The following is a 72,089-nucleotide window of genomic DNA, read 5'->3' on the forward strand; positions in this document are numbered from 1 at the left end:
CATTGTGTATAACCCGTTTCCAGCGATGTGGAAGTCGTATGATATTGTTAGCAGTGCCAGTTGTGTTGACAGTTCGAGCGGCGCCCTCTGTTGCCAGAAGAATTTGTAGCAGTTCTGAAGCGAATGCCGTGGTGTTTCCTTCAGTTTAGAAATCGAGTTGAACTTAAGAGGGCTTAAGTCAGGACAGTGCAGTAGGTGGTATAGCACTTAACAGCCCCATCAGTCAAACAAATCAGTAACAGCTTGCACTGTACGTGCTTGAGCATTGTCCTGCAAAATGATGGTCAGGTCCTGCAGAAAGTGTCATGACTTCTGTCTCTATGCTGTTCATTTCTGGAACACAACCTATGACCAGCTTAGAGACAGAAGTGATGACACTTTCTGCAGGACCTGACCATCATTTTGCAGGACAATGCTCAAGCACGTACAGTGCAAGCTGTTACTGATTTGTTTGACTGATGGGGCTGCGGGTGCTATACTACCTACTGCACTGTCCTGACTTAAGCCCTCGTAAGTTCTACTCGATTTCTAAACTGAAGGAAACACTTCACGGCATTCGCTTCAGAACTGCTACAAATTCGTCAGGCAATAGACGTCACCGCTCGAACTGTCAACACAACTGGCACTGCTAAGAGTATCCTACGACTTCCACATCGCTGGAAACGGGTTATACACAATGCTGGTGTCTACTTTGAAGGTCAGTAAAACTTTGAAACACGTATCTATTTTTTACGAACTGTAAATAAATAATTGCCAATTAACCTTCCAACCCTCGTAGTTGAGCGCGAGCAGCGTTAGATAACTTGTGAAGCTTGAATTGCTGCCATTGTGTATCGTAAACCAGTTTACTTATGTTAAGTTGTTCAGTGAAAGGGTGAAAAGTATTGTTAGTTTGTGTAGCAGAAGGAGGAAGTCGTCTATATCGAGAGGTAAATTTACCTTTAGTTCCTAGTTGTTTCTACACATCACTGCGGTATGTTCTGCTAATCTTTCGCCACTCCTAATTAGGCAGTAGTTTTCGCTTCAACGTAGTAATCTTGATTCTTTAGACAGCAGATTCATTAATATATCAGCTTATTCATAACAGTTAACTAAATCAGTCATTCGGACATTCCGATTATTCGCTCTTTCATGCTGATGAACTGAATACCTTTACAAAAGTAGATTATCACCGAAATCTAACACACGAGCTGGAAGGGAGAATCTTACCAGAGTCAACACACAACTAGGAAATGCAGAAAAAGCGTTACTCAAATACAACATGTCTCTCTTCTCAGAGGAGTTGTATATGAAACAAAACTAGAAAAACGGGATCATCTAAATTCCAAGCCAAATAATTCAGAAATAAATGGCTGCACTGAAAATTCCTTAGAAGTAAGCCCTTGGAACATTCAAATTCAGAAGCAACATATAGAATAGGGAGTCAGCGACACTTGTGAGTATGCAGACATTGAATGATTAACAGTTGGCGCGAAAGGAATATCATAAAATGCCAGCGAAGTCAGAAAAGAAAAGTGATAGGGGGTTAAATATTCGCTCCTGAAACGAGGAGAATAGTTAATCTGGGTAATGTAAGGTACTAAAAAACTGCATGATCCGATGCAAAGAACGAACTGGCGATGAAAATCGCCTTGTGAATTTATAAAATATTGAAGAATTGGAGATCATAGTAGGAGACTTATCCTATACATCTGGCGTCATCGCATCGTCTCGAAAGGAAACTAACATCAAACGAACAACGAATCTTTGTTAACAAGAGAATCGTCTCCAATCCTATCAGTATCACCTTATGCAAAAGTCAAATGTAAGTAGTATGTTGCCAAAAAAAGTAAGTTAATCTGTTTTTGATTGTTCGTATCTTCAGCACATCATTTTATAATGTGACGTCAATGTTCAGCTGTTACAGTGGTTTGAGACTTATTTACCTTGTACCATCCTTTATTGGCTCACGTGAAAATGTGTATCAGTCAATAAAATTCTGGGTAAAGATGCAGAAGTGCAACTAAAGTTGATGCAGTTTGTATATAGCTCAACAATTTGAGTGTATATCTACTTCATATTTTAGTATTCAATTCTGGAAGCTTCAGTTCTACTAAAACTGAAAGACGCTGGATGTTTTACCACACCGATTTCCTATAATCATCCAAATTTTCTGTTCCCTTTTTGTCTGAAACAACATAATATAACATAATGAAATGATAATTAAATCCCACATTTCCAATTTAATGTCCACACACTACATTCGTTGTGCCCCTGCCCGTTACACTTATTACTCGAGGCAGACAATCTTACTGAGTCCTGTAAGAATTGGTGGGTTTTCGTTGGGCGTTCTTTCAGTTCTGGACGGGGATCTTTGGTGACACTTGCATATAATCTTCTGACTCTACTATGAATTTCCACTCCCCTTCCAGGTACGCAGGTGGCCACTACATACCGTTTTCAAGTACTTATGTGGCCGGTATATACGCACTTAATAACTGGGGTCGTACAAAAATGTGGAACACAAAAACGCCCTTAGTATCATTTTTAAAATTTTGTTTTTATTTATATTTTCCCCACCATTCTTCGACATTCTCTCTCTGTGACTGAATCTTGGACAAATGAGTGCCACTCTTCGTTCAGAATCTTATTTGTGAAAAACATGATGAAGAAACTGTGTGGTTTACAAAGCCACCACCTACAATAACAGGTGCACACGCACGTGGTGGTATCGAACTATACATGCGAAAGTTCTGTCATACAGTGTCCTAAAATTGTGATAAATATTTTTTACGTTTCAAGCTTAGGATGTATCGCATGGTCGATGAGAGAGGAGTAACTAACGGTTGAAGCTTCAAGCTCTTCAGTCTTTTTATAAAGTGTAACAGTTATGGTTATGACTTGGTGCAATCTGTAGAATAATGCAGTGTGTTTGTTTGCAAATGGAGTGATCCATTAGACGTTGGGCGGGCAAACGCAGAGACTTCATTGCCTCCGCTGACACTTCGACTGTACTCGTTTTGTCACCTTCCAACTGGACTGGCAGACTGAACATACAGCATTAGGTCCGTTGTTTTAAACTCCAGCGCTCCGCCATCTCGCCTGCGGCCACAGATATACAAGAACCAGAGATATTGTTGTGTTGCAGTGGTCTTTGCGTGAACTGAATTTATGGTTAGACGCTCAATCCATGCTGCGATATCGATGCGATATCGATGCATCAATCGCTGCACTCCTCAGTAGTGGTGTCTATGCTTGTTCATCAAAGAAAGTTCTGAAAGCCACGCTTTGTACAAGCTGAAGTCGCTCTCTCTACTAATCAAATTCTTTCCCAAACGGATTTCCACTGCTTTCTTCACCGCCTCGTCCTCAGTGAAGCCGACCTTTGAATTTCGATATTGTCATATACATACACTGGCCAGTGCCGATGCAATGCTCTGCCACTGTAGAGTTATTGCGAAGTAAGGCCTTCACTTTTCCGTGCATCTGTCATAGACTACGCGTCAGCTGAGCGATGTATGAAAGGCTGCACTCGCAGGCAGGGCATCTTGTAAAACCCAGCCTTGTGGAGCGTCAAGCAATCCTTGACGGAGTCCAATAGTCCTGCTGTATTGGGTGGAGGGCGAAAGACCACTTTAAACTGGTGATGATCTGACCTATTTTCGGCGTCAGACTTACCGTATGTGGCAAAATAGCCATGGTTTTTACTTCATCTTCATCAGTCCACCTTTGGTTTTATCCACAGCATTTTAAGTGTCTGTTGCAGAGAGTACACATTTCTTTCATAACCTTATTTTACGTGTGAAGGGTCAGCCTGCAAAAATTCCCGCCAGAAATGTTTTGTGCCCTGTGAACCAAAGTCCTGAAAACAACTATCGCTTGGAATGGATGGTGGCAGCTATTTGCTTGTAACTACTGCTCTGTATCAGTCGACGCACGTAGTTCAGACAAGAAGAGAATAAAAAATTTTGATATGTGGTGCTACAGAAGAATGCTGAAGATTAAAGGGGTAGCTCGAGTAACTAATGAGGAGATACACAAAGGAATTGAGGAAAATAGAACTTTATGGCACAACTTTAGTAACAAAAGGGATCAGTTGATGGGACACATTCGGTAATGGCGTTAAGTGTGGGAGGTTAAAATAGTAGAGAAACTAAGGGGTCAGTACAGTAACATTCAAAGGGATGTAGATTGCAGTAGTTATTCGGAGATGAGGTTTGCACAAGATAGCTTTAGCGTGGAGAGCTGCATCAAAGCAGTCATCGGACAGAAGATGGCAATAACTACAAAAATAAAGTGAGAATGTAAGGCACCCGCCCTTCTGGCTTTACATGTTAAATTGAAAGTTTCTATGGACGGACTTAAGCTGGTTTAAAAATTCATCTAATTGATCCTCACCATGGAGTCTTTTTAAAAAAGTGTCATCAACATATTTAAAAAATACTGCGCTTCTTAAATTAGCTGATTACGTTGACTTTTCCACCACATCCTGCACGAACAAATTGGCCACAATAACAAGGAACTGCACGTGACAAAATTAAGTCGCGGTCATAAGCGTTTTAGCAAAGACTGTTTACCGAACCTTTTGCCAGCAAGAGTAAAGTTCATGAAAAGCTCAATCTTGCTGAATAAGGAGACGACCGTCAAAGCCGACTAAAAAATCGGAAATGCTAAGTATCACTGGTTTAAGTTTGTCATTGATGTTTGCAGAGTTGAATATAGAATAAGCACATTTCCCGACAGAGCTGTTAATAACGATGCAAAATTTTGACGCAGCTGCAATTAGTGAAGCATTGTTACTCTCTGTTCGTCGCAGTCGAACACATCTTTCTTACAGATTTTCAGAAGTCCACCATCAGAGTGTTCGCCAGGACAGAGTTGATAGCCGACAACTTGATAACACCCAAAGAGGCGGAGATATTCGAATTTATGCAGCGTGTGAGGGAGGGAGCGAGAAAGCAGAAACTTGCAGATAGTTGTTCTTTGACTTGACTGCCGACACGCTCTCGACAACAACAGAGTTGCGGACTGTGGAGAAGCGGCTACTTAAACTGCTTTCAAAAGCATGTCGCTGAGGAAGAAGGAGTTTCCCTACCGCCGAGTTGTAGCTCCGTGTTTCGGACCGTAACAGCTCACAGCACGCCGAGTTTGTATTATTTCCGTACCAGTTTTACTTTGGAGCCGACAATGAGACTCTCTGGAACAGGAGAGAAACAGTTCAAGAACATTTAGAATTGTTCTTGGACGCTCTTAATTTCGCTGCCTCTAATATCATACGAATAAATGATGAGACGCATGAGACACAACAGTCCTTTTGTTTCGTGAACCGTTCAGAATACCGAAAAAGTTATTGACAAATGTTAGGTGTTAGAGGGATACGTAATTCCGTTGCATGCTTAATACTCTTTACTCTTGCATCCGTCGAGAACCTAAAGCAAGTATGCCTCGTTAAACATAACGGAACATTTTAACGGCTTTAGAAACCTCTTGAAACGACGTGTACAGTGATGTACCGTTTGTTAATGTTGGCGTTGAAACTGTTCGCAAAAAATTCTCGGTAAATGTTAAAGCTGAGAGGAGACGTAGTCTGAAATGAAAATATTGATTAGTGATTTTTACTTAGCGATAACCAAGTTCAGGCACCATGCCTTTCAATTTTAGCGCATTTCTTAGACATTTTTGTGAAATGTTTAAACATGGAAGTTAACAAGCGTTACATTATTGTACTGTTCTTTCGAAGAGTTTCTGATAGCTGTTGCCGCGGTATCAGCTTCAGGCAGGCTTGTGTAACCAGCCGAGGGGTACGCTGTAGCTGGGTACCGCTATAGGCTGCTTCTACAATGCAGCGATCTACCGTCAGCAGTCGACTAGGTTGCTACATGATTACAGCACAACGCAGCATTTCCAAGCCGTCTGCGTACCGGTAACATAACTCCTGTCAAAATACAACTGGCCAGAGTAAGTACAAATATTTCAGCTCAGCTGGTATCAGCATTCCTTTGGCGCTCGTGCTCTGGATCGATGCAGTCTCCGCGCAAGTCAGCCGTCGAATGCGCAGCAAAACAACACTGAAGCGCCAAAGAAACTGGTATAGGCATACGTATTGAAATACAGAAATATGTCAACAGGCAGATTATGGCGCTGCAATCGGCGACGCCTATATAAGATAAAAAGTGTCTGGCGCAGTTGTTACATCCGTTACCGCTGTTACCATGGCAGGTTATCAAGATTTAAGTGAGCTTGAACGTGGTGTTACAGTCGGCGCACGAGCGATGGGACACACCATCTCCGAGGCAGCAGTGAAGTGGGGATTTTCCCATACGACCATTTCACGAGTGTACCGTGAATATGACGAGTCCAGTAAAACATCAAATCACAGACATCGGTGCGGCTGGAAAAATATCCTGCAAGAACGAGACCAACGACGACTGAAGAGTATCGCCCAACGTGACAGAAGTGCAACCCTTCCGCAAACTGCTGAATATCTCAATCCTGGGCCATCAACAAGCGTCAGCGTGCGAACCATTCAACGAAACATAATCGATATGGGCTTTCAGAGCCGAAGGCCCTCTCGTGTACTCCTGATGACTGCACGACACAAAGCTGTACGCTTCGCCTGTGCCCGTCAACACCTATATTGGACCTTTGATGACTGGAAACCTGTTGCCTGGTCTGACGAGTGTTGTTTAAAAATGTATCGAGCGGATGGGTGTGTACGCGTATGGAGACAACCTCATGAATCCATGGACCCTGCATGTCAGCAAGGGACTGTTCAAGCTGGTGGAGGCTCCGTAATGGTTCGGGACGCGTGCATTTGGAATCATATGGGACTCCTGATATGTCTAGATACGACTCTGACAGGTGGCACGTGCGTAAGCATCCTGTCTATTAACCTACATCCGTTCATGTCCATTGTTCATTCCGACGGACTTGGGCAATTCTTGCAGGACAATGAGACACCCCACACGTCCAGAATTGCTACAGAGTGGCTCCAGAAGCACTCTTCTGAGTTTAAGTACTTCCGCTGGCCACCAAGTTCCTCACGTATGACATTATTGAGCATAACTGGGATGCCTTGCAACATGCTGTTCAGAAGAGATCTTCACCCCCTCGTACTCTTACCGGTTTATGGACAGCATTGCAGGATTTATTGACAACCCTGCAGGATTCACGGTGTCAGTTCCCTGCAGCACTACTTCAGAGATTAGTCGAGTTCATGCCACGTTGTGTTAGGGTACTTCTGCGTGCTCGGGGATGCTCCATACGATGTTAGGCAGGTGTACCAGTTTATTTGGCTGTTCAGTCTACTCCAGCCTCACTGAGCAGCGTCACCAGATCAGAGCCGCTGATCTGTGAGCTGTCAGCTGGTGCGGACGGTTTCGGCCTCAAAACTGGATCCGCTGAGGTGAGGCCACCCCCTAGATGGCACTGGCTAGCACTCGGGCAAGTCTCTGAGGGTCCCGGTTTCAACTACGGGCGTCTGCATGTTCCTGCGGAGCACAGTAGCATGCTAGCCCAGACGGTAGCTTATCTGTGCCGTGAAGCTGACACCCACCATGGGTCAACAAGTAAGCTGCCCACCTACTACTGCCACCACTACCTCAGCAAACATGACTTGCTCACGCTGGCTATACCGGCACCTGGATCTCTGCTATCGGTATATTGTCCGGAACCATCCAATAATAAAGAATATTACTGCTGAGTAAGCATTCTGGACTTCCTACTAGCCCCGGTACATCAGATCCCTTATCACAGCTTCCACCACTATGGACTCAGAAGTGGCCATCCAGCAGCAGTGGTGTCACCTAGCTGCAGTATGGATGGATGGATAGATGCATGACCTGGAAGGGCAGGCCAACCATCCATTTTTTATTATATTGAGTCATCAGTCTTGACTGGTTTGATGCGGCCCCCCGCGAAATCGTCTCCTTTGCCAACTTTTCTGAGTAACACTTGAAACCTACGTCCTCATATTTTCTGGTTCTATTCCAGTCTCTGTGTTCCTCCATAGTTTTTATACTCTACAACTTCCTCTGGTACCATGGAAGTTATTCCTACATATCTTAACAGATGTCTTATCATCATGTCCCTCCTTCAAGTCAGTGTTTTCCACCGATTCTCTGGAGAACCTTGTCATTCCTTACCTTATCAGTCCACCTAATTTTCAACATTGTTCAACAGTATCACATCTCAAATGCTTCCATTCTCTTCCTTTCAGGTTTTCCACAGTCCATGTCTCACTACCATACAATGCTGTGCTCCAAATGTACATTCTCAGAAATTTCTTCCTCTGATTATTTTGCTGCCGAGGGAGCAGAATTCCTTAACATCTTCTACTACGTAATCACCAGTCCTGATGTTCCTGTTCCTCGCTGTTTTCATTTTTTCTACTTCTCATTACTTTCTTCTTTCTATGATTTACACTCAATCCATATTCTGTACTCACTAGACTGTTTATTCCATTCAGCAGATCCTGTAATTCTTCTTCATTTTCACTGATGGAAGCAACGTCATCAGCGAATCTTGAAATTGATATCTTTTCACATTGTATTTTAATCCAACTCTTGGACGTTTCTTTCATTCGCGTCATTGCTTCTTCGACATACAGATTTAATAGCATGGGCCAAAGACTACGTCCTAGTCTTACATCTTCTTTAAGCCGTGCCCTTCGTTTTTGGTTCTCTTGTGATTGTTCGATCTTGGTTCTTGTACTTATTGTATATTACTCGTCTTTAAGTATAGCTGATCCCTATTTTCTCAGGGTTTCGAATATCTTACACAATTTATCATTATCAAATGGTTTTTCCAAGTAAACAATTCCTATGAACGTGCATTGATTTTCCTTCATTCTTGCTTTCTTTCTCAATCCCAACGACAGAACTTACTCTCTCGTGTCTTTACCTTTCCTTAAGCAAAACTGATTGTCATCTAACAGAACAAGGCGGTATGTCGCCAGTCTCACACAGTATACACACCAACGTGAATAATCGCTTTTTTCCACTTCCCCCAATGACTTGAGAAAATTCCGACGGAATGTTGTCCATCCCTTCTGCACTATTTGATTTTAAATCTTTCAAAGCTCTTACAAATTCTTATTCTAACCTTGGATCCCCTATTCCCTCTTGACTCCTGTTTCTTCTTCTATCACGTCATCAGATACGTCGTCTCGATCAATGAGACCCTCATTGTACTCGTACCACCTATTCTCTCTCTCCTCTGCATGTAACAACAGAATTCCGATTGTACTCTTAATGTCACCGCACTTGCTTTTAATTTCAGCAAATGTTGTTTTGATATTTCAGCACTGAAGCGCCAGAGACACTGTTATGGACATGCCTAATCATATACTGAGAGATGTAAACAGGCAGGATACGGTGCTAAGGTCGGCAACACCTCTATAAGTCAGCAAGTGTCTGGTGCAGTTGTTAGATGGATTACTGCTGCTACAATGGCAGGTTATGAAGATATAAGTGAGTCTGAACGTGGTTCCATAGTCGGTGCGCGACCGATGGAACACATCATCTCCAAGGCAGCAATGACGTGAGGATTTTCCAGTAAGACAGTTTCACAAGCGTACCGTGAATATCAGGAATGCGGTAAAACATCAAATCGCCGACATCGCTGCGGCAGGAAAAATGCCCTGCAAGAACGACGGTTGAAAAGAATCGTTCAACGTGACGGAAGTGCTGGGGCATCAACAAGTGTTAGCTTGCGAACCATTCCACGAAACGTCATCGATATGGGATTTCGAAAGCGAAGGCCCACTCCTGTACCCTTGATGACTGCACGACACAAGGGTTTACGCCTTGCCTGGGCCCACCAAAACTGACATTGGACTGTAGATGACTGGAAACGTGTTGCTTGTTCGGACGAGTCTCGTTTCAAATTGTATAGAGCGGGTGGACGTGCACGGGTAATGAGACAACCTCATGAATATACCGACCCTGGATGTCAGCAGGGAACTGGTCAAGCTGGTGGAGGCTCTGTAATGGCGTAGGGCGTGTGCAGTTGGAGTGACATGGGACCCCTGATACGTCTAGATACGACTGTGATAGGTGACATGTACGTGAGCATCCTGTCTGTTCACCTGCATCCATTCATGTCCATTGTGCATTCCGACGGACTTGGGCATTTCCAGCAGCACTATGCGACACCGCACAAGTCTATAATTGCTACTGAGTGGCTCCAGGAACAGTCCTCTAAGTTTAAACACTTCCGCTGGCCACCTAAATCCCCAGACATGAACATTATTGAGCATTTCTGGGCTCCATTGCAACGTGCTGTTCATAAGAAATGTTCTCCCTCTTGTACTCTTACGGATTTGTGGACAGCCCTGCAGTATTCATTGTGTCAGATCCCTCCAGCACTACTTCAGACGTTAGTCGAATCCATGCCACGTCGTGTTGCGGCACTTCTGCGTGCTCGCGGGGGCTCTACACGATATCAGGCAGGTTTCTTTGGCCCTTCAGAATATATGTTGAGTCATGCAGGAATTTTGCTTTAGCTTCCTCGCAGTTTTATTTATTTCATTAGTAAATGACTTTCATTTCTGTATTCCTGAATTTCCACGAACATTTTTGTACTCCCATCTCTCACCCATCTACTGGGGTATTTCCTCTGTTACCTACGGTTTCTTCGCAGTTACCTTATTTGTATCGACGGTTTTCTTTTCAACTTCTGTGACTGCCATTTTTAGAGATGTTCATTCCTCTTCAACTGAAATGCCTGCTGAATAATTCCGTGTCGCAGTATCTATAGCCTCAGAGAGCTTCAAGCGCATCTTTTCGTCCGTAGTAGTTTCGTATCTCGCTTCTTTCCGCGTTGATTCTTCCTGCCTAATTTCTTAAACTTCACCATACTCTTCATCATTACCAAATTGTGATCTTATTCTATATCTACCCCAATATCCTAAACCTTTCGGCCTTTTCCAAGTATGCTTCCCTCTCTTGTGATTCTTGAACAGAGAGTTCGTTATTGCTTGTTGAAATTTATTGCAGAACTTAATTACTCTTTCTCTTGTCTCATTGCTACTGCCAAGCCCATATTCTCCCGTAACCGTTACTTCTACTCCTTCACCTACCACTGCGTTGTGTTACCCTATGACTATTAGATTGCCGGCCGCTGGTGGCCGAGCGGTTCTGGCGCTACAGTCTGGAACCGCGCGACCACTACGGTCGCAGGTTCGAATCCTGCCTCGGGCATGGATGTGTGTGTTGTCCTTAGGTTAGTTAGGTTTAAGTAGTTCTAAGTTCTAGGGGACTTATGACCTCAGCAGTTGAGTCCCATAGTGCTCAGAGCCATTTGAACCATTTGACTATTAGATTTTCATCTCCATTTCCGTACCGAATTACCCGTTCAATATTCTCATATACTTCTTCCATCTCTTCACCTTCTGCATGCCACATCTGCAAGAATACCTGAACTGTTGTGCCGCTGTTGGTTTGCTGTCGGTTCTGATGAGAAAAACTCTATCATTGAATTGTTCATAGTAAGTCACTCTCTGTTCTGCCTCCTTAGTCATAACGAATCCTACTCCCGTTATGCCATTTTCTGCTGTTGTTGGTATTAACCTAAACTCATCTGACCAAAAATCCTTGTCTTATTTCCATTTGATTTCACGGACCCCACTGTATGTAGATTGAGACTTTGTATTTCTCTTTCCAGATTTACTAGTTTTACGCTTGTGACATTCCACAGACGGACTCGTAGAACGTTATTCTTTCGTTGGTTTTTTTCTCCTGATCCCCTCCCCTGGTAGACCCTTCCCAGAGATACGAATGGGGGACTGTTTCCGAATCTTTTGCCAATGGAGAGATCATTATGACCCTCTTTGAATTACAAGCCGCATGTCTTGTGGATACATTTTACGTGTCTTTAATTCAGTGGTTTCCATTGCCTTCTGCATTCTCACGCCGTTGATCACTACTGATTCTTCCGCCTTTTAGGGGCAGTTTCCAACCGCAAGGGCAAGACAGTGTCCTGAATGTCTGTTTTCTCCTCCGCCCTCCTTGACAAGGTCGTTGGGAGAATGAGAGTTACTTTCTACGCCGGAAGTCTTCGTCCGCAACTGCTGATGATTTTTTATTCGAAATTTAAGCAGTGGCTTGATTCGAACCCGGAACCGAGAACGTTTTGATTTCTAATCAAAGGTGCTATCGCTAGACCTCGGGTGCAGACTTTAGCCACTTTATTGCAAAGCGTTTTCTCTATCCCCTGCGCCTGCAGGCACCATTCTTTCGTGAAACGTGAGAGATGAGTGTGTAAATGTATCTGGTAAGTGAGGTAACAGTAATGGTGTACACGTAGTGTAGTGTCGTGTTAGAAATGATAGAAGGGAGAGGGTGAACCTTGGTGCCGGCATATGGCCTACTCCTCAGGAAGTGCACGAAGGAGGCAGCTGACCTTAATGTACCCATCCGATGGACGGATCGCCATGCGCTCACTCTATGAGACACTGTTGAGAGATTTGGAACTAAACCCAGGACATTGACGCAAAGACTGGCGATCATGGACTTTGCGTCAGCAGCCGTACTGTCCCCTCTGCCGTAAAGGCAAAGGAGAAAATAACAGCACGCAGCATGAAAGGACAGCTGCCTATGCAAGCACTGGCCACGTCCAGCAAAGCTTAACTTCAGTGAAGTGACGAGAAATATTGTAACCAACTCGGCACAGCCTTTAACATTTATGCCCGAATGCAGTGGATTGTCCTGTTGGTGCCGCCGCTGTTGTCGAGTGCCCACTCTGGATTGGTTATGTACACTTCGCTGTGAGCTACTAACCACTAGACAATTTGGTGAAACCTTCCTATTACTAAAAGTGAAGTTCCTGAATGAACATAGTTAAAGAAGGCAGTAAAACTGTATTTCTGCAACACGTATTTCAAATTGTAAATTTTTCACTACTTAAATTACAACCTGATTTTGTTCGTAATGGTATTCGGCCAAATGAAGTGCGCGAGGGGTCTATTCTGGAGGTGGGTGGGGGCGTAGGAGATGAAGGCAGCCAAATGTAGTCAAAGTTCTTTACTTTTAACCGCAGCACGCCTACAGTAAGCAGACGACAGATGATTGTTACTAAACACTGCAGAGAGGCGCCTTGGTGTGGACACGTCGCTTGTCAAAGAAGCAGCCAGGTAGCAAGTAGTCTTAGATACCAATACATTCCAAGCGGCCGGCTGTTGGTGAGTCAGGATGGTGTTACAGCTCGAGAGAAGCAGGGCAGTGAGTGGCCAGCGTAGCAGGAGACGGCAGTGATGTCCGGACGATGAACCCTGCGGCGATGGTTGGACCGCTGTCTCCGGCGGCTTCGGATCTTAGCAGCATGGAGCTGGGAGGACTTCAGTTTGTACCTCAGTCCAGGAGGTAGTGGCAAGATCCCCCGGCTGGCAGACACGTGGAGACGGCGGCTGAGTGAAGGCTAGCTGGACGCTAGGTCATCAGGCGGCGGTCATCGGTTCGCAGCCCGGACACGTCGATGATAGCTGTGTCAGAAGTCAGCGCTCTCACTCCAGGAACTGACACAAGAGTAACCAGGCGTCGATGCTTAGCTCAGAAGCGCCCATTACGTGCTCGTCCAGCTCGCGGTCTACATACGGCCAAAGGGGCTTGTTAATGCGGAACGCCAGTACTGCCGCAAACCTCAGTGCCGTCGGAATTTGCTGAAGGATGGTAATCGTCTAGAGATCTGGATCGCCGTTGAGGAAGCTGTTGGTATGGTTGCAGTCAACGTCCTAAATACGGTATGGGGCTCCTGTCTATACCTGTACCGTTACATGTTAAAGTGGAGAGTTCTGCAATAACTGAACTTATTGAAGTTTAACAACGTTTTACGTAATTAGAAAGCTTACTACCGTATTTTATGCTGTAAGGACTGGATCTCAGTTTAGCATTATTTCCATCACACAGCTTACAGAACTGGTTGTTCACGTTAGGAACCACTGTGCGATGCACCAACTCGTCGTTACATACCGTTTCTTTGTGTCTAAGGGCTTAACTAAGTGAATGACTGATTATTAAAGTTATGCTGGCTTCGTATGTGTTTGTGGGACTGCAACGAACCTGTCGCATTACCCTACCATTTTTCTGCCTACTTCTTATAATTGGCCGGCCGCGGTGGCCGAGCGGTTCTAGGCGCTTCAGTCAGGAACCGCGTGACCGCTATGTTCGCAGGTTCGAATGCTGTCTCGGGCATTGATGTGTGTGATGTCCTGAGGTTAATTAGGTTTACGTAGTTCTAAGTTCTAGGGGCCTGATGACCCTAGATGTTAAGCCCCATAGTGCTCAGAGCCATTTGAACCATTCTTTTTCTTATAACTCGACAAAACTGCAGACCGAACTGTACATTGGCGGCAGTAAAATTGTCCTGCAGTCGGCTTCAAATGCCATTCTCTAAATGTTCTCAATGTTTCCACAATGAAAGCCATCTCTCCTCCAGGGACCCCATTTGAGTTCAGCAATCATCTCTGTAACACCCGTGTGTTGATCGATCCCAATGGTAACAAATCTAGCTGCCTGCCTCTGAATTGCTTCGATGTCTTAACACTTTACGAGTCACACATGAGCGCTGTTTCCTTAGAACTGTTGAAGAGAACAGTTTTAGTGAAACTTCCTAGCAGATTAGAACCTTGTGCGGAAGTACACCAATGATGGCGGGGCGTGAGTCGTGCTTGGGTAACTCAGACTGCCGCCGGCATGGTAGCTCAGCGTGTTCGGTCAGAGAGCCGGTTGGCCTCTGTAATAAAAAACTGAGTGAAAGGATCAGGAACGAACTTGAACGGATGCTATGTGACGTCCGCAACGACCTAACACAACGATCAACATCGAACAAAAAAAGGAAAAAAAAAATATGGTAGAGCACTTGCCCGCGAAAGGCAAAGGTCCTGAGTTCGAGTCTCGGTCCGCACACAGTTTTAATCTGCCAGGAAGTTTCATGTCAGCGCACACTCCGCTGCAGAGTGAAAATCTCATTGTGGAACAGTTTTATTGTCTTTTTATCAGAAAATGTAGAATTTGGTTTTTCCGTTGGTTACACATGAAAGTTATAACAAATGAAAATTACATGAACCTTATCTCTACCGTAAGTATTAATCATGAATTAGGGCCAGCATTTCACCAGCTTTTCCATGGTGACAGTACTTTTTGCTATGTTTCTTTTTTGGAATATTTGCGTCTTATTCGATGAAATGGTCGAAGTTAGCATTATTTACCGTTATCTTTATTAAATATAATGAGAATGAAAAGTATACAGAGAGTTGTTATAGGATATTAATGAATACTGCCGCCATAATTACTGTTATGCAACGTATTTTGCACTAAAATTAATTTTCTAATCCCCGAAATCAACATTCCACAAAATTACTCAAATTGTGCTCCTTTTATAGAAATTCTGGAACCGTTTATCAGTAGTGCTGTTCATGCGCTATCCTCTGACACTTCATTCTTTAAGCTCGTTTATGAAATATAGAAGGTATTACTTTATAAAATATTAAACGCATTAATATCTGCCATTGTAAGTTTACACTGAAGCGTCAAAGAAACCCGTATAAACATACGTATTCAAATACACAGGTATGTAAACAGGCAGAATACGGCGACGCCGTCAGCAACGCCAATATAAGACAACAAGCGCCTGGTGCAGTCGTTACATCGATTACTGCTGCTACGATGGCAGATTATCAAGATTTAAGTGAGTTTGAACGTAGTGCTATAGTCGCCGCACGAGCGATGAGGCACAGCATCTCCGAGGTAGGAATAAAGTGGGGACCATTTCACTTGTGTACCGTGAATATCAGGAATCCGCTGAAACATCAAATGTCTGACATCGCTGCGACCCGAAAAAGATTCTGCAAGGACGGGACCAACGACGACTGAAGAGAATCATACAACGCGGCAGAAGCGCAATCCTTAGGCAAATTGCTGCAGATTTCAATTCTGGGCCATTAGCAAGTGTCATCGTGCGAACCATTCAACGAGACATCGTCGATATGGACTTTCGAAGTCGAAGACCCACTCGTGTACCCTTGATGAGTGCACGAAACAAAGCTTTACACCTCGCCTGGCCCCGTCAACACCGACATTGGACTGTTGATGACCGGAAACATGTTGCCTGGTTGGACGAGTTTCGTTTCAAATTGTATCGATCGGATGGAGATGTAAGGGTATGAAGACAACCCCATGAATCCATGAACCCTGCATGTTAGCAGGGGAGTGTTCATGTTCGTGGAGGCTCTATAATGATGTGGAGCGTGCGGAGTTGGAGTGATGGGACACCTAATTCGTCTAGATAGGACTCTGACTGCTGACACGACCGTAAGCATCCTGTCTGATACCTCTATCCATTCATGTCCATTGTGCATTCCGGAGGACTTGGGCAATTCCAGCAGGACAGTATGACACCCCACATGTCCAGAACTGGTACAGAGTGGGTCCAGGAACATTCTTCTGAGTTTAAACACCTCCGCTGGCCACCAAACTCTCCAGACATGAACATTATTGATCATATCTTGGATGCCTTGCAACGTGCTGTTCAGAAAGAATCTACAACCCCTGGTACTCTTACGGATATATGGACAGCCCTGCAGGATTCATGGTGTCAATTCCCTCCAGCACTACTTCAGACATTAGTCGAGTCGATGCCATGTAATGTCGCGGCACTCTCGCGCGCTCTCGGGGGCCCTACAAGCCTGTTTTCATACCCATGTACACTCCTGGAAATGGAAAAAAGAACACATTGACACCGATGTGTCAGACCCACCACACTTGCTCCGGACACTGCGAGAGGGCTGTACAAGCAATGATCACACGCACGGCACAGCGGACACACCAGGAACCGCGGTGTTGGCCGTCGAATGGCGCTAGCTGCGCAGCATTTGTGCACCGCCGCTGTCAGTGTCAGCCAGTTTGCCGTGGCATACGGAGCTCCATCGCAGTCTTTAACACTGGTAGCATGCCGCGACAGCGTGGACGTGAACCGTATGTGCAGTTGACGGACTTTGAGCGAGGGCGTATAGTGGGCATGCGGGAGGCCGGGTGGACGTACCGCCGAATTGCTCAACACGTGGGGCGTGAGGTCTCCACAGTACATCGATGTTGTCGCCAGTGGTCGGCGGAAGGTGCACGTGCCCGTCGACCTGGGACCGGACCGCAGCGACGCACGGATGCACGCCAAGACCGTAGGATCCTACGCAGTGCCGTAGGGGACCGCACCGCCACTTCCCAGCAAATTAGGGACACTGTTGCTCCTGGGGTATCGGCGAGGACCATTCGCAACCGTCTCCATGAAGCTGGGCTACGGTCCCGCACACCGTTAGGCCGTCTTCCGCTCACGCCCCAACATCGTGCAGCCCGCCTCCAGTGGTGTCGCGACAGGCGTGAATGGAGGGACGAATGGAGACGTGTCGTCTTCAGCGATGAGAGTCGCTTCTGCCTTGGTGCCAATGATGGTCGTATGCGTGTTTGGCGCCGTGCAGGTGAGCGCCACAATCAGGACTGCATACGACCGAGGCACACAGGCCAACACCCGGCATCATGGTGTGGGGAGCGATCTCCTACACTGGCCGTACACCACTGGTGATCGTCGAGGGGACACTGAATAGTGCACGGTACATCCAAACCGTCATCGAACCCATCGTTCCACCATTCCTAGACCGGCAAGGGAACTTGCTGTTCCAACAGGATAATGCACGTCCGCATGTATCCCGTGCCACCCAACGTGCTCTAGAAGGTGTAAGTCAACTACCCTGGCCAGCAAGATCTCCGGATCTGTCCCCCATTGAGCATGTTTGGGACTGGATGAAGCGTCGTCTCACGCGGTCTGCACGTCCAGCACGAACGCTGGTCCAACTGAGGCGCCAGGTGGAAATGGCATGGCAAGCCGTTCCACAGGACTACATCCAGCATCTCTACGATCGTCTCCATGGGAGAATAGCAGCCTGCATTGCTGCGAAAGGTGGATATACACTGTACTAGTGCCGACATTGTGCATGCTCTGTTGCCTGTGTCTATGTGCCTGTGGTTCTGTCAGTGTGATCATGTGATGTATCTGACCCCAGGAATGTGTCAATAAAGTTTCCCCTTCCTGGGACAATGAATTCACGGTGTTCTTATTTCAATTTACAGGAGTGTATTTGAATACGCATGACTACACTAGTTTCTTTGTCTCTTCAGTGTATAACGGAAGCCTACTGTTGTATTAACAGGGCCGGTGTTTAGACGTGCTTCCTCGCCTTGTTTCTCTCTGTCACGTGCTTTGCATGGCCTTTTCTGTATCTTTATTAGTGTGGGTACTACTTACGCGACGACCATGAAATAATCTGTGGCCCCCGGGTTTTCGCCATGGCGGCAGCACCACTTCACGTGCGGAGCAGCGACGGCCACTCGCTTGGGAAAAACCAGTCGCAGCAACCCTTCAGACTAAATGCTGCCATCTGAGAGCCAGTTTTCTTGGTAGCCCGTGTGCGTCCCCAGTATCAGGGACCAAAGCGTCGTGAAGCTGACAACTCCACACGATGTCTCCTCAGGAGCATGCTCACTGGTGTCAGGACTCGCGCCTCGACGCAGCATCCGTCAAATCAGCGCACTTTTACCCAAGTCTGTCTGCCATCTCAGAATCGTACGCGGATTAAATTATGTTTTATATATTCCTTGAAAATATTGTTATTATGTTAATTAAATATTGCTATTTCAGTGAAACTGCCAGTATGTGGCATAATATGGCTTCAAGTGGTAAAACGGTAAAAGCAGCAAAGCAAGCAATCTAAGGAAGTTCTAAGCCACATACGGTAGATATCTTACGGGCTCATTAAAACACAACCAAACGCATCTTGATAATTATTCATGAAAATAAACATGCTTTTAGCTGTCACTGATTTTCAGCGTGGTAGGTTACGTAATGAAAGTCGGGGTGATTAGACATAGTACATGCCAGGGTCCAATTCCACACAATACCTTAAAAAGACTGGCCAGTTTGTAAAGAAACCGGCCTTGTCCAGGTCTCCAGCTTTGATCGAAGAAAAATTATTTAACAATCTGCACTGGTAGTAACGATACTGTAATGCAATCATGTAAATTTTAAGTGTGCCGCGTAGTGGCGGCGGACTGTAGCGCTCCAGCGATACCGTTTCGCTCCGCTGCAGACTAGCTTATAATTTTTGAAAACTGAAATTAGTTGACGTAGGTTTAACACTTCTATAAATAAAACCCAGCTGACATTTAAAGTTATCGTCTATTTGACATCAGCTCAATAAATTACATTATATTACATTACAGATGTACAGCGCTACCGCTGTACGTAGTAACGCTTCGGAAGATAAACACACACACACACACGCACACACACATAATCAGAGAGAGAGAGAGGGGGGGGCAAAAGCATTTCATAGTCAAACGACTTTTTCTTACGGTTTTTGCATGTCTCTACCGTCGGACTTTCAAATATCCAGAAGGAACAATTAACACAACGTAAATCTTTCCGTGTCGGCTCTTATTTCTCTTCTTGCATCACCGAACTCATTGCTCCTTATGTAGATGGAAGTCAGAAAAATATTTTGGCATTTGGAGAAGACAGCTGATGGCTGTGGTTTCGTGAAAAGATCTCGCTGCAACGAAAAATGCCTATGTTTGAAAGGCTGCCACTACAACTCGCTTATTGTATCTTATTTTATTCATTACACTGTCTCCAATATTTTGTGACAGTGCAAAACAAGAGACAGTTCTTTGAACGTTTTGGATGTCCTCCATTACTCACGATACTGTATAAGGGAACGGACAAACGTATTTTAGGCAGTCTCTTTAGTGGATTTGTTGTCCTTTAATCTACTAATGAAACTCATGATTAGGTGCACCTTCCCCACAACATTTCCTATGTGATGGCTCCAATCTAAGCTATTCGTAATTGTAAACCCTAGGTATTTTGTAGCGCGAGAAGCTTTAAATTTGTGTGATTTATTGTGTAAATGACATTTAAGAAAGTACTCTTGTGGAGTAACTCACACTTTTTGTAGCCAAAGTTCAATTGCCGTTTTCGCACCCTCTTGATAATTCGCCTAAATAACGTTTTAATTCGATATAATTTTCTGATGACTTTACTAACCAACAAACGACAGCATCATCTGCAGATAATCTAAGAGGAAGGCGAAGATTGCTCCAAAATCGATCATATGGCTTCAGAACCGCAGTGGGCCTATGAATCTTCTTTGAAGAACCCAGATATAACTTCGCTATCACCACTGGACTTTCCCTCAAGTTACTGAGATCTGTGGCCTTTCTGACAAGATTTTACTAATCCAGTTACACGTCAAAGACGATACTCCGCAGGAACGCAATCCAACTAGAAGCCACTTGTGAGGAATAGTGCCAAAAGCTTTCCGGAAATTTAATCAACTTGAGGTCCGCTGTCGAGAGCATTCGTTACTTCGTACGAATAAAGCACCACTTGTGTTTCATAAGAACGATGCTCTCCGATGTCACAAGGTCTAATGAGACAGACACGACAGATGCTGCCAGCATGATGCAGAATCTTGAGAAATTGCATCAACAGGAACTACTTTCATACTGTTTGCTGCTGCAGTGAGAGGCAGACGCATTTATACTCTTGTCTGCTTAACAATCTGCTTACTTTCATTTATCAATTGTTAAACTACTCCTGTGATAAAAATGGCGTAGGAGATCCCCTCACTGTTGTACTATTACGATGTATTTAAACCACCACTTTGGAGGCGGGAATCACGTCGTGTGTGACGAATGGTCGCCCACTGAAGTAGTTGGCGACAACGAGTCAGTTCTAAATACGATGGTATAGCTTTAGTACGTGTGATCTGAGGCATCTGCGATCAAATATCGCAGTACAAAGAGTTTAGAACTGTCTAATTAGACATGGAACATGTTAATTATATGTGTTGTTCAGTCAGAAAGGGGTATACAGTTGAAGGTTTCCTATTAAACTTAAGTTCTTGTTCTGAAGGGGCAAGACATAACTACGCCTACACACGTTCAGTTGCTCCAGTGCAAATGGAGACATTAACGTGCTATCTATGGTAACACAGAAGAGGAAATACCGTAGTGCTTCTGTAATCACATGCTACTTATTAGCCGTAACGTGATATCGACAAGTGTGCTTTGAAGGCGATGTTCTCTTCTGCTGTCCTGTACCACATTTTACTTTTCCTGCATCACAATGTCCAGCCTCATATGCAAGCCTCCAGCGTAGAACAATTTCATCCGCTTCTCTAATCTGTAGTTTTATCTGAGTTTCCATGCATCGAGCGAGTCCCGGACACGATTGTCCGACAAGCTGTTCCGGACGACTCTTCAGCAACTTGCATAAAGGCTGACATGGTGGGAGACATGGACAGGGAAAGAAGACGTTTCTGTAAATTGTATCCAGAGCCCCTTTGATTTCATGTCACAATGTCCACAGATGTTGACTGCATCTTACAAGAGTTTCAAACGGTATTATTATTTCAGTGACAGTTAATGCATAATTCCTTGATCCTAATGGTTTCTGCATTGTCTGATACCCGATAGTATGCACAAAGTCCATGTCAGTCATATGTATTCTTCTTGGTGTTATAATTTCTGAAAAAGTTTGAATATCTTCATGACAACGAACGTGCTACACCTTGAATTTCCTGCAATTTATTTCATATATTTTTGTCTGCCTGTAAATTTTCCACCCGCTGATGCTTTCAGGGCCAAGTAATATGTTACTGTATGTCTTTAATCTGTCACTTCTATTCTTGAAGGATTTTCATGTATGTCTTAGTTCGTTTGCTCTACGTATCACATACCCATTTGGTACATCATTTTAAACACTTATTTTTTGTTACATCTATCTGTTGCAATAAAACTCAAACAACATTATTTCACCCACATGGATTGTCTCACGGACACTCCAACTGCCTATGACAGTTGCGAACCCGGCAGTGCTTCGCAACTGGTGAATATGTGTGGGAATTGGCTATACTTCCTACATTTGTTGCCTCCTTTGTCTGTGCATCTCCTCCCCCGCCCCCTTTTCCTCATTCCCTCTCGGTATGATCATCTCTGCCGCCCGTCTCCTTCCATCACTTCTTCTCTCTTCTCTCCGACCTAGAATCTTGTTTACTGTAACTGCAAACGAAACTTTGATGAGAATTGAAGTCGCTTAAAATGAACGAGTAAATAGGTTGGGACTATTCGTATACTGGGTGTTGTGGGGTGGCAGGAGAGCCAACATCGTTTTACTAGAGGAAGCCGGAAGGCACTCGTTTTAACTCACGCAGGCTGGCGTGAGGTCTGGAACAGGACAAGGAAATTAGTATTTAGAAAAAACGGACGTAGCTGGTGGAATACTTAACTTTAATCCATTAATGGTGAACGTCGCTCTTGACGGTACATTATTACAGTATCAATAGTAACTGCTAAAGGCGCCTTGCTAGGTCGTAGCAAATGACGTAGCTGAAGGCTATGCTAACTATCGTCTCGGCAAATGAGAGCGTATTTTGTCAGTGAACCACCGCTAGCAAAGTCGGTTGTACAACTGGGGCGAGTGCTAGGAAGTCTCTCTAGACCTGCCGTGTGGCGGCACTCGGTCTGCAATCACTGATAGTGGCGACACGCGGGTCCGACGTATACTAACGGACCGCGGCCGATTTAAAGGCTACCACCTAGCAAGTGTGGTGTCTGGCGGTGACAACACACTGGGTATGTTGGGTATGGGAGAGGCCTGTCCAGCTGCTGGACGTCTGAGGATAGTAGCTTCGATGACAGTATTTCCCATAGTTTCATTCTACGAATGGAGAAAAATTTCAAAGTTTCTGGCGATTCAGATTCCGCAATAATATTTTAATCATTAGCTGATAATCCACATGTACAACTTTCTTGTTTTCCGTAGAACTGAGAGGGGGGGAAGAAAAGAGAACTTCACATAATTATGTCTACAATTTTTGTTTGAAATTACAAATAAGGAGAAAGAATAATGGTATACATACCCTCCTTCTTAGTTAAAATCAACTGGGGGAAAGAAAACGAAACCACACTTGTTTACAGCACAGCATTTTCTTTGTCCTAGCCCATTTTCTAAGAAAACAGGTACACTATTCTTTTAAAAAAATATATTGTCAATGTCCGTTTGCGTATCTATCATAGGATCGAGTGAAATTTAGGAGTAAAGCGGCCAAATACTTTTTAGAGATTTTTGGTAAAATCTTCAGTCAACGACCTATCTTTACATAGTAGTATAGATTGGAAAAAAATAAAACATATGCATGTGGCAAAACATTTTATTTATTCATCTTTTTATTTATTTTTTTAATAAAAAATACTTTCACGATGCATTTTGAACGTTTCCAGTTTCTTCTTTAGGTTGATACAGCGACTTAAATTTATGTTTTCGCATGCTTTAAAAGAAAAGAACTGGTTGCAGAAGTAAAAATTTAAATCATCACATCCACTTAAAGGTGAAGGTGATAGTCTCGAAATCTGTTGTGGAGATTTAATAAAAGAAACTGTCTCAAGAATCTGTTTTAATTTGCCTTACACTATCCAAAATCCAAAGACTCTCCATTTTTCCGGCTGTCTCACGTCCCAGGTTTCAGTTAATGCGTAATGCTGTGCTCCAGATCCACACTTTTAGTAACGTCTTCCACAGTTCCTGGGAATTTCGAATGCCAGTAAATGTTCTATACACTAGTGCAAACTTCCCGCAATCGGCAGATAAATCTATGACTTAAACAGCTGCGCAGGCTAGTACAAGCCACAAACTACTTTTCATCGTTGCACTAAACAAGTGTCACTGCGAAAGAGTGACAGCGCTGAGGCCTTAAAAATACGTTGAATTCCTCACCTTTGTGCTTCTCCTACTGTGTTTCTGATCACTTTTATTCCGGGACGGACACTACGCAACATCTTTCTGTCATTATGTATCTGGCAGTGTTAGTTGCTGAGGGTCGCCGGATGCCCATCCTGCCGCCACCCCGAACTCCCCCCTCCGCAATGATGTAAGTAGTGTACCCCAGCTGTTTGCTTCCAGTGTAAGCCATGAAATAGTGCACCCGTCTACAAATGTCTGTGATGAGTGTAACTGACGGAACGTGGGGACCAGCCCAGTATTCATCCAGTGGGATATGGAAAACCGCCTAAAAACCACATCCAGGCATACCGTCCCTCGTCGTTAATCCGCTGGGAGGATTCGATCCGGGGCCAGCGCGCCTACCCGAGTCCAAGAATAAGCGCATTAGCGCTCTCGGCCGCCCTGGCGGGTGGACACTACGCAACATCATTGTAATTCTGTATTGCCAGAATGATTTTGTAGTGTGGTAATAGTTATTTGTGTTAAATTAGGTACATATAAAGCTCATTCTGAACATGGTAGGTCAGTAACAGAAATGTGACTATTAATTATGTTCCTTTGACATTCCGTCATCCATCAAATTGTAAAAAATGGATGAACGTATGTATTGCAACTGAGTGCTTTCTTTTGATGCTAGTCAATTGTCAGGATGAGCATTACTGCAAAGGGCATTTGATTCTAAAGCATTATGTCAGGGTGAAAAACACTAAATAAATTACTTTTTCCCTCTTAACAACATGTGGGCCGGGTGGGTTCTTCCTTGGCTCGGGTATGAGGTAGAATGAAACAGCATTTTTACATAACTTTTATTGAAGATTTGTACAACGGTTTTCTTACTGGATTGTTCTGGCTGGGAGAGCGGCAGCTGTGTCGTTTGCGAAGCCTTCATGCTGCGTGAGCGGCGGCGTCTGATTACACCTGGCCGTGAGTATCTCGTGTCGCCGTCTCGCCCAGTTGACTGGAGACGCGCATTGTGAAGCGGCCCGTTTAATTAATGAGAACGAAGTCGTGAATCGGATGGTGATACCTTGGATGTGGCGTCCCAGTGTTTCTTTTCTCTATGCGGTCGCGTATGTCAGTGTTGTGTGTCGGCCAGCGGAGCGGCGCGGCGGGGGAAGGCCAGTGTCCCGGACTCGAACAACGGACTCCAGCTTGCCAGTCTTCGGCTTTCAGATCATCACCAGCTCACAGGTGTCTGCTGAGGTGAGGCCGTCTCCTTCCCGTCCTCACGAGTCACCCGGGTACTTAAAAATCAGTCTTCAAATACCTTCTAACTTTCTGTCTTCTGGCGGGGAGGCTGCTGCTCGCTATTCCATTGCGGCGGACTTGGTGCTTCTGTGTACGATGTAGTCTCTTCCTGTATGACGGTCTTCAGCACCGACTGAACTGTACTGGAACTGAAAACTACTCTTTGGGTACACTGCGTCTCGCGTATTTATACACGTCAGTTCACTGGAGGTGAACGACTTCACGGTCATTGCCTCTTCTGTCATGTTGAAAAGCTTCTCGAAGAATCTTCTTAACGCCGGTCATTGGCTCTTGGGATGTAGAGGAGGGCCTTCGATCACATGTGACAACTGAGAAACACGTGAGCCGGTCGGGCGATGCCCTGACGGCTGAATCGACAGCTTCCGCTTTCTAACATTCTGCGTGGTGTCTGTTTGTTCTAAGTCGTGTCTCCCTACCAAATTCGCGCAACGACGCTCTGAGCGTTTTTTTTAGGGAATTGACTAGTTTGAACGTGGGACCTTTTGCTGGTAAGGAGACGCCATACCACACATGACATGTAGAGTTCAGAAGAGTTCAGTGAGACTAGCGATGATATACTCAAATACTTAATGATTTCAGCGTCAGCTCCACTGCACTCCCTGTAAAAGAATCTTAATACTAACCAAATTTAGTGGAAGGGGTTCAAGGCTTTTCTACTTTTAGTTAGCTGGTAAAATAACGCCGCAAAAGCAGTTAAGTTTACCACTGGAAATTTTATTCTTCTCACGAAACATTGTTTATAAATTGCACTATTGATAAAAGGAAATATTTTAATACAGGATGATAAAAACCAACTGCGTTCAACAAAAATGTGAACGAATATTCCCTGAATGGGTTTCCAAGTTCTACAATGGATCGAAGGATGACCTGTGCCATATCACATCTATAATCTAGATTTAAGTTTCACAAAAGAGAAAACTATCAAAATGGACTACAGTGACCCTCAATTATCTTTAATTACTTATCTAACTTGTCGTAAATTACAGTGGCTGATGTGGCTTCTCAATAATTATATAACAGAAAAATCATCGCATTTCAGATTTTTACTTCAAGTAGCAAATGTGAACACCATGAGATTTAATTGACGATCCACACTAGTATTACGTAAAAAGGGGATGTAACAGATGAGACTTCTGCAGTTCTGAGTGAAGCCTTATGCGCTCAAAAATGTGGCATCGCATGCGTTCATTACCTTGTCGGTGTTTAGGCAGCGTCAGGGGGCAGCGGGCGGCACAGCTCCACACACCTCGCCATCTCGGAAGCAACTCTCACCTAACTTCTCCTTACTACAATTTACCGAAGTTGGTTTAAAAAAAGCTATCTGGCTGTGTTTTCAACTGACCAATCAGGGTCTCAATGTTAACCTTAAGCTCCGCCTACAAAATTCTGTCTATCCAATGAGAAACATTATACTTTTCGTGGTGGGGCAATGTTTTGAACGTTTGCAACGTAACAGAGACGCGAAAAAGTCTTATGCTAAAACTTGCAGCTGGTGTGGCCCTTTTAGTGTTATCGTAAGATCTATACTGTTCTTCTGGAGGGCTCTATCTTTTTTCACGGCACGGGCTGGGGGGGGGGGGGAGGGGGGTGGTTTTGGCGGTCAGCTGGCGACGTGGGTGTCCGTCCCTTATCGTAGGGCCTCCTAGCCTACACGATTCTGCTCTCGGCTTCTGTTCTCGTTTCTCCCCTGGGAACTGCATCTGTTTCACAGTGGGAAGGTATGACATGCATTTAGGCATTCTTGTGTTAGTCTGTAGTATTCATTTGCTCACTCATTGATCGTATTACTTTGGTTCAATTAATGTCAGGATTTATTTGGAGCTATGTGACATACTGCCAGATTTGCTATCATGTCAGGGTTTTCATGGAAGGTGTTGGATTTGCATGACACATTACAGCTTATATGGGAAGGGCGATGGCTTCTCCTCAACATGCTGACTTCATGGTCATTGGCTCTTCTGTCACTGCTACTCTGCCCACTGTTTGCCAATGTGTAATTCTTCTAAACTGAACTAAGTTTTTCATTTATTTTCTAATTTCTGCTTCACATTGATTTCACTAATTCATTTACCTATCTTAAGTACAACTCAACAGTATGTATGTTACACATCTCCTCCTAAAACACTGTACCGATTTCAACCAACCTTGGTACACATCTCATTTACTGTCTGGAAAAAATCTCTGTGGGGGTAAGAGCCGCTAGCATCCTATTGGGGCGAGTGTGGTAATTTGGGGAGAGGAAGGAGGACGAGGAGATGGAGAGGGAAGGAGATAGGCACAGATAGCAGGAGGAGGGGACAGAGGTTGACGGCAGTCTCTTGCCGTTGAGGTGGGAACCTGCCCCTGGAGGTGGAAGAATCAGCGATGATGGGGATGCAGAAGGCAATGGAAACTACTGCATTAAGGGCAAATAACATGTATCCACAGAACGTGTGGCCAGAAGTTGAAAAGAGTGTCACAATGATCTCTCCATTGGCAAAAGATCCAGAAATAGTCCCATGGGGGACGTGAGTATGAGAAAAAGATTGAATAACCAAAGAAGTGAGTCGGGGCCTGTAAAGCCAGAAGCTTGAACGTGGTAAGGAAGCTAGAAAATCCGAAAAGGAAAGTGCAAAGATATAGTTGGGTCAGTGAAGTGAAATGGAAAGAGGACAAGGATTTTTGATTAGATAAGTACAGGGTAATATCAATAACAGCAGAAAATAGTATGACGTGAGTAGGATTCCTTATGAATAGGAAGGTAGAGCAGAGAGTGTGTTACTGTGGACAGTTCACTGACAGCGTTGTTCTTATCAGAGCCGACAACTATAGGACAAGCTGACGTTGCAAGCTGAAGATAAAAAGATGGAGAAAGTATTTGAGGATACTGAACGGGTAATGCAGTACGTAAACGGAAATGAAAATCTCATAGTCATGAGGGACTGGAATACGGTTCAAAGGAACGGAGTAATAGAACAGGCTGCGGGAGAATATGGGCTTGGTGCTGCAAATGAGAGAGTAGGAAGATTAGTGGATTTCTATAATAAATTTCAGCTGGTAATAGCGAATACTGTGTTCAAGATTCACAACAGGAGCAGGTATACTTGGAAAAGGCCGGGAGATACGGAACGCCGCGCGGAGTGGCCGCACGGTTAGAGGCGCTATGTCACGAATCACGCGGCCGTTCCCTCCGGAGGTTCGAGTTCTCCCTCGGGCATGATTGTGTGTGTTGTCCTTAGCGTAAGTTAGTTTAAGCTAGATTAAGTTTTGTGTAAGTTTCGGGACCGATGACCTCAGGAAATCACACACATTAGAACATTTGAGATACGGGCAGATTTCAGTTAGATTACGCCATGGTCAGGCAGATACTGGATTGTAATGTGTACCCAGTAGTAGACGTAGATTCAGATCACATTGTAGTAGTGATGACGAGTAGTCTGAAGTTTAAGAGATTACTCAGGCAAAATCAACAGGCAAAGATGAGGTATACGGAAGTACTAAGGAATGAAGAGACACACTTGAAATTATCTAAGGTATAAATAGTATAATAATCATTATCTGAGTAGGCAGTACAGTTGAAGAGGACTGGACATCTCTAAAAAGGGCAATCACAGAATTTGGGAAGAAAAACATAGGCACAAAGAATATAACCACGAAGAAACCATGCGCAATAGAAGAAATACTTCAGTTGACCGATGAATGAAGGAAACACAAAAATGTTCGTGGAAATTCAGGAAAACAGAAATACAAGTCGTTGAGGAATGAGGTAGATAGAAAGTTTAGGGAAGCTAATACGAAATTGTTGCCCTAAAATTGCAAAACAAAAAATATCGAAAAAGAAATGATTGTTGGAAGGACTGATTCGCATTTAAGAAAGTCAGAACAACCTTCGGTGAAATTAAAAGCACGAGAGGTAACATTAATAGTGCATCGGGAATTCCACCATTAAATACAGAGGAGAGAGCGGGTAGGTGGAAAGATTACATTGAAGGCTCTGTGAGAGGGGTTATTTGTCTGGTGAGATAGAAGAAGAAAGAGGAGCCGATTTAAAAGAAACAGGGGTCCAGTATTAGAATCTGCAAGAGCTTTGGAAGATTTACGATCAAATGAGGCAAGAGGGATTGATCACATTTCATCAGAATTTCTAAAATCATTGGGGGATGTGTCAACGAAACAGCTATTCATGGTTATGTGTAGAATGTATGAATCTATAAATATACTATCTGACTTTCCGAAAAATATCATCCACACAATCCCAAAAACTGCAAGAGCGCACAAGACCGAGAATTATAGCACAATCAGCTTAACAGCTCATGCATCCAAGTTGCTGGCAAGAATAATATACAGAAGAACGGACGAGAAAATTGAGGATGCCTCAGAAGACGATCAGTTTGGCTTTAGGTAAGGTAAATGCACCAGAGGAACAATTCTGACGTTGCGGTGATAATGGGATCTAGAGTAAAGAAAAGTCAAAATGCGTTCGTGGGATTTGTTGACTTGGAAGAAACGTTCCACAATGTAAAATGGAGCAAGATGTTAGGAATTCTGAGAAAAATAGGGGCAAGCTCTAGGAAGAGACGGGTAATATACAATATGTACAAGAGCGAAGAGGGAATAATAAGAGTGGACGACCAAGAACGAAGTGCTCGGATTAAAAAGGGAGTAAGACAGTTGTGTATCCTTTCGCCCCTACTATTCAGCCTGTACATCGAAGAAGCAATGATGGAAATAAAAGAAAGGTTGAGGAGTGGAATTAAAATTCAATGTGAAGGAATATCAATGATTCGCTGATGACGTAGCCATCCTGAGTGAAAGTGGAGGAGAATAAAAGGATCTGCTTAATGGAATGAGCAGTCTAATTTATGAGTACAAAATAAGGATTGACAGTAAATCGAAGAAAGGCAAAAGTAATGGGAAGTAGCAGAAATGAAAACAGCGAGGAAGCTAACATGAGGATTAATGATCACGAAGTAGGTGAAGTCAAGGAATTCTACTGCCTAGGCTGCATAATAACTAATGACTGACGGAGCAAGGAGGACATCTAAACGAGACTAGCACTGGCAAAAACAGCATTCCTGGCCAAGATAAGTCTTAAACTGAGGATAAATTTCTGAGAATGTACGTCTGGAGCACAGCAACCGAGCAGATGAGAATCGAAATAGTTGAGGTGTGGTGCTTTCCTGAAAATTAGGTGGACTGATACGATAAGCAATGAGGAGGTTCTGCGCAGAATCGAAGAGGAAAAGAATATGTGGAAATCACTGATAAGAAGATATGTGTGTGTAATCTTATGGGACTTAACTGCTAAGGTCATCAGCCCCTAAGTTTTTGTACTCGCTATGATCAGAGGTTTAAGATTTGCTTGCCCAAATCCTTGATCCCGGCCGTCTTTAGGTATTATCACTGTTCGGTTCTTGGAGGACATCTGGGGGTCTTTAAAACTATTAGTAAGATTAGAGAATCCTTGACGTGACCAACCCTATATCGGGATGTTAGGAAAATGGTGAGAGCCTGCAGGGAATTCAGTATGGCTAAACCCAGTTCTAACGTGCTTCGGGGGTTGGTTTAGTCTTCACGTGCTGAGCGTCCTATGGAGCGCCTCTTTATTGATTATGTGGGCCAACTGCCCCGTGCCAGGGCTGGGTAAAAATATATTTTGGTGGCGGTTGATGCTTTCACTCGATTTGTCTGGATGTTTCCGAGCACCGGAGTCACGGCCAAGAATACTATTGCTCATCTCGAGAGGATTTTCTCCTTGTTTGCTCCGCCCAAGGTTTTGGTTAGCGATAATGCGCCTGGCTTTGTTTCAAAAGAGTTTCGAAGGTTTTGTTTTCATCAAGCCGTGACTCATGTCTCGACGACACCCTATTATCCGCAGCCTTCGTTCGCTGAGCGTTTTGCAGAAACCCTAAATCAGCCTTGATAATTTATAACGAGAAGAGCCGGACCAAATGGGATAGATCCCTCCCGTGGCTCAATTTAGCCTTCAATACCGCCCGCCATGAGTCGCATCAAACCACCCCGGCCGCTTTACTGTTGGCCTATTCTGTAAATTCTCCGCTTGCTAACTTGTGGTCGATCTCGGACCTGTTGCTAGAGGAGATATCAGCAGAAATGATCCATGAGAATTGGCAGAGGGCAAGGGTCAATATACAGGTTCTTTAGGTCCTCACCCCGGTGACCTACCATGTACGGCATCAACAATATGGCCAGGAAAAAAAGAGTGCACATATCACAAATCAAGCTTAGCAATGTTGAGTAGTTGCCAAAGTTCCTGCTTGTGTAACCTCATCCCAGGGGTTTTACGTTATGGGGGGGAGGCTGAGCCAGATCGCTGGTCGATCATCAGCGATCGGCTTGTTATCTTTGGCGCGTCCCCGGGCATGAGCATCTTTCCGTTTTCGGCTGGGGTGCGCGGGACGGCGAGAGGCAGTCGGTTTGGGGCGGCCGATGAGACGGGCGGAGTTGTGCCTCGGGCGTAAGCACATGTGTGATGTCTGTTACGCCGGGGCTGTTTACTAATCGTGAAACTCCTGCGGCGGTTACTGGTTGCCTGGAAGGCATTTCATATAAACTGTGCCAGGCCTCGCAGTGAGAGGGGAGTCCGGAGTTGTTGGCCTAGATGTTTGTACAAATTGAGGTGCCTGTGTGAGAAGCACGGCGTGCGCCTGTTGGTTGCTTCGTCCTTCTAGCAGCCACCGCAAGCGGATGTTCGGCCGGAATGTCTACAGTTTCTGGTGAGCATAGTGTGAACAAGTTCTCGTAGGATGTGCCCCCAGCCTGACTCTTAGCCTGTGTTATTTGTGGGTGCCGTCTCCTTGTCTGTTACTGCTTCCGGGTGTCCTGTAAGATTTCACAGCAAAACTGTGTTTTTGTGGCATTCTGTGTTTCTGGGTCAGCCTCCGTCTAGAAAGGTGAAAGATTTTGCCTCAACTGAAAGGGAGGGAGGTTCGATTTGACATTTTTTGGAATTCCTTAATGCTGTAATTTAAACATATAAAAAAATTGTTCTTTCAGAATAAGCGCCTATTTCCTTGGGACACTGCAGTTCAAACAGGAGTGGTGTAATGTTAATGAATATTTGTCACATGAAGTGTATGTATTATCTTGCTGTTTTCTGGGGCACGCAGCAGTGTTATTGAACTCATTTTGAAGTGTTATGTTGGGCGAACGACTGCTCCCCACTTCAGTGTATTCTTTTGAGTAGTATTGTAAGGCTTTTTGGATATTTGTCAGTGGGGTGTATTGATTCAATTTTGTTTTTCACTTTCTTTTGAAATACAGTGAATTGTTTAGTTTATCTGGTTATTGGCTTAACTCACGCTTCACGTATTAAATCAGCTGATTTTGAAATAGTTTGCCGGCCGGGATGGCCAAGCGGTTAAAGGCGCTACAGTCTGGAACAGCGCGACCGCTACGGTCGCAGGCTCGAATCCTTCCTCGGGCATGGATGTGTGTGATGTCCTTATGTTAGTTGAGTGTAAGTAGTTCTATGTTCTAAGGGACTGATGACCTTAGAAGTTGAGTCCCATAGTGCTCAGAGCCATTTGAACCATTTTTTTAAATAGTTTTTTTTATTCCTGTTTAATATCATACAGATTCAAATGTAACTTCATTTATGTTATTTGAAATAAATGTGTTTGATTGACCTTAAAGAACTCTGTGCAATCGAAGTAAGGGACCCAGTCCTTCATTGGTGCTTAACAGTGGCGTGTGGTTCGGGTTGTGAGCGCCGTGCTCGTACCACTCCTGTATAATGTATATTTCTTTTCAAAGTCGCGGTCTTCCTTGGGTTACTTTTCCTTATAGTTTCTGTGTGATGTTTTGCTTGTTTTCATCTTCACCGATCGTCTCCTCAGATGGCAGATAGGGAAATACCTCACAGATACGGGTGGTATCGAGGAAATGAAATACTTAGGGCGAATATTAATTAAAAGCTAGCCAACAAGTGGGCAACAGCATTTGTAGTATAGAATACAAGTGGAGACAAAGTCGATTCAGCCATACAACGAGGATTGCAATATCAACATAGCTGTCTCATTGCGAAATGGAAAGCAAGCTGCTACGTAATTCATCTAACAGCAGCAAGCCACTTTGAGCCGTGGTAAAAATTGCTGTGTGTAGTGTGAAGCAGTCGCCTCCATTTCCGGCGGTGGCGCCGCTGTGGCAATCGCAGCTTTGGTGTCTCCCTCTGGTTGGAAATGGGAAAGGTAGCCTGTTCACGCGCATTTAAGGGGCGCTATGAGCTCGCCAAAAGGGTCAGTCTGGGTCAGTCTCTCGTCCCCAGCTTGCTAGTCTGTCTCTCGTCCGCATTTGTTAGGCAGTTAGTCTGTCTGTCGTTCGGAGTGCTAGTGTCTGTCGTTCGGATCAACCTTTGAAGCCGGCAAAATGAGAGTCTTTCCACTCCGCCAGTAAGAGAACGCAGCGAGTGGTCGCCCGGTCGGGGTTAGTTCCTGCATCTGAGTCTGCGCGTTAGGCCGCCAGTCTGCTCGGGTTTGCTCAGGCAGTGGTCATTGGCGATTGGATCGATCGGTTGGTCGGTCGCGCACTGAGACACAAGATGACTTGTCCGTCATGAGCGTCGGCGCATGTGAGGTCGCCACGTGAGTCCAGTAGGCCGCGGCGTATAGCGAGGGGTAGTGGCTTCGCGGTCCACACGAGAGCAGCAGGAGTCAACCCACGACATCAGTCTGGCCGGTGCGAGCTGCGACGCCGTGAGACGGGAGATCGGCGCGCCTTCCTGCGTCCGTTGAAGCGGCTGCCAGCGGACGGTTCGGGAGAGCGATTTGGGGGGTGTTGCGCCAGGTCTTCTCGAGAAATTGCAGTTTATTAGAAGTGATTGGTGATATCTTGTTTGATTTATTCTTGTTAAATTCTACTTGTTTTCTTGGTGAGGTCACCAGCCGTTTTGCTTTGGGGTCGTCCCACCATTCTTCTCCGTTTGCCCACCCGCGGGAAGGTGGTTGTTTATAAACTGAGTGGTCGTTTTCCCTTGTGGAGTAGGGGCGGGTTAGAGCAACCTGCGGTTCGGGTTGTTCGGTGATCTCCCTATCAATCTACCGTACGTTAGTAGCTGCCTCCGTCATGTTTGTCGGATTTGGTGTGTTAACGAATTTATTGCTTGGAATGTAACGGCCTAATACCTGAAATATGTTTGATCTTTGGAAATTTTTATATTGTTGCCTATGATCTTGAGAGGCGGTATCTGTGTACTGTAGGGCTTCTTAACTATTGTTTGGCCCACCTTGTAGAATTTTATCTAAAATTGCATTTCATGGGCTTTCATTTAAATGATCATTTTCGTATATAAAGTTGCCACCCTTTCACCGCAAGACTTTTCTTAGAAGTTAAAATCAAATTGCACCTTCGGTGATAAGGTTAATATTTTAATTGTTAGTGTTTTGTACCATTTCCATCCCTCCTACGAGGGGTGCATAGTTTGTGTGCTTGTGAAAATTGTTAAAATTCTTTGTTTAAAGTAATCTGGTGTGTTGCAGATTTGCACCAGTGTAGTCTTTCAGAGGGTGTAGTGAGTAGTCGTAACTACGGACGTGTCAAAAGGGTTCTCTGTCCGAAAGCTTATACAGTCAAAACTTGTTTCTTTCTGCCTCTGAATAAATTCTAATTTCGATATTTAGAGGGTGCTTTATGATGATAATTTTAAATCTGTTTCTTCTAGAAAAATGTTTTTAGGCGTTATTAAAGTGAATGAAATTCCCATTTGTTAAAAGGAATTTGGTTATGATTTCATCAGTTACTCCCTGGCAACTACTTCCACGCTTACATAGTGTGATTAAATGTGTTAATGTTCTTGGTGAATGGCTAGTAAATCTAAATAAGTTCTTAAGAATATTCTTTGAAAATAAATCATGGTTCACACTTCCATTTGTATTACGCGAAAATTATAGAAGTCATATAAAAATACCTGAATGTTTGAATTACTGTATGAAATCTTAGGTTGTAATTGAACGTCGGCATTCCCTACCTACAAGATGGAATGCTCATTCGCAAAACTGGTTGTCGTGTGTGTGGGAGAGCGTCCGTCGCATATGTTAATCATAGTGGAAACGCAGCGCGTGTCGCGACGTGCTGAGTGCTGTTTGCTGTAGCGTATTACGAAACCAGTGGCCATGTTTCGCGAGGCCCAAAGCTGTCACTCCAGGCGGGGACCATGGCGCAGCCACACTCTGACAGGTACTTCAAAGCCACTTAAACTGCTTTACCAGCGGACGTCACAGCTCTTACAATACGTACGTTTCAAAGGACGAAGAATTTTTTCAACGTTAATTCAGCGTTTATACCTATACTAGCTAAGAAACCCGGTGTTGGGCGGGTACTCTGCTCAAGCCACACCTCAGTTCAAAACGAATTCTTGCGGAAACTCGTGGGAGGCGTCTGATAGGCCATTGCAAACCAAAGGACCTCCAGTCAGACATGCAACTTTTACTTATTTATTTATTTATTTTTTGACTGGTTTGATGCAACCCGCCACGAATTCTTCTCCTGTGTCAACCTCTCCATCTCACTTGCAACTTACGTCCTCAGTTATCTGCTGGGTGTATTCCAGATTCTGTCTTCCTTAACAGGTTTTGCTCTCTACAGCTCCCTCTAGTACCAAGGAAGTTAATCCCTAATGTCTTAACGAGTGTCGTATCGTCCTGACCCTCCTTTTTATCAGGCGGTCTAAGGCACTGCAGTCATGGACTGTGCGGCTGATCCTAGCGGAGGTTCGTTCTCACTCGGGCATGGGTGTGTGTGTGTTTGCCCTTAGGATAATTTAGGTTAAGTAGTGTGTAAGCTTAGGGACTGATGACCTTAGCAGTTAAGTCCCATAAGATTACACACACATATCTTCTTATCAGTGATTTCCACATATTCTTTTCCTCTTTGATTCTGCGCAGAATCTCCTCATTGCTTATCGTATCAGTCGACCTAATTTTCAGGAAAGCACCACACCTCAAGTACTTCGATTCTCTTCTGCTCGGTTGCTGTGCTCCAGACATACATTCTCAGAAATTTATTCCTCAAGACTTCTCTTGGCCAGGAATGCTGTTTTTTCCAGTGTTAGTCTCCTTTTGATGTCCTCCTTGCTCCGTCCGTCATTGGTTATTAAGCAGCTTAGGTAGCAGAATTCCTTGACTTCATCTACAGTGATCATTAATCCTCATGTTAACTTCCCAGCTGTTTTCATTTCTGCTACTTGCCGTAACTTTCGTCTTTCTTCGATTTACTGTCAATCCATATTTTGTACTCATAAATCAGACTGCTCATTCCATTCAGCAGATCCTTCTGTTCTCCTTCACTTTCACTCAGGATAGCAACGTCATCAGCGAATCGTATCATTGATACTCTTCCACACTGAATTTTAATTCCACTCCTCAACCTTTCTTTTATTTCCATCATTGCTTCTTCGATGTACAGGCTGAATAGTAGGGGCGAAAGGATACACAACTGTCTTACTCCGTTTTTAATCCGAGCACTTCGTTCTTGGTCGTCCGCTCTTATTATTCCCTCTTCGCTCTTGTACATTTTGTGTATTACCCGTCTCTTCCTAGAGCTTGCCCCTATTTTTCTCAGAATTTCGAACATCTTGCTCCATTTTACATTGTGGAACGTTTCTTCCAAACCGACAAATCCTATGAACGTGCTTTGATTTTTCTTTAATCTTGATCCCATTATCACCGCAACATCAGAATTTCTCCTCTGGTGCATTTACCTTACCTAAAGCCAAACTGATCGTCTTCTGAGGCGTCCTCAATTTTCTTGTCCGTTCTTCTGAATATTATTGTTGTCAGCAACTTAGATGCATGAGCTGTTAAGCTGATTGTGCGATAAATTCCCGCTCTTGTGAGCTCTTGCAGTTTTCGGGATTCTGTGGATATTTTTCGGAAAGTCAGATGGTATATTTCTAGACTCATACATTCTACAAATAACCATGAATAGCTGTTTCGTTGACACATCCCCCAACGATTTCAGAAATTCTGATGAAATGTGATCTATCCCTCTAGCCTCTTTTGATCGTAAATCTTCCAAAGCTCTCGTAAATTCTAATACTGGACCCCTGTTTCATCTAAATCGACTCTTGTTTCTTCTTCTACCACACCAGACAAATCCCCCCCCCCTCCCCCACAGAGGCCTTCAATGTAATCTTTCCACCTACCAGCTCTCTCCTCTGCATTTAATGGGGGAATTTCCCTTGCACTACTAATGTTACCACGCTTGCTTTTAATTTCACCGAAGGTTGTTCTGACTTTCTTATATGCTGAATCAGTCCTTCCTACAATCATTTCTTTTTCGACTTTTTTTACATTTTTCGTGCAACAATTTCGTCTTAGCTTCCCTGAACTTTCTATCTACCTCATTCCTCAACGTATTGTATTTCTGTGTTCCTGAATTTCCACGAACATTTTTGTGCTTCCTTCTTTCATCGATCAACTGAAGTATTTCTTCTATTGCGCATGGTTTCTTCGTGGTTATATTCTTTATACCTATGTTTTTCTTTCCAACTTCTGCGATCGCTCTTTTTAGAGACGTCCAATCCTCTTCAACTGTACTGCCTACTCAGATATTCCTTACTGCACTATCTATACCATAGAGAATTTTGGCCTAGCGGTTCTAGGCGCTATAGTCTGGAACCGCGCGACCGCTACGGTCGCAGGATCGAATCCTGCCTCGAGCATGCATGTGTGTGATGTCCTTAGGTTAGTTAGGTTTAAGTAGTTCTAAGTTCTAGGGGACTGATGACCTCAGAAGTTACGTCCCATAGTGCTCAGAGCCATCTGAACCTTAGAGAATTTCAAGTGTATCTCTTCATTCCTTAGTACTTCCGTATCCCTCATCTTTGCCTATTGGTTTTTCGTGGCTAATCTGTGAAGCTTAAGACTACTCTTCATCACTACTACACTGTGATCTGAATCTATATCTGCTCCTGGGTACACATTACAATCCAGTACCATCTCGTAACCCGAGATAGTACCCCCGGCTTCCAGCCGCTCCCTGATCCTGGCCAACTCCGTGTCCTGATGCTGCTCCTCTTCCAGGTTCTTAAACAACTCCGGCACTTCCTCTAATATAGCAGCTACCAGACCTACTTCTAGCGTGCCCGGTTGGAAACGTAGTTGATCCTCGCTAGCCTCTTCATCGGGTTCCTCAAACACGCGGCTCAGGGTGTCGGCTAGCACATTTTCGGTCCCCTTGACATGCCAAACTACGAACTTAAAGGCCGACAAACGCACAGCCCAACGGGCAATCCGACCCGTTTTCCGCGGTCGCGCCAAAACCCAAGTGAGAGCCTAATTATCGGACTCTAAAAGAAACTCGCGATGCTCAAGAGAGAACATGAATCGCTCGGTGGCGAAGAGCACCGCTAACGCCTCCAACTCATAGGTGGAATACTTCATCTCAGTGGCAGTAAGGGCACGTTAGGCATAACCGATCGGTCGGCGCTCTCCGTCCTGTTCCTGAAGCAACACGGCCACAATACCGAAGCCCGAAGCATCCGTTTGAAGAATGAAGGGCAAATCAAAATTCGGAACGGCTAGAATCGGGGCATTACTCAATGCGGTTTTAAGAGCTTTCAGCCCAATTAAAGGGCGCCCCTTTCTTTCTCAGAAAGTTCAACGGAGCCGGCAGTTCCGCAAAACGGGGAATGAATTTCCTAAAAAAATTTATCATACCCACGAACCTAGCCACCCCCTTTTTATTCTTAGGTGGTCGAAAATTACGGATGGCATGGGTCCTCGAGTGATCAACCTTGATGCCACTGCAGGACACCACATGGCCCAGATAGGAGATTTCCTGACGGGCAAACTCGACCTTAGAAGGTTTAACAGTTAACCCTGCTTGTTCCAAACGAGCTAGCACTTTATCAATATGCCCTAAATGCTCTTCGAAGGTCTTACTATAGATGACCAAGTAATCCAAGTAATTAAAAACGAACTGAAACTTTATGTCCCCCAAAACAGAGTCGAGAAGCCTACAGAGAACCACGGATCCGGTCGCAAAACCATAGGGCACGCGGTTAAATTCGTACAGATTCCGATCTGTCGTGAATGCAGTAAGGGGCTTAGACTCCTCGGCCAGCGGAATCTGGTGGTAGGCTTGATTGAGATCCAATACAGTGAAGTAACGCGCTCCGGAAAACCATGCAGAGCAGTTGTGCAAATCAGGAAGTGGGACCGATTCTAAGACCATCTTTTTATTTAAGACCCGATAGTCAACCTGCGGCCTGTAGCCACCTCCATTACTCTTAGGAACCAAGAATATTGGGGAAGCGTAAGGCGAAATAGACGGCCGGATAACCCCCTTTTCAAGCATGTCGTCAACTATCTGCCCCAACACCTTCATCTTAGGACACGACAACCTATACGGTGCTTGCCTCACCGGTTGATTATCGGTGACACGGATACAGTACTGAATTTTATTGGTGACCCCCAGCTCGTCCGTTAACACACGAGGAAACTTCTCCAAGACTTGCAACAACTGCGATGCTTGCCGCGCTTTGCGGTTAATCAAGGTGTCGTTTTGCTTTCTATCCATAATGACCAGTCACGCTTTTCAGTCCCACAGGCTCTCCAGCCGCACATGCTTGGTTTGCTACGGAAAGGTCACTGGGGTGTCGTTTGCACCAAGCAGCTGGCGTGACATCATTACACTTGGCACGGTCTCGTTGTGCAAATTAAACAGTTGACTTCATCAGACTCAAGCTTCTGCTGAACATCAGTCAGCCCCCTTCAGAAGTTCTTCGCATGGCCCAAACCTCAAGTACCTCGGCAACGTTTTCACTTGGATTTTGCGGCTCGTTACTGGACTACACATTGGCTCGTCATCGTTGATACATTCAGTAAATTCCCCCTCATCGTTCCTGTGCATTATATCATGGCTTGTTCCACAGTCGATTCCTTGTCGTCCATGTTTTGTCTCGAGGGATTGCCAGAAGTGATTGTGACTGACAACAGACCTGAATTTGTTGCCACCGAGTTTGAACAGTTCTGCACCACCTCCAGCATAAACCATATAATGAGTGCACCAGTCTATCCACAATCCAATAGCGAAGCTGAACGCTTTGTACGAACAACAGGTGGACGAACTTCCTGCTCCCCATGAACAGGATCATCGTCTGTTGCTATTCTTGTCTTCCTCCCATTCCCAGCAATGCAATGGACCATCGCCAGTGGAGTTGTTACATGGAGGCTGCCATCTCTCACAGCAGGCGGCACCCACTCCATCCAGACAGGATTCAGTCTTTTACGAATTGTATGGAAGATAGAGGCATTGGGAGTGGGATACAACTATTACGACTTCTTGAACATTCTCTCTCTTTTTACTGCAGGGAACGAACGGATTGGTGTGATGCCACAAGTATCAAATTCTTCCATGTGTATTGCTTGATCCTGGCATATACTTCGTGCTTTCAGATTCCATGTCTGCCTGGACGCAACAAACCTTGCTGCATCTTAAACCTGTGGGCCTCGCCCTTCAGCGCCTGTCCAACATCCGATGAAAATCGATGCCCTTTCCCATTCGTCGCCATCTCGACAGTAATCATCGTCTTGGGATGGGCCCATCTTCCTGACGGCTGTACCACATTACATCTCTGGTCTTTGTGTAGTTGTGGAGATGCTTCCGTCTTTGTTTGCTGCTCTACCTCTGCCTCTGTGTTGGATCCATCCTCTGCAGTAATTATTGAGTACTCGTCATGACAAATATTATCTACAAATTTCTCTTTTAGTCTTTGAGAATCACAAATAAACAACTGGAAAGGCACAGAGCACGTTCAACCCACGGACTGTGCGTTTATTCCCAATCTTTCAACCCTCCACCACATTGTAAACACAAGGTTTGACGTCCGTTACCGGTATAAAAGAATTCAGCTTCACTTAGTTTGTCAGGACGTTGGATAATAGCTAACGACCGGCCATTGATGGATGTCAGCCTTGCCTCATATGTTCAACACTATAGGTTAACTAACCCATTGTCATGCACATCGACATGTCTGCACAATGACGCTGATTCAGGAGATGAATGCAGACGTATTTCCATCCCAAACAGGCTACAAGTATTCTACAAAAAGAGTTCGAGTCATAACATTTGATGCATCACTGAACCACATTCCTCAACACCCCAGGCATCCACTATGTTAGAGAGAGAATAGTTTTTAAACCTTGCTGTATAGTCTAAATATACAAGATGGCGACACTATTGGTCACGTAATCATAATGCCACTTCTGTTCATGCATTCTACATTTGCTTCTAGATGTAATCTAATTGTAAACACAAAGAGCTAAATCCTAGGTAGTCGCCAAATGTGGGGTGTCTAGAAAACATGCTTTCTCAGATCGCTAGACAACATTCAGACAAATCGGTCTAATGAGTTTTATTACAAAATGGAAAATATTAGAATACTTAAGTTAGGGTATCACAGATGTGTCGCAAGCGAAAGACGACTTCAGTATAATCAATCCTAATATAGGCGAAGTAATAGAGTTGACGCTTCTATTCAGATCGCTGTCTTGAACCTTCTCTTCGACTGGGTCGCGACGGGCGCGGCCCTTAGCTCCTCTTCGCATAGAGGCCGCTGCTGTCGCGTTGTCGTCCTGGAGAGTGGTCGGTCAGCGTGCAATTGGCTGACGTGTTTTCACAGACCTCTCTCTCTTATCGTTGCCGACTGCCGTGCTGGCGCTTGACTTTACGCCCTGACACACAGCCCAATTGCACTATTTGTGTGTGCGTGCGTGTGTGTGTGTGTGTGTGTGTGTGTGTGTGTGTGTGTGTGTGTGTGTGTGTTTTAAGGGGGGAGGGGGTTCCCTCCTACAGTACCTGCTCTGGACATAAAGCAGGTGGATCCACCTCCAGACTATGCCTGAATGTGACATGGGTGGATCCACCTTTGCACCGCGCCTGGATGTAATGTAGGTGGCGTCGTTTAGCATTATTCTTGTAGGAAAAGGGAATTCTACAATAGGCATTCTTTGTCGTAATATGCAAAAGGCTGGTTGCCGATGATTCAGTTATCTAAAAGAAGATAGTAGTGCTGGTAGGCTGGGGAAATGCAGGGTAACTACAAACAGGGAGACTGGAGATTCATATTACACGTAACGTACTGTGCATATACAGGGGAAGAAATCCCGTTCAGTACCACTACAGTATCACTGAAAACATTAGTTACCATAAAATTCCTAGTAATAACCGCCCTAAAATGGAATGGATCCGTAAGACTACTTCCCCCCATGAACCATGGATCTTGCCGGTGGGGAGGCTTGCGTGCCTCAACGATACAGATAGCCGTACCGTAGGTGCAACCACAACGGAGGGGTATCTGTTGAGAGGCCAGACAAACGTGTGGTTCCTGAAGAGGGGCAGCAGCCTTTTAAATAGTTGCAGGGGCAACAGTCTGGATGACTGACTGATCTGGCCTTGTAACACTAAACAAAATGGCCTTGCTGTTCTGGTACTGCGAACGGCTGAAATCAAGGGGAAACTACAGCCGTAATTTTTCCCGAGGGCATGCAGCTTTACTGTATGATTAAATGATGATACCGTCCTCTTGGGTAAAATATTCCGGAGGTAAAACAGTCCCCCATTCGGATCTCCGGGCGGGGACCACTCAAGAGGACGTCGTTATCAGGAGAAGGAAAACTGGCGTCCTACGGATCGGAGCGTGGAATGTCAGATCCCTTAATCGGGCAGGTAGGTTAGAAAATTTAAAAAGGGAAATGGATAGGTTAAAGTTAGATATAGTGGGAATTAGTGAAGTTCGGTCGCAGGAGGAACAAGACTTTTGGTCAGGTGAATACAGGGTTACAAATACAAAATCAAATAGGGGTAATGCAGGAGTAGGTTTAATAATGAATAAAAAAATAGGAGTACGGGTAAGCTACCACAAACAGCCCAGTGAACGAATTATTATGGCCAAGATAGACACGAAGCCCACGTCTACTACAGTAGTACAAGTTTATATGCCAACTAGCTCTGCATATGATGAAGAAATTGATGAAATGTGTGATGAGATAAAAGAAATTATTCAGGTAGTAAAGGGAGACGAAAATTTAATAGCCATGGGTGGCTGGAATTCGATAGTAGGAAAAGGAAGAGAAGGAAACATAGTAGGTGAATATGGATTGGGGCTAAGAAATGAAAGAGGAAGCCGCCTGCTAGAATTTTGTGCACAGCATAACTTAATCATAGCTAACACTGGGTTCAAGAATCGTGAAAGAAGGTTGTACACATTGAAGAACCCTGGAGATACTAAAAGGTATCAGATAGATTATATAATGGTAAGACAGAGATTTAGGAACCAGGTTTTAAATTGTAAGACATTTCCGGGGGCAGATGTGGACTCTGACCACAATCTATTTATCGGTTATGAACTGTAGATTAAAACTGAAGAAACTACAAAAAGGTGGGAATTTAAGATGGGACCTGGATAAAGTGAAAGAACCAGAGGTTGTACGGAGTTTCAGGGAAAGCACAAGGGAACAACTGACGGAAAGGGGGAAAGAAATACAGTAGAACAAGAATGGGTAGCTTTGAGGGATGAAATAGTGGAGGCAGCAGAGGATCAAATAGATAAAAAGACGAGGGCCAGTAGAAACCCTTGGGTAACAGAAGAAATATTGAATTTAATTGATGAAAGGAGAAAATATAAAAATGCAGTAAACGAAGCAGGCAAAAAGGAATACAAACGTCTCAAAAATGATATTGACAGGAAGTGCAAAATGGCTAAGCAGGGATGGCTAGAGGACAAATGTAAGGATGTAGAGGCTTATCTCAGTAGGGATAAGATAGATACTGCCTACAGGAAAATTAAAGAGACCTTTGGAGAAAGGAGAACCACTTGCATGAATATCAGGAGCTTTGATGGAAACCCAGTTCTAAGCAAAGAAGGGAAAGCAGAAAGGTGGAAGGAGTATATAGAGGGTCTATATAAGGGCGATGTACTTGAGGACAATATTATGGAAATAGAAGAGGATGTACATGAAGATGAAATGATGAAGATACTGCGAGAAGAGTTTGACAGAGCACTGAAAGACCTGAGTCGAAACAAGGCCCCCAGAGTAGACAACATTCCATTAGAACTACTGACAGCCTTGGCAGAGCCAGTCCTGACAGACCCTACCATCTGGTGAGCAAGATGTATGAGACAGGCGAAATACCCTCAGTCTTCAAGAAGAATATAATAATTCCAATCCCAAAGAAAGCAGGTGTCGACAGATGTGAAAATTACCGAACTATCAGTTTAATAAGTCACAGCTGCAAAATACTAACGCGAATTCTTTACAGATGAATGGAAAAACTGATAGAAACCGACCTCGGGGAAGATCAGTTTGGGTTCCGTAGGAATGTTGGAACACGTGAGGAAATACTGACCCTACGACTTATCTTAGAAGGAAGATTAAGGAAAGGCAAACCTACGTTTCTAGCATTTGTAGACTTAGAGAAAGCTTTTGACAATGTTGATTGGAATACTCTCTTTGAAATTTTGAAGGTGGTAGGGATAAAATACAGGGAGCGAAAGGCTATTTACAATTTGTACAGATAGCAGATGGCAGTTATAAGAGTCGAGAGGTATGAAAGGGAAGCAGTGGTTGGGTAGGAAGTGAGACTGGGTTGTAGCCTATCCCCGATGTTATTCAATCTGTATATTGAGCAAGCAATAAAGGAAACCAAAGAAAAGTTAGGAGTAGGTATTAAAACCCATGGAGAAGTTTGAGGTTCGCCGATGACATTGTAATTCTGTCAGAGGCAGCAAAGAACTTGGAAGAGCAGTTGAACGGAATGGACAGCGTCTTGAAAGGAGGGTATAAGATTAACATCAACAAAAGCAAAATGAGGATAATGGAATGTAGTCGAATTAAGTCGGGTGATGCTGAGGATATTAGATTAGGAAATGAAATACTTAAAGTAGTAAAGGTGTTTTGCTATTTGGGTAGCAAAATAACTGATGATGGTCGAACTAGAGAGGATATAAAATGTAGAGTGGCAATGGCAAGGAAAGCGTTTCTGAAGAAGAAAAATTTCTTAACATCGAGTATAGATTTAAATGTCAGGAAGTCGTTTCTGAAAGCATTTGTATGGAGTGTAGCCATGTATGGAAGTGAAACGTGGACGGTAAATACACTCCTGGAAATGGAAAAAAGTACACATTGACACCGGTATGTCAGACCCACCATACTTGCTCCGGACACTGCGAGAGGGCTGTACAAGCAATGATCACACGCACGGCACAGCGGACACACCAGGAACTGCGGTGTTGGCCGTCGAACGGCGCTAGCTGCGCACCATTTGTGCACCGCCGCCGTCAGTGTCAGCCAGTTTGCCGTGGCATACGGAGCTCCATCGCAGTCTTTAACACTGGTAGCATGCCGCGACAGCGTGGACGTGAACCGTATGTGCAGTTGACGGACTTTGAGCGAGGGCGTATAGTGGGCATGCGGGAGGCCGGGTGGACGTACCGCCGAATTGCTCAACACGTGGGGCGTGAGGTCTCCACAGTACATCGATGTTGTCGCCAGTGGTCGGCGGAAGGTGCACGTGCCCGTCGACCTGGGACCGGACCGCAGCGACGCACGGATGCACGCCAAGACCGTAGGATCCTACGCAGTGCCGTAGGGGACCGCACCGCCACTTCCCAGCAAATTAGGGACACTGTTGCTCCTGGGGTATCGGCGAGCACCATTCGCAACCGTCTCCATGAAGCTGGGCTACGGTCCCGCACACCGTTAGGCCGTCTTCCGCTCACGCCCCAACATCGTGCAGCCCGCCTCCAGTGGTGTCGCGACAGGCGTGAATGGAGGGACGAATGGAGACGTGTCGTCTTCAGCGATGAGAGTCGCTTCTGCCTTGGTGCCAATGATGGTCGTATGCGTGTTTGGCGCCGTGCAGGTGAGCGCCACAATCAGGACTGCATACGACCGAGGCACACAGGGCCAACACCCGGCATCATGGTGTGGGGAGCGATCTGCTACACTGACCGTACACCACTGGTGATCGTCGAGGGGACACTGAATAGTGCACGGTACATCCAAACCGTCATCGAACCCATCGTTCTACCATTCCTAGACCGGCAAGGGAACTTGCTGTTCCAACAGGACAATGCACGTCCGCATGTATCCCGTGCCACCCAACGTGCTCTAGAAGGTGTAAGTCAACTACCCTGGCCAGCAAGATCTTCGGATCTGTCCCCCATTGAGCATGTTTGGGACTGGATGAAGCGTCGTCTCACGCGGTCTGCACGTCCAGCACGAACGCTGGTCCAACTGAGGCGCCAGGTGGAAATGGCATGGCAAGCCGTTCCACAGGACTACATCCAGCATCTCTACGATCGTCTCCATGGGAGAATAGCAGCCTGCATTGCTGCGAAAGGTGGATATACACTGTACTAGTGCCGACATTGTGCATGCTCTGTTGCCTGTGTCTATGTGCCTGTGGTTCTGTCAGTGTGATCATGTGATGTATCTGACCCCAGGAATGTGTCAATAAAGTTTCCCCTTCCTGGGACAATGAATTCACGGTGTTCTTATTTCAATTTCCAGGAGTGTAGTTTAGACAAGAAGAGAAAAGAAGCTTTCGAAATGTGGTGCTACAGAAGAATGCTGATGATCAGATGGGTAGATCACATAACTAAAGGGGAGGTACTGAATAGAATTGGGGAGAAGAAGAGTTTGTGGCACAACTTGACTAGAAGAAGGGATCGGTTGGTAGGAGATGTTCTGAGACATGGAGGGATCACCAATTTTGTATTGGAGGGCAGCGTGGAGTGTAAAAATCGTAGAGGGAGACCAAGAGATGAATACACTAAGGATGTAGGCTCAGAAGGATGTAGGCTGCAGTAGGTACTGGGAGATGAAGAAGCTTGCACAGGATAGAGTAGCATGGAGAGCTGCTTCAAACCAGTCTCAGGACTGAAGACCACAACAACAACAACAACAACGTAAGACTGACAGAAATTTAAATCACCCATAGAAGATGGGGTTTCCCTAAACACTACGATTAACAAAATCGCGTTTCAAGTTTGGTTGTGGCTGACGTGCGAAGCAGGTGCAACATGTGGCTGCTAGGAACATATTCGATTGGTACACTGTGTTCGAATTTCTTAGTGAAGAAAGCTATGGTAAAAGGCGACATATTTCTTACGAAACATAGAAAGGATTTGGCCATATAGGGGGGTGTACAGACAATAATTTTTTAATTCGAACAGGACGTGAGTGTGAAATGGTAGGGAGATTGATAATACTGCTACGAAGTACCATTGGCCATAAATTGTACTGCAGCTTGCGGGATATTTGTTTCAGTGTAGCATATTTACTAATAATGCAGTTATTTAAAAGAGGGCAGTAACGAGTTGCGGCAAAACCTTTGGAGAATTGGTGATGGCTGATGCAGTTGATGTGAATAGTCCAAGAAATCCTCTGCTGTACTATCGTACTAATGCTGGAAACATAAACTACCGTATGATACCTAGGACAAAGCACCGGGCTAAAGCAAAAACTTAAGTCAGGTTCAGATTCATTTCCAGGGGTTTTAAGGGGGCGTATTTCATCATCCAGGAAAGAAGTGGGTTACAACGACCTGTTACACCGATCTTTTTTCAGACAGGATTAGTTGGAGAGCTGAGGTTATTGTCATAGCGGATTTTAATCGGCACAAGAATATTACGAGAGTGATCAACAACGAGCTTCTGTGGTAGATGCTACGAGAATCATGGAGAGATTTTTACTGTTGAGAAAAAATCTGAGAAAGTATGTTGTAGGTGATATATTACTTCCACGCATACACATCTTTCGAAATGAACGAAGCCGATTTTTCGAGCGAATTGAACAGGGTTGGTGCTAATGTAGTCCCCTCCACACACCGTCAAGTGGTAATCCGATTACTTGGTGCAGTCCCTGTATAGAGACTAGGATTGTCTTGGAAAGTTATATTCCGTTCATGGAGTCCTGCTGAAGTTCCTGTAAAACATATGGGAGCGTCTAGATACTATTGATCAAATAACATATGCATAATACACTCCTGGAAATTGAAATAAGAACACCGTGAATTCATTGTCCCAGGAAGGGGAAACTTTATTGACACATTCCTGGGATCAGATACATCACATGATCACACTGACAGAACCACAGGCACATAGACACAGGCAACAGAGCATGCACAATGTCGGCACTAGTACAGTGTATATCCACCTTTCGCAGCAATGCAGGCTGCTATTCTCCCATTGAGACGATCGTAGAGATGCTGGATGTAGTCCTGTGGAACGGCTTGCCATGCCATTTCCACCTGGCGCCTCAGTTGGACCAGCGTTCGTGCTGGACGTGCAGACCGCGTGAGACGACGCTTCATCCAGTCCCAAACATGCTCAATAGGGGACAGATCCGGAGATCTTGCTGGCCAGGGTAGTTGACTTACACCTTCTAGAGCACGTTGGGTGGCACGGGATACATGCGGACGTGCATTGTCCTGCTGGAACAGCAAGTTCCCTTGCCGGTCTAGGAAAGGTAGAACGATGGGTTCGATGACGGTTTGGATGTACCGTGCACTATTCAGTGTCCCCTCGACGATCACCAGTGGTGTACGGCCAGTGTAGGAGATCGCTCCCCACACCATGATGCCGGGTGTTGGCCCTGTGTGCCTCGGTCGTATGCAGTCCTGATTGTGGCGCTCACCTGCACGGTGCCAAACACGCATACGACCATCATTGGCACCAAGGCAGAAGCGACTCTCATCGCTGAAGACGACACGTCTCCATTCGTCCCTCCATTCACGCCTGTCGCGACACCACTGGAGGCGGGCTGCACGATGTTGGGGCGTGAGCGGAAGACGGCCTAACGGTGTGCGGGACCGTAGCCCAGCTTCATGGAGACGGTTGCGAATGGTCCTCGCCGATACCCCAGGAGCAACAGTGTCCCTAATTTGCTGGGAAGTGGCGGTGCGGTCCCCTACGGCACTGCGTAGGATCCTACGGTCTTGGCGTGAATCCGTGCGTCGCTGCGGTCCGGTCCCAGGTCGACGGGCACGTGCACCTTCCGCCGACCGCTGGAGACAACATCGATGTACTGTGGAGACCTCACGCCCCACGTGTTGAGCAATTCGGCGGTACGTCAACCCGGCCTCCCGCATGCCCACTATACGCCCTCGCTCAAAGTCCGTCAACTGCACATACGGTTCACGTCCACGCTGTCGCGGCATGCTACCAGTGTTAAAGACTGCGATGGAGCTCCGTATGCCAGGGCAAACTGGCTGACACTGACGGCGGCGGTGCACAAATGGTGCGCAGCTAGCGCCATTCGACGGCCAACACCGCGGTTCCTGGTGTGTCCGCTGTGCCGTGCGTGTGATCATTGCTTGTACAGCCCTCTCGCAGTGTCCGGAGCAAGTATGGTGGGTCTGACACACCGGTGTCAATGTGTTCTTTTTTCCATTTCCAGGAGTGTATATACAGTCATGTGGATACTGTACCAAGCACACTAAACTAAAGGTATAGCGGCAAGACTAGTATCATCATTGCTGTGCAGAACTGTTAATCTACCTTCCCTTATGTTTTCGTCATCAAAAACCCATATCTTGCATAGTGATCACAAGGGAGTCCACCAGTTTCAGCTAAGTAGGCGGAAACTACCACAATAGCAAAAATGAAGCTATACACTCCTGGAAATGGAAAAAAGAACACATTGACACCGGTGTGTCAGACCCACCATACTTGCTCCGGACACTGCGAGAGGGCTGTACAAGCAATGATCACACGCACGGCACAGCGGACACACCAGGAACCGCGGTGTTGGCCGTCGAATGGCGCTAGCTGCGCACCATTTGTGCACCGCCGCCGTCAGTGTCAGCCAGTTTGCCGTGGCATACGGAGCTCCATCGCAGTCTTTAACACTGGTAGCATGCCACGACAGCGTGGACGTGAACCGTATGTGCAGTTGACGGACTTTGAGCGAGGGCGTATAGTGGGCATGCGGGAGGCCGGGTGGACGTACCGCCGAATTGCTCAACACGTGGGGCGTGAGGTCTCCACAGTACATCGATGTTGTCGCCAGTGGTCGGCGGAAGGTGCACGTGCCCGTCGACCTGGGACCGGACCGCAGCGACGCACGGATGCACGCCAAGACCGTAGGATCCTACGCAGTGCCGTAGGGGACCGCACCGCCACTTCCCAGCAAATTAGGGACACTGTTGCTCCTGGGGTATCGGCGAGGACCATTCGCAACCGTCTCCATGAAGCTGGGCTACGGTCCCGCACACCGTTAGGCCGTCTTCCGCTCACGCCCCAACATCGTGCAGCCCGCCTCCAGTGGTGTCGCGACAGGCGTGAATGGAGGGACGAATGGAGACGTGTCGTCTTCAGCGATGAGAGTCGCTTCTGCCTTGGTGCCAATGATGGTCGTATGCGTGTTTGGCGCCGTGCAGGTGAGCGCCACAATCAGGACTGCATACGACCGAGGCACACATGGCCAACACCCGGCATCATGGTGTGGGGAGCGATCTCCTGCACTGGCCGTACACCACTGGAGATCGTCGAGGGGACACTGAATAGTGCACGGTACATCCAAACCGTCATCGAACCCATCGTTCTACCATTCCTAGACCGGCAAGGGAACTTGCTGTTCCAACAGGACAATGCACGTCCGCATGTATCCCGTGCCACCCAACGTGCTCTAGAAGGTGTAAGTCAACTACCCTGGCCAGCAAGATCTACGGATCTGTCCCCCATTGAGCATGTTTGGGACTGGATGAAGCGTCGTCTCACGCGGTCTGCACGTCCAGCACGAACGCTGGTCCAACTGAGGCGCCAGGTGGAAATGGCATGGCAAGCCGTTCCACAGGACTACATCCAGCATCTCTACGATCGTCTCCATGGGAGAATAGCAGCCTGTATTGCTGCGAAAGGTGGATATACACTGTACTAGTGCCGACATTGTGCATGCTCTGTTGCCTGTGTCTATGTGCCTGTGGTTCTGTCAGTGTGATCATGTGATGTATCTGACCCCAGGAATGTGTCAATAAAGTTTCCCCTTCCTGGGACAATGAATTCACGGTGTTCTTATTTCAATTTCCAGGAGTGTAGATGAATACGATGTTGGATGATTGCCATATCGTAAAGTAACAGTTACAGAAAGAGAGAAGTGCTCTAGACGGCGTACAAACTGACTGTACATCAGAGTCAAGAGGATGGGTGTTGTAGTTGCAAATGCTGCTTATTAAAGACTAGTGTGAATGGAAGATTTTTGTTAATGACGAATGACGAATGCGGGGAAAAGCGGTACCATACAACAATATTGTTAGAAGGTGTGCTCACAGGAGTAGTATAGGCAGTCACTTAGGCACTTCTTTTAAGTGTTGTGGGAAATAAATTACTTCCTTCCACACTCATCTCTCGAAAAGACTACAATGAGGAACTGGAACTAATACCAATGTTTATCGACAGACGTTCTTTGGATGTAACATTAGTAAATGCAACAGAGACGGATGGTAGTATCAGCAGTTCGGTCTTCAGAACAAAATGTTAGTAAAAATAAGTTTGTCTTCAGTGGAGCGGGCGGAGGGAAGGAGGAGGGGGTGGTAATAAAAAATTTATATGACCAGTGGCGAAAAGCCCAGCGAACATCTCTACCGAAGACTCTTGACTTACTGTCACTGCAATCCGTACGTCGTTGAAGGACAGGAGTTTCCACCTCTTTACAGTTGGCTACCAAGGTATTTATTTAGCTATGTACATTAGGATTAGTATGTCAAAATACTGGAATGTTAATGATAATGCATCATTCCTGGAGATTAAAAGATCGTTTTGCAATATTTGAATGTCAACTTACTTACAGTGCGAATGTCTTACGCCTGCATCCACGGACACGTCTTGGGCTCTCCAGTGTCATGCGGCGTAGGACGAACTGAGAGGTGGGTGCATATCTGTTCCGGAGTGCGACGCGCAAGGGTGGGGAGTAATGTGATCATGATGATGTCGATTTGTAGGGCGCTCAACAACGTGGTCATCAGCGACCGTACAAGTTCATCTCTCCATTTCCAGTCTCACCACTTCCCCAATGATGAAGAGATAATGAGAACAACACAAACACATTCCCCGGCCGGAGAAAATCCCCGACCCGGCCGGGAATCGAACCCGGGACCCCGTGATCCACAGGCAGCCACGCTAGCCGCTAGACAAGGAACTGCGAACGTTGGAGCGAGGAGTGAGGGGTGGGGGCGCTGAACAGGGAAACTGTTGTTAATAAAACTTCTCTATTTAAACTGGACTGAACTGCATGTGACTGCTTTAGTCTTTAATAAAACTTGCATCTGACTGCGTATGTAACTGAACTGAACTTTATCTGACTGCATGAAAATATTGATGGAAAATCAATACTCAAAATACACCTCTGACTGCATGAAAGTTCAGGGGTAAAAATAAATGAAAGTCACCAACTTGCAGCTGACTGCGTCTGTGAACTTAGCTCGTGCACTCCTTCCCGTTTTTTTTTTTTTTTTTTTTTTTTTTTTTTTTGTCATCAGTCTACTGACTGATTTGATGCGGCCCGCGGTCCTGTGCTAACCTCTTCATCTCAGAGTAGCACTTGCAACCTACGTCCTCAATTATTTGCTTGACGTATTCCAATCTCTGTCTTCCTCTACAGTTTTTGCCCTTTACAGCTCCCTCTAGTACCGTGGAGGTCATTCCCTCATGTCTTAGCAGATGTCCTATCATCCTGTCCCTTCTCCTTATCAGTGTTTTCCACATATTCCTTTCCTCTCCGATTCTGCATAGAACCTCCTCATTCCTTACCGTATCAGTCCACCTAATTTTCAACATTCGTCTATAGCACCACATGTCAAATGCTTCGATTCTATTCTGTTCCGGTTTTCCCACAGTCCATCTTTCACTACCATACAATGCTGTACTCCAGACGTACATCCTCAGAAATTTCTTCCTCAAATTAAGGCCGGTATTTGATATTAGTAGACTTCTCTTGTCCAGAAATGCCTTTTTTGCCATGACGAGTCTGCTTTTGATGTCCTCCTTGCTCCGTCCGTCATTGGTTATTTTCCTGCCTAGGTAGCAGAATTCCTTAAATTCATTGACTTCGTGACCATCAATCCTGATGTTAAGTTTCTCGCTGTTCTCATTTCTACTACTTCTCATTACCTTCGTCTTTCTCCGATTTACTCTCAAACCATACTGTATACTCATTAGACTGTTCATTCCGTTCAGCAGATCATTTAATTCTTCTTCACTTCCACTCAGGATAGCAATGTCATCAGCGAATCGTATCATTGATATCCTTTCACCTTGTATTTTAATTCCACTCCTGAACCTTTCTTTTATTTCCATCATTGCTTCCTCGATGTACAGATTGAAGAGTAGGGGCGAAAGGCTACAGCCTTGTCTTACACCCTTCTTAATACGCGCACTTCGTTCATGATCGTCCACTCTTATTATTCCCTCTTGGGTGTTGTACATATTGTATACGACCCGTCTCTCCCTATAGCTTGCCCCTACTTTTTTCAGAATCTCGAACAGCTTGCACCATTTTATATTTCGAATGCTTTTTCCAGGTCGACAAATCCTATGAAAGTTTCTTGATTTTTCTTTAGTCTTGCTTCCATTATTAGCCGAAACGTCAGAATTGCCTCTCTCGTCCCCTTACTTTTCCTAAAGCCAAACTGATTGTCACCTAGCGCATTCTCAATTTTCTTTTCCATTCTTCTGTATATTATTCTTGTAAGCAGCTTCGAAGCATGAGCTGATAAGCTGATTGTGCGATAATTCTCGCACTTGTCAGCTCTTGCCGTCTTCGGAATTGTGTGGATGATGCTTTTCCGAAAGTCAGATGGTATGTCGCCAGACTCATATATTCTACACACCAACGTGAATAGTCATTTTGTTGCCACTTCCCCCAATAATTTTAGAAATTCTGATGGAATGTTATCTATCCCTTCTGCCTTATTTCACCGGAAGTCCTCCAAGGCTCTTTTAAATTCCGATTCTAATACTGGATCCCCTATCTCTTCTAAATCGACTCCTGTTTCTTCTTCTATCACATCAAATAAATCTTCACCCTCATAGAGGCTTTCAATGTATTCTTTCCAGCTATCTGCTCTCTCCTCTGCATTTAACAGTGGAATTCCCGTTGCACTCTTAATGTTACCACCGTTGCTTTTAATGTCACCAAAGGTTGTTTTGACTTTCCTGTATGCTGAGTCTGTCCTTCCGACAATCATATCTTTTTCGATGTCTTCACATTTTTCCTGCAGCCATTTCGTCTTAGCTTCCCTGCACTTCCTATTTATTTCATTCCTTAGCGACTTGTATTTCTGTATTCCTGATTTTCCCGGAACATGTTTGTACTTCCTCCTTTCATCAATCAACTGAAGTATTTCTTCTGTTACCCATGGTCTTTTTGCAGCTACCTTCTTTGTACCTATGTTTTCCTTCCCAACTTCTGTGATGTCCCTATTTAGAGATGTCCATTCCTCTTCAACTGTACTGTCTACTGCGCTATTCCTTATTGCTGTATCTATAGCGTTAGAGAACTTCAAACGTATCTCGTCATTCCTTAGTACTTCCGAATCCCACTTATTTGCGTATTGATTCTTCCTGACTAATGCCTTGAACTTCTGCCTACTCTTCATCATTACTATATTGTGATCTGAGTCTATATCTGCTCCTGGGTACGCCTTACAATCCAGTATCTGATTTCGGAATCTCTGTCTGATCATGATGTAATCTAACTGAAATCTTCCCGTATCTCCCGGCCTTTTCCAAGTATACCTCCTCCTCTTGTGATTCTTGAACAGGGTATTCGCTGTTACTAGCTGAAACTTGTTACACAACTCAATTAGTCTTTCTCCTCTTTCATTCCTTGTCCCAAGCCCATATTCTCCTGTAACCTTCTCTTCTACTCCTTCCCCTACAACTGAATTCCAGTCGCCCATGACTATTAGATTTTCGTCCCCCTTTACATACTGCATTACCCTTTCAATATCCTCATATACTTTCTCTATCTGTTCATCTTCAGCTTGCGACGTCGGCATGTATACCTGAACTATCGTTGTCAGTGTTGGTCTGCTGTCGATTCTGATTAGAACAACCAGTGGTCGTGTGGTAGCGTTCTCGCTTCCAACGCCCAGGTTCCCGGGTTCGATTCCCGGCGGGGTCAGGGATTTTCTCTGCCCTTGTGATGGCTGGGTGTTGTGTGCTGTCCTTAGGTTAGTTAGGTATAAGTAGTTCTAAGTTCTAGGGGACTGATGACCATAGATGTTAAGTCCCATAGTGCTCAGAGCCATTTTTTGAACCAACCCGGTCACTGAACCGTTCACAGTAACACACCCTCTGCCCTACCTTCCTATTCATAACGAATCCTACACCTGTTATACCATTTTCTGTTGCTGTTGATATTACCCGATACTCATCTGACCAGAAATCCTTGTCTTCCTTCCACTTTACTTCACTGACCCCTACTATATCTAGACTGAGACTTTGCATTTCCCTTTTCAGATTTTCTAGTTTCCCTACCACGTTCAAGATTCTGACATTCCACGCCCCGACTCGTAGAACGTTATCCTTTCGTTGATTATTCAATCTTTTTCTCATGGTAACCTCCCCCTTGGCAGTCCCCTCCTGGAGATCCGAATGGGGGACTATTCCGGAATCTTTTGCCAATGGAGAGATCGTCATGACACCTCTTCAGTTACAGGCCACCTGTCCTGTGGATACACGTTACGTGTCTTTAATGCAGTGGTTTCCATTGCCTTCTGCATCCTCATGTCGCTGATCATTGCTGATTCTTCCGCCTTTAGGGGCAATTTCCCACCGCTAGGACAAGAGAGTGCCCTGAACCTCTATCCGCTCCTCCGCCCTTTTTGACAAGACCGTTGGCAGAATGAGGCTGACTTCTTATGCCGAAAGTCTTCGGCCGCCAATGCTGATTATTTATCAAAATTTAGGTAGTGGCGGGGATCGAACCCGCGACCGAAGACGTTTTGATTTTGAATCAAAGACGCTACCCCTAGACCACGGGTACCCTCCCGTTCAGCCGCTAATAAAACATTTATTCAACTATGCCGTAGTGCAATGGCATAAAATTGTCATTCTAGATAACTTTACTTATTTTGGCCCTGTTTGTTACTTAATAAAAATTCTGTCCTGATCTGAATAATTTGCCAACTGTGCAATGGCATATAGATTATTTTACTCTGATAAATGAAATTATTAGCTTTACTCATGGGTACTTTACTTTAATGTACCTTTTGGTTCAATGCAAGCACAGGATGCGGAGAACGACATAAGGTGTGAGATGAAACTCTAATTTTATCTAAAAAATATTTATTGCTCAAACTTTTAAGGCACATGTGAAAAACTAAAAAAAAACTTCTATGGCATGGATTTACGAGAAAGTTTCACAAAACGCTTATTGCATCAACAATGGGATTTATATCTAGATTTTGGACGTTATTTAACCAAATAAAACCTATTTTATTAATTATTCTTTCTAGTTTCCCCAGGTATGTGCCGAGTTTCGCTCAATATATAGCTTATTATGTGCGTAGCGCCAATTCTTACTTTGATGCTGTCACGACCCGGCTGCCTCCTGCACTCATCTAGCTCCGACTCGAAACACGTCTGCTGTCTCTGCGCATCTCCTCACCACCCTTCAAACTTTAACCGCTTGCACCTAGCTCTGCTAGCTGTCAAAGATCTTACTACTCGAAGATGTACTACTCGTCCAACCTTGCGGTTGGGAACTATCGACATTTTTCACTGGCTCTATCCTGATCGAATCTCAGCACATACCTTTCAAAAGTTAGGGTGACGCTGGCCAAGTGCTGTGCTGGGTTTCGTGTGGACAGCTAGGGAGACATCCAGCACTTAACGTGTGTAATTGCATCCATCCTATCTAAACGGTAGCATCACAAGTGTGAGATATTAGTGCGGATTAGTGATGTATACACCTTTCTGCAGAAATTTTCCAATCATTATTTACAAGTCCAGTGTAATATTATTGTGATAGATTCATTCTAGATGAGCTGATATTGACGTCATTGCATTTCTGCAGAAATTTTCCAATCATTATTTACAAGTCCAGTGTAATATTATTGTGATAGATTCATTCTAGATGAGCTGATATTGACGTCATTGCATTTTAACACACTAATAATGCAGGTGTCAGTTCCTTACAATGAAATGTACGCTTGGTAAGCATCAAGAGCGTATTTGTTCTTAAATAAGGCACTACAGAATTTGTGCAATGTGACGTATTCGTGAATTTTTTTTAAACATCACATGTGGTAATAGTTTAGGATTCGTAGTCCCATATTTACCTAAGTATTTGAAATATTGGGATAAAATCGACAAGATTGTAAGTGATGTCCACAGAACTGTAAACAGCAATTGTGGTAAATGGTCAGAAGTTGGTATACATGAAAAATGTATGTACAGCTGTTATTTGCTAAATAATGCACTGAAGAAATTTTCAATCTACGATACCGACATAATTTGTTGTAATATCACACTGTGGCAACTATTAAACATTTAATGTCTCGTATTTACTTTCTTCCTAGAATGGAAACGTAGGTATTCGGAATACTGGAAGAAAATCGCAAAAATTGCAACAGATTATCTCAAAAGTGCAAATAGCAATATAGAGGGTGGCAGCCACACATTGGCGTGCTTGTAGAAAATGCCCTTTGACATAGGATTCTGTTGCAATGGGCGAAGAGGAGATTGCAAATATCACCTGAGTTTGCTGCTATTTTTGCTGTTGATCGATCGATGTTGAGAGCACGAATGCTAAGTTCAAATGGCTATGGGACTTAACATCTGAGGTCATCAGTCCCCTAGAACTTAGAACTACTTAAACCTAACCAACCTAAGGACATCACCCACGTCCATGACTGAGGCAGGATTCGAACCTGCGGCTGTAGCGGTCGCGATGTTCCAGACTGAAGCACCTAGAACGGCTCGGCCACACCGGCCGGTCATGAATGCTAAGTCCATCTCATGATGCTGGATACCCCAAAGAGTGTCTACGGGGCGGAGGGGGGAGGGGAGGCTAATTAGAAACACCATATTGAAGTCGGGGAGGGGAGGTTGCCATTTGGATTATAAATTATTGTAATTAAGGCTAGACTAAAACCATTTTGTCACACATTAGATTTTCATAAACATGAGAGAACACGTGGACAACTTTTTGGTCATTTTGGATGGAAAATTATGGTCATTAAGATTAGGCTACTAGCATTTGGCCATTAGGTAACACTTATATAAACAAAGCTAAAGGTGGAAGTGAGCAGTTTTTTCTTACATTAGTCATATATTACACCGTTTTGTCTACATAAGGACGCTATTTGGTTTTGTTCTGAAACTAGTATAGATCCCCTTCTTGCATTTTATATCTCCTCTACTTTGGCCATCACCAGTTATTGTGCTGCCAAAATAGTAAAACTCATCCACTACTTCTAGTGTCTCATTTCGTGCCTGTTATAATTTGTTTACATTTCATTATCCTTGTTGTATTATTTTGAATGTTTAGAATATAATCTCTTTTCAGGGCACTGTCCATCAACTACTCTTCCAACTCCTCTGCCATCTCTCAAAGAATGGCAGTTTCACCGGAAAACTCGATATTTTTCTTGCTTATGCTTGAACTTTAATTCGCTTTCTAAATTTCTCCTTGGTCTTATTTACTGTTTGCTCAGTGTAGAGACTGAATAACATGGCGATAGGCTACAACGTCTTGCCCCCTTTTCAACTACGGCATCCTTTTCATGTTCTTCTACTAGTGTAACAGCAGTCCGATTTCTGTGTGAGCTGTAAATAATCTTCAAAACTTCAAAGAATATAGTCCAGTCAATAGTGCCGAAAACATTCTCTAATTCTACAAATTATAAAACGTAGATTTGCTCTTCTTCAACTTATCTTCTAAGATCATATGTAGTGTGTGTATTATCTTATGTGTTACTACATTTTTCTGGAACCCATGCCGATCTTTCGTTATCTCGACTTGTATCAGTTTTTCCATTCTTCTGTAAATAATTCGTGCCAGTATAATGTAACCAGGAATTATTTAATTGATGGTTCGATAGTACGAACACTTGAAGGTCCTGCTTCCTTTGCAATTGGAATTATTCATCTTCTTGAAGTATGAACCTGTGCCCACTAGCCTCACATATCTTGAACACCAGGGGCTCTCCAAGATCTCTCAATAATTCCGAGCAGATGCCGTCTACTCCAGGAGCCTTGTTGACACTTAGATCTTCCAGGCTTTGTCAGATTTATCTCGCAGTATAGTCTTTCCCATCTCATCCTCTTCCTCTTTCTATAATATTACTCTCAAGTTTGTTTCCCCTTTATAGACCCTCTACAAAGGGCGAATCAAAACTCCACCAAACCAACGAAAAATATCCTGTAAACATTGTCGTACGTCCGACATTTGTATCTGCACAGTGAGTGTACTAATGTGTGAAAACTTAACTTACCACTTAGCGCGCTAATGGACAAAACATCTGAACTGTCTTCTCAAGCCAAGGGTGTCAAACAAACATTCTAAATAAATATGACCCTGGCCATGTAAGGCAGCTAATATCAGGTGCGGATCGTAGCAAAAAACACTAGAAATGCTACTGTCACGTACCTAGAATGCATCAGTTAATAAAAGTGACCGAGCGAGGTGGCGCAGTGGTTAGACACTGGACTCGCATTCGGGAGGACGACGGTTCAATCCCGCGTCCGGCCATCCTGATTTAGGTTTTCCGTGATTTCCCTAAATCGCTCCAGGCAAATGCCGGGATGGTTCCTTTCAAAGGGCACGGCCGACTTCCTTCCCTAATCCGATGAGACCGATGACCTCGCTGTCTGGTCTCCTTCCCCAAACAACCAACCAACCTAATAAAAGTGAAAGTTTGTGGTCTATTCAAAAAGACAACATAGCTATTCCCTTTTTTATTCTACATATAATTTATCAACTGTTGCTTTCAAGGGTCAAGTGATAAACAACAATCATGTTCAATTACTTTTGACACTCAATAACAAAATAATTAATTCTTGGACATACTGAAATGACGATATGGAGTTGTCTCCGTGCTGGATCTGAAAAGCTAATTCCCTACTCTGGCCTTGACTGAATTGACTCAGTCGCAACCTTCCTGCATTCTGTAGAAATTTAATCTTTCCCTTGTCGAAATAATGGCTATTGCACACTCACTATGGTTTGGAGCGACGTGCTCAATTTCTTTGCCCACAAAAATTCCTGCAGGAATAATTAACTATCGCTTTGTTAACTGTCGCCACGATACGTGAAGCATATCGTTCTCACTTCGCAGAAAGCAAAACTCTCAACGCCTTTGCTATTTCCACACACTTGTGCGGTTCGCCAATTTTAGGTTTCAACATGCTTTCATATAATGGGGATCTCCCCACCGTGTCGCGTCTGCATCGCCGAGTATGGCTTCAGCTAATCACTGTCTCGCTAGAGGTGAATACAATTTTATTTTTCGTGCTGTGTCGCAGCCTAGCCCTGTTAATGACGTGCAGGCACCCTCGGTCCCAACCTTATTTACGTTAAAAGGAATAATGTATCGTTCTGGCCTTATCCCTTTCAGCGCTGAGGCTCACCCTTCTCTTGCTAAATGGGGGTTTAACGGTATCATTAACCACCTGCTCGATTCGTCTCCAAAATGTGTTTCACTAACTTGTTTGTTCATGCTAGTCTATATATTGTTTTGTTACTTTTCGGTACATGAAATTAACTGTAATTGCTTTTGTTGATATAATATAATTATTATTTTCGGAGGATATATTGTATCGTCCTGTCGTTATGGATCAAGCTCATGTTTGTTGTTGTTGTGGTCTTCAGTCCTGAGACTGGTTTGATGCAGCTCTCCATGCTACTCTATCCTGTGCAAGCTTCTTCATCTCCCAGTACCTACTGCAACCTACATCCTTCTGAATCTGCTTAGTGTATTCATCTCTTGGTCTCCCCCTACGATTTTTACCCTCCACGCTGCCCTCCAAAACTAAATTGGTGATCCCTTGATGCCTCAGAACATGTCCTACCAACCGATCCCTTCTTCTGGTCAAGTTGTGCCACAAACTCCTCCCCAATTCTGTTCAATACCTCCTCATTAGTTATGTGATCTACCCATCTAATCTTCAGCATTCTTCTGTAGCACCACATTTCGAAAGCTTCTATTCTCTTCTTGTCCAAACTATTTACCGTCCATGTTTCACTTCCATACATGGCTACACTCCATACAAATACTTTCAGAAATGACTTCCTGACACTTAAATCTATACTCGATGTTAACAAATTTCTCTTCTTCAGAAACGCTTTCCTTGCCATTGCCAGTCTACATTTTATATCCTCTATACTTCGACCATCATCAGTTATTTTGCTCCCCAAATAGCAAAACTCATTTACTACTTTAAGTGTCTCATTTCCTAATCTAATACCCTCAACATCACCCGACTTAATTCGACTACATTCCATTATCCTCGTTTTGCTTTTGTTGATGTTCATCTTATATCCTCCCTTCAAGACACCATCCATTCCGTTCAACTGCTCTTCCAAGTCCTTTGCTGTCTCTGACAGAATTACAATGTCATCGGCGAATCTCAAAGTTTTTATTTCTTCTCCGTGGATTTTAATACCTACTCCGAATTTTTCTTTTGTTTCCTTCACTGCTTGCTCAATATACACATTGAATAAAATCGGGGAGAGGCTACAATCCTGTCTTACTCCCTTCCCAACCACTGCTTCTCTTTCATGTCCCTCATGACCCTGCCATCTGCTTTCTGTACAAATTGTAAATAGCCTTTCGCTCCCTGTATTTTACCCCTGCCACCTTTAGAATTTGAAGGTGAGTATTCCAGTCAACATTGTCAAAAGCTTTCTCTAAGTCTACAAATGCTAGAAACGTAGGTTTTCCTTTCCTTAATCTTTCTTCTAAGATAAGTCGTAAGGTCAGTATTGCCTCACGTGTTCCAGTATTTCTACGGAATCCAAACTGATTTTCCCCGATGTCGGCTTCTACCAGTTTTTCCATTCGTCTGTAAAGAATTCGTCTGTAAGCTCATGTGAGGTCCATAAAATCCGGTCGTCGACGGATCTGGGATTTAAGTATTCTGCTACTCGAGCCAAACAATGTATGTCAAAGTGTAGGCACTTCACATCGTCTCCATAAATTTTTTATTCGTTTATTTATTATTTTTTTATTTTTCAGCAGTTAATCTCTTTTGATTGGTCGCACACGCACTGTGGTCTGTAGCTCTCATATATATGAGATGGACTAATTTCATCGTTTAATTTTCTTTGTAAAATTATCGTGCATGATACCTTGCTCTACACAGATAAAATCCCTCATACATTTTTATGTGTTTTTATCTGAGTCCATCGTATTCGCGTAGGTTTCGTGTTTGATTTGGAATAGCAATAATAAATGGACACATTAAATATAGTGCAGGTCTGTTTTGCAACCATCTGCTCTCGCTCTAATTGCATCGATACATTCTCTAAATACACTGACCAGCTACAACATTATGACTACCTACCTAGGAGCCGACATGTCCACCTTCGGCACGGATAACAGCGGCGACGCGTTGTGGCAATGGAGACCTTTGTAAGTCGCTGGAGGGAGCTGGCGCAAAATCTGCACGCACGAGTCACTCAATTCCCTTAAATTCCGGGAGGGGGCGATGACTTCCGACACCACGTTCAGTCACATCCCAGGTGTATTTGATCGGATCCAGGTCTGACGAGTTGCAGGCCACCACATCAACTGGAATTCGTCACTGTGTTTCACGAAGCACCCCATCAAGATTGCGGCCTAATGACATGGCACATTATCTTGGTGAGAAACGCCATTGCCGCCTGGAGACATGGTCGTGATGAAGGGTCTTACGTGGTCTGCAACAAGTGTACGATGCTTCTCGGCCATCATGGTGCCTTGCACGATCTCCACTGGATGCCCACGTGAATGTTTCCCAGAGCATAGTGAAGCCGATTCCAGCTTGTCTCCATCCCGCAGTATATGTATCAAGGAGCTGCTGTTCCCCTGGAAGACGACGGATTCGCGCCCTCCCATCGGCACGATGAAGAAAGTATAGGGATTCATCAGACCACGCTGTGCTCTGCTACTGCACCAACATCCGGTCACATGCCCATTTCAGTCGTAGTTGACGATGTCGTGGGGTCAACTTTGGCACATAGAGGAGTCGTCGGCTGTGGACCCCATATTACGAATATTCGATGCACTGTATATTCAGACACATTTTTACTCTTCCCACTACTAAAGTCTGATGTTAGTTGCGCCTCAGATCGCCGACTGTCCTGTTTTACCAGTCTACCCAACCTACGATCTCCGACATCTGTAAAGAGGGTGGCAACCCAATCCCACGACGTCTGGACGTGTTTTCACTTTTCGACACGCACTGAAGACACTCACCGCAGCACTCCTCGAACAACCGACTACTTGTGCTGTTTCCCAAATGCTCCTGCCGAGCCACCGGGCTATCATAATCTGCCCTCGGTCAAACTGGGATGGATCGCGCGCCTTCCCCATTCTACACACTGACAGCACGCTCACTGATACTACATGCACCGCACGTGTGTCTAACAGTCATTCCTCGTCAGGTGAGGCTGTTATCCCCTGGACGGGTTTATATCGATAATAGCTTGGTGATCATAATGTTCCACCTGATCAGTGTATGTATTTACTTTAGTAAACGCAGTGGCTGATCTTCCCCACAGGGGAAGAAAGAAAGACAACACCTGGTAAGTACATGGTTTAGCAACTGTAACCCCTGTAAGTACACTTTTAAAATTAACTTTTAGTAATGGGGCTGTTTAATTATTAGGAGAACTCACGTGAGTCGGTCGTATTCGCTTGTAAAACAGACTACAGGCGACTACAATTGAAGTCATTATTACAAATATGTACTATTGATGACTGCGGCGGAATTTATTACCAAATGTCAGTCGCTGTGATTTCCGGCTCTGACATGCGAGTTGTAAAACTCACAAGTCTTCCTTTCAGACACGCAAGTCAGTTCCAGCGGTAATTCTTGCAGTTATTTGCAATTTTCAGCGTAAGGTGCGTCCTGTGCAAATCACTGGTTAGCATTCCTGCCTAGTAACGCCGGCACGGTAGCTCAGCGTGTTCGGTCAGAGGGTTAGCTGCCCTCTGTAAATAAAATTAAAAAAAAAAAGAAAACGAATTAATCGATGAACGACGAACTTAAACGGGTGTCTTACGACGTCCGCCCCGAGCAGATGCACCAAACTAATGCGAACAATATGAGATTTAAAAAAAAAAAAGTAAGCAAGGAGACGTAGGTTCAAGTCCTGGCCGTCGTACAAATTTCAACTCATTTTTTCAGTTATCATCATTATCGTGACAAAGATGTGGCTTAAATGTCTGAAGGAAAATTTAATTATAAGGTCTATTGCATTCCTTTCAACTGCTCTTCGAAGTCCTTCGCTGTCCCTGATACAATTACACTGTCATCAGCAAACCTAAAAGTTTTCATTTCTTCTCCGTGAATTTGAATTACCTTTCCAAATGTCTCCATTGTTTCCCTCACAGATTGTTCTATGTACAGACTGAATGACATCGTGGATAGGCTACATCCCTGTCTCACTCGTTTCCAAACTACTGCTTCCGTTTCACGTCTTTCGACTCTTGGTTTCTGTACAGGCCGTATATAACCTTCCATTACTTTAATTTTATCCCTGCTACCTTAATAATGTCAAAGAGTGTATTTAAGTGAACAGTGTCATAAACTTCCTCTAAATCTGAAAATATTTTCAATTTAGGTGTGCCTTTCCTTGACCTATCTTCAAAGAGAAGTCGTAGGATCAGCACTCTCTCGCGTGTTCCTACATTGGTCGAAACACAAACTAATCTTCCCCGAGGTCGGCTTCTATCAGTTTTTCATCCTTCTGTAAATAAGTCGTGTGAGTATTTTGCAATACCGACCTATTAGACTGATAGTTTGGTAATGACCACAACTCTCAGCACCTTTCCTGTGGAAAAGGAAATTTGACCGATACACATTACAGTAGACAGATAACGTATGCAGGACAACCTATTTATATCGACATCGCAGCACATTGTTGCTTCATTGTAGCGCAATAAAACAGTTCAGTCAACAGTTTACAGTGTCGGAAGAATCCAGTCGGTGGGCAACCGAACCTATAGCAACAGACTGTGTTCCATCCTTTATAAGTATCTACGGTCCGACTGTACCGTCTCTGTATATTTCCTTTTCAGATGTCGTATCAAAATCAGTGATCATTTATGGAATTATGTCATCAATAGGGAAACCGTAATGGAGGTTGCCTAAAGATTTATTGCTCAGTTCTGTCTTTCAAGGAGCATGGACTAGCCTGCTAATTGGTAGTATTGTGGTACAAACGGTAGTGAAAGCTGTTTAGTGTTGCATAGAGTTCTTTTAAACTCAGGAAAGCTCTGTAATTTCAAAGTGGCCTACAATAGGAAATGTTTCTATACCATTAAAGTACAGAGTTTCTGTTACAATTACTTTTCATCTTTATTAACGTATTTCGCACGAAGACAAACATTCGCAGGGAGACGCAGCCCACCGCTGTGTTGACACATCAAACAGGAAGAGCGGAAATCCGTCGGGCTGAGTGGAACGCAAATTTACTCTTCTGCACGAAAAGTACACACAGAGACGGACATCGGACGTCATGTGCCGCATTCAGCATCTCAATTACAGGAAAACGAATCTGGTGAGTAATTCGACGGCTGCAGACAGGTTTTTTCCTCGTTTGTGCCTCACGGATGTAAATGGTAACCTTTAAACTGTACGTCAATGAAAGTGTCAAAATTGTTCATGTATTTTGCAGATCATGAGAATATTCGATCCGGACACTGAAATGCAAATGTTGCCGGATTTCAGTTTTGGGCTCCACACGATATTATTACTATTACGTAGTTGTAAATGTGTGTATTCATGTGTGGTTAACACATCTCTAAACGTGCGGTGCCAGCATACACTTCGTAGAGACGAGCGTTCTAAATTCTCAATATTAAAGAAAATATATATTTATTACCCATTTTCAGTCGAGAACGCATCGTATTGTGTCTAAGACAAAAAAGATACTAATAAGTGTTTAGTTACTACCAACGACCGCTTATTTTACTTGCTAACAGTTACAGGAACTTCGCAAGTAATGGCGCAGGATTTTATGCGGTATATAAGAAAAAAATGTTACCTACTATTGTACAGCGGAAGGCAGGATATTTTTAACGCTATTGATTTTGTGAGTGAATGGTAAGGTATCCCCTTCCTTTCCTTTCCCAAGCAATCTGTCATCAGAGAAGTAAGAGCCGTGCGTAAGGACGCGAATATAATATGCTATATGAAATATAACTGTCTTGTACTTTACATAAAAGGAAACACTTCGTGGTAGTAGAATTGTGACCATCTCCCTAAGGCCGTTAAAGTCTTCGTTCTGCTCATCGTATATTCATTGTGGAGTCAGGCGAGAGACAATTGTATAAGAAACGCCTCTATTTGCTCTTCTGTCCATTTTCTTACATGTCGGTGTACGTCCTGTAGAATGCCGTAGCTGTTTGGAAGGAAAAATGCGATATGTATTTACTAACCAAGTCACCAGATGTAGGAGTGCAGCAAAGTTACACGTAAATGAATCTTGCCTCTGCTACGCGCTTCAACAGGTCTACAAGACGCTGACGTTTTAGACCCAAAACACACGCGTTTAAACTACATGAAATGCCTAATGCCACGACCTAACAGCATTTTTGTACAGTCATTAACAGGCCGAATAAGATTCTTGCTGCACCACGCAAGCCATTTACATCACTAAAACCATTGAGATGTTTTGATATGATGCATGCAAATCTTCATCGGAAATGTGTTGCTGTGTTAAACAATAATGTTCAGCGGTGCACGCTGCTTGAATTGGCTCCAAACAGTCGATGGATTTGTGAGATTGCTCTTAATTTGTACGGCATTTTATTTACTGATTTCAGCATTGTACTGGACTGCTGCAGTTGACAAGAATAACTCGATCTCTTAAGCAACAACACAGATTGATAATACGCCGACGAGGAAAGCTGCTCCCACGATTGGAAATCAGACAGAGAAGCAGGCAACTCCATATGTCGCTGAAACTGCGGTAGCGGAGTGAGGAACTACAAGTAAGCCCTGAGTGTTGATCCAACTCGGCGATATTAAACGACAGCAACCTACCAACATCTAGGAGCCAAACTAAGACATTTTCTATTTCAATTATTAATTACTAAAAGCCACTTTCGGCATATAAAATTCTAGGGCGAGACTGTCATTAAAGTTTTGCTATAACAATCCTTTTTAGAAGTAAACCATTTATAACAAAAAATGACATTTATTGTTCTGTCAAGCTTGCATGAATCATTATGAGGTTACAGGAAAAGAGATTTCTGTGACATGCTAAGAAATTCAGTTGGCGTTAGGTTGAATCCGAGTCTGAATTCTGTGCAAACCGTGCTATCGGTTTTCGATAACGTTGATTGTATTAAACTATTTAACTGTCTAATCTTTTGCTGTCTTTGTTAGTAAAAGTACCGTAATGGCATCCTAGAATTTATTTAAAGTAGATTAGGTATTCGCAATTCCACTCTTAGCCACATCGGTAGACTGTCTGCATCTCCGAATGAATAGGACAAGCTATGAGAACTGTTTCAAAGAACTACATTAACGAGAGCACTGAACAGAGCACGTAAGACGAAGTCCTACGTGCTGATTCACTAAGCTGATCCAGAAAAGTGTTAACTTTCACAGTTTCTAGTGGGAAGTAACACCAGTTGCACTGTGTGTCACCTCTACCACTTACTACGAATTTGTGACTAGTCTGAGAAATATTTATCGAGACTTAATACCATGAGAGGATCCTGCAAGAGTCCAAATTCCAAATTTCTTCTGTAGATAATCGATTTATCGACCATTCGTAGTTTTCCTACGTGGATATGCCTCAAACATTTGTGTTGTGATGCTGTGTGCCATGTTGAGTGAAGCAGGTTGGGCTTAACCGACAAGGAAGTTCCATACAAGTGACAAGGAAGCGCTCCCTCCGACCTACTCACTTTGACAAGATTTGGCGCACTGGTCGGAGATGCCTCGAAAGTTAAACCTGAGAAGAGATTTATGCGACGTTGCAGTCACCAAATGCACATGGACTGAATCATATAACTACGAAGGGAACACCTACCACAGAAATTACTTGCTGTTACGATGAGGCTTGCTCACACGCAGCAACTGTATACGTTTGTCACAGAGGCAAATAGTGTTAAGCAACAGCTGTGGCAAAATAAAGATGGTAAAACAGATTAGCAATAATTTATAATCATCTATTGAAAAAATTTTGTAGCATTTAAATGGAGTATAAAGATTTTGTGTGGCAATACGGACCAATATTCACTTGCAATGATCTGTCTCTGTATCTGGCATAGTCCTAAAGGACAGTATGACTCTTCCTGGGGGCGACGGTAGTTTATTTCCATACATTAACGGAGGCGCCGAACTTTGCTGCGCTTTAGGTAGTCACTAATTACTGACTTGAGCCATGTGTCTGCTTATATACACATCTGGTAGATGACTGTCAACTTCGGAACTACACTGAAGCGCCAAAGAAACTGGTATAGGCATACGTATTCAAATACAGGCAGAATACGGCACTGCTGTCGGTAACGCCTATATAAGACAACAAGTGTCTGGCACAGTTGTTAGATTAGTTACTGCCGCTTCAATGGCGGGTTATCAATATTTAAGAGAGTTTCAATGTGGTGTTATAGTCGGCGCTCGAGCGATGGGAAAGGGCATCTCCGAGATAGTGATAAAGTGGCGACTTTCCCGTACGACCATTTTACGAGTGTCCCGTGAATATCAGGAATCCGATAAAACATTAAATCTCCGAAATCGCTGCGGCCGGAAAAGGCTCCTGCAAGAACAGGACCAATGACGACTGAAGAGAATCGTTCAACTTGACAAAAGTGCAACCATTCCGCAAATTACTGCAGGTTTCAATGATGGGCCGACAACAAATGTCAACGTTCAAACCATTCAACGAAACATCGATACGGGCTTTCGGAGCCGAAGGCCCACTCGTGTACTCTTTATGATTGCACGACACAGAGTTTACGCCACGCCTAGGCCCGTCAACACCGACATTGGACTGTTGATGACTGGAAACGTGTTGCCTGGTCGGACGAGTCTCGTTTGAAATTGTAACGAGATGATGGACGTGTACGGGTATGGAGACAACCTCATTGATCCATGGACTCTGCATGTCAGCAGGGAATTGTTCAAGCTGGTAGAGGCTTTGCAATGGAATGGGGCGTGTATAGCTGGGACTCCTTATACGTCTAGATACGACTCTGAGGGTGACACGTACGTAAGCATCCGGTCTGATCACCTGCATCCATTGATGTTCACTGTGCATTCCGACGGACTTGCGCAATTCGAGAACGAAAATGTGACACCCTTCACGTCTAAAATAGCTGCACGGTGGCTCCAGGAACACTCTTCTGAGTTCAAACACTTCTGCAGGCCACCATACTCCCCAGTCATGAGCATTATTGAGAATACCTGGGATACCTTGCAATGTGCTGTTCAGAAGAGATCTTCACCCCCTCGTACTCTCATAGATTTATGGACAGTCCTGCAGGATTCATGCTTTCAGTTCCGTCCAGCACTGCTTCAGACATTAGTCGAGTCCACACCATGTCGTGTTGCGGCACTTCCCTATACGTTATTAGGCTGGTGTATCAGTTTTTTTGGCTCTTCAGTGTATTTGTGTGACATAAGGCAGAAGCGTAAAGTATTCCTTATTGTACAGGTATAGATAGGATACCTGCTGAGAATGGTCAAAGATGTGTGCACCTGAAGGAAGCTGTAGATGGAAGAGTTAAATAAACTGAATTTTGCTATATTAGGAGACTTCAGTATACGTAAGGTTTCGCCAGGACCGCATAGGGAGGCCATTCACCAGTCTATATGATCGTAGTGAGTAGAGGAATAGGAAGAGAGGAGAAATGATTCACGTCTGAAATCGCTGGTGTCCGGTCAGGAAGAGCAACTGATCCATTTATATGCCCAAATGCGGCTAACGTCATTAAAATTTTTGAACAGTAAAGAAAGTGTGCGTATACATATCAGGTCGAAAGCCTCTTAGTTTTGGGAAAGTTGATAATTTGGTAATTTCGATGTGCTGCAGGTATACCTGAGAAACAAAACCAGTATTTATTGGGACAGTGACAAAGTTGTAAAAGATCGAAGTTGGAATCACAACCAACATCAATGTGCATTGGTCCGAATCGGACTTACTGTAATTCTTTTCTGAATTTGGCAAGATAATGGAAGCTATTGTGACATTTGTATACTGTTATTTCATGTAAAATTCCTGCTTACTGTGATCAAAGTATAAACAGTGATTGTGTGTGCCAAGATATTCAACGACACGTGTCTGATTCTCAGGGCTGATTGCGTCTTTATTTATGTTTATGTTCTCACGAAATACAAAACACTTTCTCAGTGTGCATGAAGACGAAGGGAGACCATAAGTATTTAGCGAATACTGCCGGTCTCTGTGACCCCCCCACCACTTTCCCTTCTCTCTCTGTTTCCTCGAGGACTCACGTTTACCTTTCTATTGTTGTGAGTCTGCACAGAGCATCAGGTGTTCAAGCAGGGTAGGAAGAGAAATTCTCTGCACCAAACACAGTGCGAGAAAGCCACAAGGAGACTTCTAAAACCAAGATACACGCTATTTTGGCAGGCCAAGAAAATTCTATTGACTGCTAAACTACACTGCAAAGTGACACAGGCAAATTACACTATTTTTCAACATAGTCACCAAGCAAAATGTGGTGTCACGCAAGCGTACCAACCCACAGGCGCCAGGAAGCTGGTAAACGAATATCAGGGTTTCCATTTGACGCCGATGGTGGTCGTGTGGGATCTGGCGGACCCAATGGTGCACATCCGTTGAGCCACATCTCCACCAGCTCTGGACTATTAGCGCCCTCTGCCGCTACGATATAGGACGGCCGGCGGCAGTTGGTTAGACCACTAGCGCATGGAACTCCATCCCTATACCATCGTCCTTGCTTACAAGGGAACCTCCCCATCGCACCCCCCTCAGATTTAGTTATAAGTTGGCACAGTGGATAGGCCTTGAAAAACTGAACACAGATCAATAGAGAAAACAGGAAGAAGTTGTATGGAACTATGAAAAAAATAAGCAAAATATACAAACTGAGTAGTCCATGCGGAAGATAGGCAACATCAAGGGTAACTTAAAGCCAAGAGCGCCGTGGTCCCGTGGTTAGCGTGTGCAGCTGCGGAAGGAGAGATACTTGGTTCAAGTCTTCCTTCGAGCGTAAAATTTTATTTTTTATTTTCAGACAATTATCAAAGTTCAGGCACTCACACATAATCAAATTAGCTCTCCAAAATTCCAGGACATGTTCAGATTTGCTTGGACATATGCAGGATTTGACGGTCTACACACGGAAAAATTTGAAAACGTTAAAAACATGTTTTGACAGAGCACAGGGAAAATTGTGCGACTGTGAAACTGTTGGATTCATTTGTTGCAGTTTATGTGACAAACTCTTATGCTTTCATCACTTTTTTAGGAGTAATTCTAACATCCACAAGAAAACCTAAATCGGGCAATGTAGAAGAATCTTTTTACCCATTCGCCAAGTGTACAAGTTAGGTGGGTCGACAACATATTCCTGTCATGTGACGCACATGCCCTCACCAGTGTCGTATAGAATATATCAGACGTGTTTTCCTGTGGAGGAATCGGTTGACCTATGACCTTGCGATCAAATGTTTTCGGTTCCCATTGGAGAGGCACGTCGTTTCGTCTACTAATCGCACGGGTTTGCGGTGCGGTCGCAAAACACAGACACTAAACTTATAACAGTGAACAGTCAATGAACGAATGGACAGATCATAATTTTGCGAAAATATAGAAAAATTTTTCACTTCAGGGGAGACTTGAACCAGGGACCTCTCG

This window comes from Schistocerca nitens, chromosome 6 (assembly GCF_023898315.1).
Source record: "Schistocerca nitens isolate TAMUIC-IGC-003100 chromosome 6, iqSchNite1.1, whole genome shotgun sequence".
Taxonomy (NCBI): domain Eukaryota; kingdom Metazoa; phylum Arthropoda; class Insecta; order Orthoptera; family Acrididae; genus Schistocerca; species Schistocerca nitens.